The sequence below is a fragment of the Pseudochaenichthys georgianus genome, chromosome 6 (assembly GCF_902827115.2).
Source record: "Pseudochaenichthys georgianus chromosome 6, fPseGeo1.2, whole genome shotgun sequence".
Lineage (NCBI taxonomy): Eukaryota > Metazoa > Chordata > Actinopteri > Perciformes > Channichthyidae > Pseudochaenichthys > Pseudochaenichthys georgianus.
The window spans coordinates 40,126,415-40,198,503 of NC_047508.1; the positions used below are offsets into that span (position 1 = coordinate 40,126,415).

Consider the following 72,089-nt stretch of genomic DNA (forward strand, 5'->3'; position numbering starts at 1 on the left):
TACTGAATTAATGTATCCCAGGAGGAAGTTGACATAACCCACAATTTTCCATTCAGTTTACATGATTCCCCAGTTGTTAAGGCTACAAGAATATAGCACTGCTAAGGAGATAGCACCAAAAAAAAGAAATAATTGGTATATAATTGTAAAAATGTACGTGCATGTATTCCTACATCTGAATACTACTCACAAAAAAATAAATGAGAGGCTATTTTTCAGGGTAATTTAATTGATAAACATGTACTTATACTAGCATATCTTGTATTTTATGTTGTATCTCAAAAATATCATGAAAAAAGTAAAAGTTTAGTATGTCAAAACATATGGAAGAAGTTATAATGAAGTATGTCAAAACGTTTCATTATTGTATGTCCCAAATATAATGAAAAATGTCATAGTGTAGTATGTTTAAAAAATTAGAAGAGTCAAAATATAAAACTGTCATAGTCATAGTACACCATGTAGAATATATCATGATGAATGTTAGTATAATATGTCAAAAAAAAATATCATGAGAGAAGTTAGCATAGTATGTTAACAAATATTAAAAGAAAAGGTCATTATGTTGAAAAAAGTCATATTTTGGTATGTCAAAAATATTACAAAAAGTAGTTGTATAATATGTCGAAAAAAGTTGTGATAAAGTATGTTGAAAAAAGTCTCCTTATTGTATGTCATAATATCATGTCAAAGGAATGTATGGTTTAGTGTCAACTATGTACACTATGTCAACAAATATCATGGAAAAGTCATATTATAGTTATTTCAGAATCAGGTTTTTTGCCAAGTAGGTGAACACATCCAAGGAATGTTTAGTTATGCTGTCCTCTAAGCAAGGAGAAATGACACACCTATAATTCAGGATGTCTCCTATCAATGATAATAATTAATATTTGATCAAGAGCAGAAAATATTACTTCTAAAAAAACCTGTTCAAACCTGGGCATACCTACAACTAATCTTAAAGGTAACTATAAACAATAAATAACAAACCAAATACAAGCTTAGTTTTTCAAATATTTTTAATATAAATTTCGATTGAATTGATTCATTTTTTTTTGTTAAAAGGAAAAGTAATCATACAAATGGTGATACAATGTCATACATCATCTTACCAATCAAACACAGGGTAAATTCAACTTTAATGTAGCCTACAATGAGCTCTTATTATCAACTTGGCCTACTTTCATTAATTTCTCCATTGAAAAACTGGCTCAACTTACCCCAAGACCCGTCGTTCACTTTACCCCATAGCCACCATTTTAGAAAAAATAGCCTAGCATTACAATTCAGCGTCATCTTTAGCTTAATGATTCACATGGTTTAATACGCTGCCAACACATCAACATATACAATATATGTGTTTAAACTTTAAACCTGGACACTTTTTTTTTGAGTGACAGCCGATATAGCTGACATCTAGAAAATGTGTTTTTTTGTAAAAATGTTTACTGACCAGACCACAATGAGTATCTCTCTTTCACAGGCAATGAGAAATGGGTGGAGCTTGCATAATTTCTGGTCACTTGATTACAACTACATTACATTACATTACATTACATTTAGCTGACGCTTTTATCCAAAGCGACTTACAATAAGTGCGTTCGACCAACAAAATACAAATTTGAAGAAAACAGAATCATATAAGTACATCAGGTTTCATAGAGCCAAACATTTCAAGTGCTACTCAACTGGCTTTAGATAAGCCAGTCCTTTATTAGTATATAAGTGCTGTGTTAGTAATTCTATCCCTTCACTGGCTTCCGGTAACTGCTAGAATCCACTTCAAGACACTGGTACTTGCGTTCCATGCTGCGGATGGATCTGGCCCTTCCTACATCCAGGACATGGTTAAACCGTACACCCGAGCACGTGCACTCCGCTCCGCATCAGCCAAACGACTCGCTGCACCCTCGCTGCGAGGGGGACCCAAGTTCCCATCAGCAAAAACACGTGGGTTTGCTATCCTGGCTCCAAGATGGTAGAATGAGCTCCCCATTGACATCAGGACAGCAGATAGCTTACACACCTTCGGCGCAGACTGAAAACTCATCTCTTTCGACTCCACCTCGAGCGATAGAATTACTAACAAAGCACTTATATACTAATAAAGGACTGGCTTATCTAAAGCCAGTTGAGTAGCACTTGAAATGTTGTTGCTCTATGAAACCTGATGTACTTATATGATTCTGTTTTCTTCAAGTTTGTATTTTGTTGGTCGAATGCACTTATTGTAAGTCGCTTTGGATAAAAGCGTCAGCTAAATGCAATGTAATGTAATGTAATGTAATTTGACGTTACTCTCTCATTGAGTTACTATAGATGGCCCTCTGTGAATGTAGAGAGGGACCAACAAGCTCTCCCGTCTTCACAGTAACTCGCAGAGACGGCATTTAACCCTTCACATTCCAACAGAAACTGAACAGGCAGATTCAAAGGATTTATTTATTTAGAAACGTTATTTGAAATACAACTAAATCAAGTTATTTTGGTAAAACTAATGAAAAATATAACAAAAAAAATATAACAAAAAAAATGTTCAAATATCTTAGGCCCTCAGAGAGGGCCTAGAGGGCCCTGACGGCTCGCCACTGTACTATAGTGTCAAAAAATGAGGTCATAGTACAGTATAGTATGTTGGGATAATAGTATGACAAAAATATCAGAGTATAGTATGTCTAACATTTCCTGAAAAAAGTCCTAGTTCAGTATGTCAACAAACATTTTTTTTATAGGATAGTTTTTTAAACAAGTCCTATATAGGGTGTTTCTCAATGTCGAGGACGCTTCCTTGATAGGACAAGTCCCTCCGAGTCAGGTCCTTCAGAAGTGAGGCAAGAATCCTTCCTAGCGTCGGAAAAATGAGGAGAAGAATGGTGGAACAGGCTAACAGGTGTGCAGGTGTGCGTCATATGCGAGGCCCCGCCTTAAATGGAGCGCGGTTTCCGGCAAAGATTTGGAAATGTGTCCGTGCGTAAAGCATTGTGGGGATTTTAAGACCGCGGAGTCTACACATGTGCAACCTCGGAATTTCCCGCAACGAAGTACGCCGGCCTCGGTAGAATTCCAAGTATCCTGGACATTGGAACAGTCCTTCGGCGGCACTCAATGACGTAGTATCCTTGAAATAGTGGCTCTGGAGCAGCCTTTCTCGACATTGAGAAACACCCATAGTATGTCTATAATAACAAAAGCACATTTTCGAGAGTAGGGGATCAGATCGATATTTGCTTTTACATTTAAATAAAAAGAGTTAAAACCAAGTGATGTTCTCCAGTGAGGGAGGAACGTCAGGGATCACTCAAACTCCAGATACACCTTTCTCTTCTTGTGGGTTTGGTTGCATGATGGAGCATAATTACACACTTTCTTCATGAAAGGCTGGTCCCTCTCGGCAACCTCTTTTAAGAGAAGAGAGATCCTTTTATTTATTTGTTCTCCTCCCCGATCAGACCTTTTAGATGAAGGTAATTACAAATGGTTATTACAAAGGAGGATCCGTCTTCAGACGTGTTGATATTCTCCTTTCAATGAGGCATCAAAGCTCTCCTGTTTATGATCACAGAGGCTCCTCCACTCATTAAAAACACAGGAGGGTCTCGGTCACGCAGCACGCTACATCCCCTTTGGTTTATGAAGCTTAATCATTCATTACTTTTGATTCAAGAGGCGAATAATTGACCCTGGCTCTCAAATTAAGTTGACCATGTTTCACAATCAGCGCTGTTTACGCAGGTAGAATGCCGTCTAGACGTCTGTGACATCCTGGAAGTATTCACATGCTGATAGCTTGGTTTCTCCTGAAGAGAAAGATGCATACCACTTAATTATGCCTTTCAGGGTTGAGGTTAGACATGCATTATTACACACGAATACCAGGCGAACCAAACGTATTAAATAGGGCTTAGACCAGACTCCGCTGGTTATGAGTTCTGGTTATATAGAGAGGCTGTGGCGCAGTGGATTAGTGCGTTTTGTTGGGTTCAGGGGAACACAGGTTCAAACCCCACTGCAGTCAGCATGTCGTTGTGTCCCTGGACAAGACACGTCACCCCAAATTGCTCCTGTGGGGATTGGTCACAGTATTGAGTATGTAAGTAGCTTTGGATATAGTATCTGCATCAGTGGTGGCCGGCCCATAGGGGCGCTAGGGGCGCTAGGGGCGCCGCCCCCCCCCCCCTCTTCCCACATTCAAAATAAAAAAATGTTTATTTTTTATTTTGAATAAACAAGGTAAATATTATATAATTGGTATCAGTAAAATGTATTATCTACAATAAAATCTCTTTTAAAATTGTGTTACGATGTCTAAAATTACTGATAAATCACCTGTTTCCTGCCTGGCCTTGCCCGAGTATCATTACCCTCTCTCGTCTGGGCGCTATGCATGGCGCCCAGACGAGAGTGCAGCAAGTGCAGCAACTGCAGCAGAAGCCAACTGTTGCTATCTTTAAACTATGCCGCCGAAACATAATTTCAGCCAATCCGCGTCGTCAAATCTGATGGTCACAGGGCGCCTACGTCAGCGCCCGGTGCAGTCTGTGAGTTGCTTGGACTCGTATCCAAGGAGACAAAACAGGAAGCTGTCATACACTCTGGAAGCTATCATTAGCAGCTAATATTGACATAAAAATTGAATTATGGATTATCAATAATTTTTTCAAAGACACATTGGATTAACCTATGGATTAATCTATGGATTAACCTTCAACCGCGCTTTTCTCGTTTTTGATCAGAATAACAGCAAAAGGTGAGCATATCTCCGTGTTTTGCTACCTAAAGCTACGTCGTGTGATGTCTGTATTTGCTTCCCCTGTCGCGAGTTCTGATCGCTCAGTGATGATATTTCAGTGACCATGCGGTGAGGTCCATGGCTGGTGATCGGCACTGACTCTTTCAGAGTCAGATTTACAAATATTATATTCTGACCTTAATCTAAATAATCGGTTATTTTCAAAAGCTTTTTTAGTTTGATGTTTCGATTCATTTTAAACAGACCGTTCAACAAAAGGATACCCAAAATCTAAATATTGGATTGTTCTCTCTTAGTAAGATCCCATTTTCATTACAATTGTGGTCTTACCTTGACTTGAAGATGAAGTCCATGCTATCCTTCTGGACTACAATCTCTATTACTTTTTTGTCAAAGTCCTCCTTATCTTCCTGTAGTTTCAAAAGTCTAGTTTGTTGTTTGTTGTTGCGTCTACCGTCTCTGCGTAGAATAACAATAGCAACAAGGACCTGTGGGCTCACGTGCGCCTCCTTCAGTGCGGCAGAGGTTATGGCTGCCTCCCCTGGTGCTTTTTTCATTGCCGTTGTATGATGAGACCAGCGAGCCTAAATATCATATATACGTGAAATAAGTTATTTAGAGACTATGGATGGCGAGGATAAATGTAATAAAGGGATCTACAAACATTACATTGGTGACATACAGTGAGATGGTGCAGGCATGTGCTTAGGGCCCGCTTTCCAGACAGTTTCTGTGGAGTGACGCATTCTGAGGACACCTTACCCCACAGTAATTGGCTGGAGCGCGCTCACAAAATAAGTGCCCGCGCAAAATTAGTGCCCGCGCTCCAGCCAGTTCCTGCCTCACTTCTCATCGCTACCCGTAGTTGTAGCGGAGCTCTGCAAATTTGCTGATTTTGACTATAAAAATAAATCACACTTACAACACAGATCAGTGGAGACATTTTTTTATTATTACTATTTAGTTTGTCTTTAGTTGTTTTTCCGTTACATTGTAGTATGACCAGTCTATGAGTATGACAGGTGAGGCTCTGCCTCCCCTGACTGCACGTCGCTGTGATACTTATATTTCTAGAATCTGTGGAATCTCGGCTTGTTAGCTAAGCTTGTTTGTGCATATCCGATAAGTATATCGATTGATCTATACCTATAGTGCGTTAGAGTTGTTTTGCTCAGGGCAGGGGCGGTTCTAGGGGGGGCCAGTGTCCCCTAACACTGACCTCTGACCCCCCTGTGGCCCCCCTAACAATGAAAAGTTTTTTTTTTTTTTTTTTTAAATGTATATTTTCTGGTACTCAGGATTTTGTTGCTGTAATGTGAGATTGTGCAGACACCCTTATGTAAAGTAGAGATGTAACTGTTCATTGCCTTTATTTTTATATAAATATGGTTTGAGTGCAAACATTGCTGAAGCTAACAATAATAACTATAAGATCTATCTGAAATAAATAAGTGTACTGAAATAAATACCAATAACTGTATTGCATTGTTTTCTTATGCGCAATTACTTCATACTGTCAAGTTCTCTTTTTCGTCCTGCATTTATTGTGCCCCCCTCAGAAAATAACTGGCCCCCCAGTCAAATTGGTCTAGAACCGCCACTGGCTCAGGGCTCATTTAGACGCTTCTTGTGAGACATTGTGTTTTAATTGTTTCGGTAAACATGGTTCATATCATCAGTTAGCTGAGTTTCTTGAATAGTTTATTACATTTTAAGAAGCCCTGAGACACAGTATCGTGAAAAAAGGGGGGGGGAAAGCTCCATAACAGGTTAAATGGGAATTAAATCATTTAAAGTAATTTTGAGTGTTCCCAAAGCCCCGGTGTTCTGCAGTTTGTGTGGGCCTACTGTACTGTTGCACAGTTTATGCTATATAAACTATGTCCAGGACAAGGTGTTTGGAAGTTTTGGAAGATTCATAGCTAACCACACTGAAGATTATGGAGGTATTGATCAGTCTTCTCATATTTTTAAGCCTCAATTTGTCCTATTCCCCCCCTCTAACATCACCAGAAGTCATGATTTAAGGGGACTTTTCTTCATTTTTATTCCCCGAGGGAGCATCCCCCCGGACCACTTGGTCACCATTTCCACAGCCCCACCTAAAATATTTTCCACCAGCCGCCACTGATCTGCATACTGTAATGTAATGTATTATATTGATCCCAATTTGGGAAATGTTTGCATTGCAGCAGCATAAAAAGACAAGGCATTGTACATTAGAGAAATGAAAAGACTAAAAATAAACAATTCAACATGTAATGATGTCAAATAGAAATAAAATAGCATTAAAAAAGCAGAAAATATACATGTTGACATACCAATTTACAGTCAACATTTATTACAGAGTGGGGACATTTACTTTGTTTACAGCAAAGGTACAAATCAGATGAGTTGACAAGGAAGCAAGCACACTTTAATAAAGTCAAATCCAATAAGTACACATTAATGGCAGCATTATGAAAAGTAAGTAGACATATAAAAGTATTGAGGTAGCAGCAAGCACCAACGTACATTGTGAAAAGTATACAGTATATTGAACAGAGCACAGTTATCTCTCAATAACAAAGTGCATTTTGATTCGAGCCATTTTGAATCGTGCTCCATGAAAACGGGGGGAATGTCAGGGTTAACTGAGGTCAGGCACATTCTTATGAAAAATACTAATATGTATTGCTCTTTGCATTACTTTGAATCAATTTAAGATGTCAATTCCATCACATATTTTTCTCCAGAAAGACACAAATGTATTGGATTTATTCCAGGGCGAACCGGCTGCTGGTTGTAGTTTATTAACTTTGAATGCCTGTTTTTTAATGTTTTAATGTTTTAATGACCTAAATCTGTTTACACAGTCACACGTGGGGACTCGCCTCCCTTATGGGGACAGAATGGAGGTCCCCATGAGGGGAATCATTAATTTTAGGGTGAAGACTTGGTTAGGTTTAGGATTAGGGTTAGGCATGTGTTGGTTATGGTTAAGGTTAGGATAAGTCTCCAGGAAATGCATGAAAATCAATGTAATGTCCCCTGAAGTGATGTATACGTGTGTGTGTGTGTGTGTGTGTGTGTGTGTGTGTGTGTGTGTGTGTGTGTGTGTGTGTGTGTGTGTGTGTGTGCATGCCGTGCGCGTGTGTGTTTGGTACAGAAGTTAGCAGCAGTTAGCGTTATGCTGTGACTGTTCACACCCTATGTGATTTAGTGCACCCTATGCTCATTCAAAGTGAGGAGGAAGATTTCTCCACAGCACCCCGAGTGTTGTGAAGGTATCATCAGATTTTCTTCCTTATTTTCTTCAAATAAATAAGTCAACTGTTAAATGTTATATTTCCATAGAAATTAATAGCAGTACCTGCATAATACAATCAAAAAGAACTAGGTAACAGTTCTTGCTTAAAATATATGCCCAAAAAATTGAAAAAAGTCACAAATTAAACATTTCAAATATCACTTAAAATGTTCTAATATTTAAAAAAAATGTAGTTTATAAATGTAGTATATACAATACTGTATACTGACGTATTAATAAACTATAATAATATATAAGTGTAGTGTATTACTAACTAACGAACTGTATTCATACTGTAATGTAAAATGTTTCCTTGAAATACCCTTTACAGGAAATAGAAATTGACAACAATCAGAAATCAGGAGGGGCTCTTATTAGAATTCCTGGGGTCAGCAGCCTTGGGATTTCTTCAACAATAACTAAAAAGCTAAATGCAATATCTGAATACAAGGAAATCACACACACAAAGGAGCTTTGAAAGGAGTTGCTTTAGCTGCGGTTGTGTTTCAATGTATTTGGAACATTGCATAAAGGCCTATACTTCTTTTTTTAATGCAATTAGAAGTGAAAGATCTAGTGAAAATCTACAGCACTTTTAGGATGGGCAATGGACAAAAGGCCAATGTTTTCCTTTTTAAGGGAAAGTCCTTGGGTCTTTTTAAGTGCATCACTCCGCTAATTAAATATTATATGTTTAACAAAAAATGCACTTTGAAAGCAGCTGGATTGTTTGACTCAAAGACACGGGTGCAGCCTTGATGAGAGGAACTGTGTGCGACCATGAGGAGGTAAAGAACGTCATTGTTGCAGCCCTCCATAACCCTTTCTGCTGATTTACAATGACTTCCTTCTTTGTGCCGCGCTCAAAAACACAGTTATGCAGAGGAGAGGACATATCTGCTGCCTACATTTATTTTCTTTTTTTACAGTCTGATGTGTTTGTTTCATCGACTGCACACCACCGTATTGTCCTCAGTTTGAAAGGGTGTGAAGCACTAAAGCCCACTAGTTTGTTTATGAGACAAACAGAACAGCCTTGGGTTAAAACAACGGGAAGTTTGACGCGTATCTCAATTCCTCTCAAGTAGGAGAAGTACATAATATTAAAAAAAAATTGTATGTAACCATTTTTTTTTTTTAAATGACTGCTTTACCTGATTTGGTTTATTGATCAAAGTTGTTTTCTTTTAAAAAAAACGTTGTCTTTAATCTAATACATCGATTTTATGTTAGGTAGTTTCTTAAAGGTGGGGTAGGTAAGTTTGAGAAACCGGCTCGAGATCGCTAGAATTTGAAAATACACAACCGGAGAAAATCTGCCACTTCCTCACAGAGCCCCTCCTCCAACACACACGAAGGCTGACAGGCAGGTAGGCCATCCAATGTAAGTACAACCGGCTAAACGGATTGGTTGTACTTTTACAGTATTAGCCTACGGCTTCTACAGATGACATTTTTGTATGGATGTTTTGTCAAAGCACTTCAGATATTCATTGCTATCGGGATGTTAAGAGCATTCCATGGAATATAACAAAAAGTGTATCTCGAGCCGGTTTCTGAAACTTACCTACCCCACCTTTAATTGAACCCCTTTCTTTATGGGGTGTGACGACCCCTCCACACCACTAGGCGTTCGGTGGTCTCTCTCTCTCTCTCTTTACAGGATCCGGTGCTGTGGGGCCGGCGTTTACCTGACGAGCTGCACCTGGGTCGAAAAGGCCTACAAGAAGAGAGCCCAGCCGCACACGTCTCTCTCTCACTCCCCTGGGCACTCTCTCCGTGCCAGCCTCGGGCACCTGTTGCTGGTTCCATTGACTTATGTGTTTATTAAGAATAAGCTATTGTTATATTCTTACCCCTCGTCTCGCCTCCCTGCTTTTTGTTGCAGCCCAGGAGCCGGCTTGTAACACTGCTCACAGTTTCTCCACTTATGTCATTCTAATATGTTTTGGAGAGGAAACACAATGATGCATGTGATTACGATGCAAAATCAGCACCCTGTTTAAGCTGTTTTGGCAATTTAATCTTACTTTTAAGACTACATGGTTTAAAAAATTACATTGTGAGTATCTACTTCTATTGCAAATGGGGAAATCTATGATTCAAGAACACTACTTAGGCGAGACTTCTAAAGAGACCCTATTTTGCTTTTGGGGTTCTTCCCTTTCCTGTAGTGTGTTATATAAGTTCTAGTCTAAAGTCCCAAAGTGTCTCTCCCCGCCCCATCCTGAAACGCCTCCATTGGACAATGAGCACGATGCATCCTCTTTAACTCTCCCTCATTTCCCTGCATTATCTGCTCCTGGCAAGTTAAGCCTTATTAAGGACTTCAGGATTATGTTTGGGCAACTCAAAGCACTTGGTGAAGGTTCTGGAAATATTGTGGTGACAGCGAATGCATCTCAAGGGTGGGCAATCGAAGGACTTGGTTATGTTTCGAGAAGGTTGTGGTCTTGATATTGAATGTGGATTTAAAGGATTACAGAGTAGAACTAATGAGCATTGTCTGCCATCCAATATAATATTAAGGTCTCAATAATTCACATTGGAGCAACATGTTGCCAGAGAACGTAATCCACGTGGAAGTACTTCAGTGTTTTAACTTGATTTACGTTTCAAATGTATTTATTCAGGAAAGAAATCTACAAAATGTTTTACAATGTAGTTCCCCATTTATTGAAATCTTCTTAAGACATTTCTAAATCATAGAATGACAGTAACACTGTGCATTAGCATTATACATTGATGTGCATTTGAAAGACACATCTGGTCACATGAACAATGTACAACAGATAGGGCGATGATACCTGATGTTCCCATAGTCTCAGGCTATAGTGTAAAAGCAATTAATACATTAAGAACATTATTGTAGTTACATTGTTCTCTACAATAACATGTCAGCTGCAGTTCATTGAGATGTGTCAGTGTATTTCAGTTGATTATAGTCAGACGTATAGTGAAGTAGCACGAGGATACCATTAGTGTGTTTGCCTTGTTCAAGCAACGGGACTTTAATAAGCAAACATGCAAAACATCTGAATAAAATACTATTTAACATGGTCTTTATACAGTAGGCTGTTTTAAGACCGTTAAAGTAGATGTTTACAGTGTAGGATCTGTCAATAATCTTAAAGGTAAATAAAAGCAGCTTAAAACATATCCCTAGAGATAATGCATTAAAATAATGTACTGCTTGCTGCAGTAAACAAGTGAAAAGGAAACGGATCTGTGGCGCACACTGGATACAAATGAAAAATAACCCTCTTGTGGTTTTTATGATCAGGCTCAGTCTTTGTGGCTTCGTGCGCCTCGGCTAAATGTGGGAACAATTAACGTGTTTCTGGCAGCGTCTTCATCTCAGGTCGCCAAAAAGGCTTATTGGCATACTGACTGTGGTAAAAACTAATCACAGTGATAGCAAAACATGTTATCTCAAACTCCAGCCTGAAATATCAAACAGTGAGGAGCCCGTCACTAAGGTCGTTCTCTGAAGACCTTTCCAGGGATTCAAGTACGGTATGTCGGGACGTTGGTCACTTCGTCTGGGATTTACAGAAGAAAGAAACGGTACGCCTGATTTGAAAAAAGGTTGGTCCGTTATCCTTTAATTCTAGATAATTTGCAATCCAAAGTATTCTTCTTTCTTCTCAAAGTAGTAGTTGAGTCGTGCGGTGGCATATCTGGAGGAGAGAAGAAAGCAATGATCAGGAAACACAACCTTTTTTTATCCACGATCTTAGTCCTTGGACGAATATGCTTTTGTGTGTGACAAATACTCTTGTTGTATTATTATAATCGTCCTGTCTCACTTTATCTTTCCTTTTTGTTTGAAATACAATAGAAAAAAACAAATGCATCTATTTTTAAAGAGGCACTTGCTTTTTGCGGTTGTCCCTTTCCTGTAGACGCTTCCCATTCACTTTGAATAGGGTGACGTCATGCTTTGCCGAACTGCATTGTGGTTCCGTCGCGTCGCTTTGCCTCCGTTGCCCGCTTCGAAAGTTGAGAAAAGTTCAACTTTTCAAGCGTTGACGGAAGCGCCAGCCAATCAAATCATATACCAGTGCAAGCGCTAGCCAATCAAACCGCTTGCTTGTGTGTCCGGGGTGGCAGATTAATGTGATTGGCTGTTGGTCGCGCGCCAGACACGCCCACCAGCAAGCTTCAACGCGACAGAACCGCCTGGACGATACGTTAGACTCCTTTGTTTACTTCCGTAACATAGTGACATCACTATGTAAAACTTGCGCTTCTATTGGCTTGCGCTCCAACACATTGTACGTGATAGGCAGGGGCGCCGCCAGGGATTTTGGGCCCCATGAAAAGATATCACATTAATTACTTAAAATTTGTTTTCTTAATGTTCTAAAATTGTGTTGGCCCCTGTCAGTCACGGGCCCTGAGAATCGTCCTAACTTTTCACCCCCTTACGGCGCCCCTGGTGATAGGCAAAGGGGCGGGACATCTCTAGCTGGTTGACCGATCACAACAGAGCTAACCAATCAGAGCAGACCGGGCTCTGGTTTCAGACAGAGGGTGAAAAGAGGTGCTGCAGCACAGGCAGTATGAGAAAACTAAAGAGCTTTTTGAACATTAAAGCATGGAGACACGTCCCAGTAGAGACACTAAATACAAATAATGGGGCGGGACCTCTCCAAGCGGTTGACCAATCAGAAGATTCTTAGTTGGCCTTAAAACAAAAAAATTAAGCTGCAGTCGCCTTGACATCTGGAGTTACTAAAGTCTCTCCTCACATCTCTGTCCTCAGATATTTTCAGAATGTTTTCATACACAGTCACACCTGTGAGTGGAACCAAAGTAAGGCTCTTTCTATTCTCTAAGACATTAATCTCAGTTTGAATTGCCAATAAATTCCACATTTGCAAAATAAATGGAATTTGAGCATAAAAGTTTTGCTTCAACAGCCTTTCATTTTCTGCTTTGAGAATCATTCGGAAACTTCCTTCATGAATTGCATCCGAGTAAAAAAAGGTCTGTCCATTTCAAAAGGTAGTTTTAAAAACCAATTGAAATGTTACTATTTTTACTCAAATATCTTTTGGCCAGGTTGAGTAAAAGGAATAATAGATCAAGGATGAATTGATTTGAAGTGATCGGACACAGATACATTATTAGATCTGGACAACACTTGTAAGAGTTTACGCTGCAGATCTTTATCAAGGTTATAAATGCTACTTTTACTACGTTGCCCTTGTTGAAAAGTTGACTATTTAAAACCACACTGTTGTACTTGATACAAGTATAATAATATAATAATATACTGTAGGAAAGCGAATATCAGAGGTCTGCTTTAAATCCAGTGTAAGAAAGAAGTATGGATGCAGGCTCTCCTCTCCTCTTTCTCTGCTTCGATCTCTCAGGCAAAAAGCACTTTCTTTCAAGATAAGATCCAATCTTCTTATTCCAATCCTAAAAAACTATTTTCCATCTTCTCCACCCTCTTGCATCCTCCCAAGGCCCCTTCCCCCTCCTCCCTTCTGTCAAGCGACTTTGTTAATCACTTTGAAAAAAAGGTTGACGATATTCGCTCTTCTTTTTCTGACTCGCCTCTACTCACCGCTGGGTCACCAGACCCTCCTTCCACCCGCACACTAACCTCCTTTTCCCCTCTCTCTCCATATGAGGTTCTTACCCTCATTACCTCTGCCCGCCCTACCACCTGTCCTCTGGACCCTATCCCTTCAAACCTCCTTCAGACTATCGCTCCTGATATTCTACCGTTTCTCTCCCATTTCATCAACACTTCTCTAACTTCTGGTCACTTTCCAAACAGTCTCAAGGAGGCAAGAGTAAACCCTCTCCTAAAGAAACCCACTCTCAACCCGTCTGATGTTATAAACGACAGGCCTGTCTCTCTCCTCCCGTTCCCGTCTAAAACACTTGAACGCGCTGTCTTTAAACAACTCTCCTGCTATCTCCATCAGAACAACCTTCTGGATCCGCACCAGTCTGGTTTCAAGGCAGGTCACTCCACAGAAACTGCTCTCATTGCTGTCACTGAGGAACTGCACACTGCTAAAGCAGCCTCCCTCTCCTCTGTCATCATCCTGTTGGACCTGTCTGCTGCATTCGACACGGTGAACCATCAGATCCTCCTTCACACTCTCCAAGAACTTGGAGTTTCAGGCTCTGCACTTTCCCTCCTCACCTCATACCTCAAAGACCGTACCTACAGGGTAACTTGGAGAGGGTCCGAGTCCGACCCTTGTCAATTAACTACAGGGGTCCCTCAGGGCTCTGTTCTTGGTCCCCTCCTCTTCTCCCTGTACACAAACTCGCTCGGATCTGTCATTAGCCCGCATGGTTTTTCATACCACTGCTACGCTGACGACACCCAACTAATTCTGTCCTTTCCCCGCTCAGAGACCCAGGTCGTCGCACGCATCTCTGCTTGTTTAGCTGACATCTCTCAGTGGATGTCCGCTCATCATCTCAAGCTCAACCTTGACAAAACTGAAGTGCTTTTCCTTCCGGGAAAAGATTGTCCCTCTCTTGACCTGACTATCAACATCGGCACCTCTGTTGTTTCCCCGACTCAGACTGCAAGGAATCTGGGTGTGATCCTGGATAATAACCTGTCCTTCACTGCAAATATCGCTGCTAGAACCCGCTGCTGCAGATACACGCTTTACAGCATCAGGAGGATGCGTCCCCAGCTGACCCAGAAAGCGACGCAGCTTCTGGTCCAGGCTTTCGTCACCTCACGCCTAGACTACTGCAACTCCCTCCTGGCTGGTCTACCTGCATGTGCCATCCGACCTCTGCAGCTCATCCAGAATGCAGCGGCTCGTCTGGTCTTCAACCTTCCAAAATTCTCCCACACCACGCCGCTCCTCCGCTCCCTTCACTGGCTTCCGGTAACTGCTAGAATCCACTTCAAGACACTGGTACTTGCGTTCCATGCTGCGAATGGATCTGGCCCTTCCTACATCCAGGACATGGTTAAACCGTACACCCCAGCACGTGCACTTCGCTCTGCATCAGCCAAACGACTCGCTGCACCCTCGCTGCGAGGGGGACCCAAGTTCCCATCAGCAGAAACACGTGGATTTGCTATCCTGGCTCCAAAATGGTGGAATGAGCTCCCCATTGAAATCAGGACCGCAGAAAGCTTACACACCTTCCGGCGCAGACTGAAAACTCATCTCTTTCGACTCCACTTCGAGCGATAGAATGACTAACAAAGAACTGCTAACAGAGCACTTATATACTAATAAAGGACTGGCTTATCTAAAGCCAGTTGAGTAGCACTTGAAACGATTGGCTCTTTGAAACCTGATGTTCTCATATGATTCTGTTTTCTTCAAGGTTGTGTCTTCCTGGTCGAATGTACTTATTGTAAGTCGCTTTGGATAAAAGCGTCAGCTAAATGCAATGTAATGTAAAATGCACTTCAGATCAAAAGAAGACACTGTCAACACATTCATAGAAATATCACCTTCCAACATGAATGAGACTCGTTTGGGTATAAATATGAATTAAGACCATTTAAAGTGGACCTATCATGCTATATTGGAAACATATATTGTAGGGCCATAGCTATACAAAACATGTCTGTGACGTTTTTTGCTTAAAATACCAAACAGATCCCCCGTTGTAGCCATGCCTCATACTGCTCAAACCCCTCTTTTAAAGCCCTGTTAGAGAAACGCGGATCTTGGGTCCTTAGCTTGAAAAAAGAAAAGAAAAAGAGGAGGCGGAGCTAATGCCTGATCAGAATTCTACCGGAGATAAAGTTAAATTCTGCTGTGATAAAACGCCATCCTGTTCTAAACCACATCAAGGATCATTTCTGAAACAGTATGGAGCTTAAATGCTTTTTCTCTTGCAGGTTTATCACAAGGTGAGTTCCTTTTTTTATTTCCTGCTTTTTAAACACATGTGCTCTCCAGTACAGGTTAGCTCTGAGTGTTAGCGAGGCTTGCTAATGTAAACAAAGACGAGATTACGTCCAAAACACGTCAGGCATTGTGTCTGATCGCAACTTTCTGTGGGTCCGCCGCCAATTTGACGTCATATCGGCAGCAAATCTGTATCCGCTCGTTGTTCCCCCGTTTTGAAAAGATTTGGGTACGGAGGAAAAGAGAGAGGGTTTTATTTTCTGACGCTGTGTGAGTTCCCCGACGCACCGGGGACACATATTTATGTTTAAAAGTCCCCTTTAAGTTATGCCCATTTGTAACTCTGATCTTTTGAATATAAGGGTCATAACAGGATAAATTGTTAGTACATTGCCGACTAAACATCTGCAGATTAGAACAATTCGTTGTAAAGTGTGAAATAGTCTAGATTAGCCAGAAAACATCATTATGACCTCATAGGGTTGTTATCTCTTAGACTTGAAAATGTTTTTCAACTGCTCTTACGGCTCGAATAAAATTGCATTACTGATGCATTTCACTTTTTTGTATTATATGACAATAGAAAGTGCAGTTAAAGCTGGGGTAGGTAATTCCCTTCAGAAACACTTTTTGTTATATTCCATGGAATGCTCTTAACATCCCGACAGCAATGAATACATGAAATGCTTTGACAATAAATACATCTGTGGAAGCCGTGGCGCTGTAAGAAGCACGACCAATCATCTGAGCCGGCCCGGCTAAAGTAACTGGATGGCCTACCTGCCTGTCAGCCTTCCATCGGGGCACTAACTTATCTCGTGCCCTCATTGGTCATGTGCGCGTTCGTGTGTGTTGGAGGAGGGGCTCTGTGAGGAAGTCTGAAGGAAGGGGCAGATTATTTTGGCTGCGTACTTTCAGATTCTATCGCACTCGAGCTGGTTTCTCCATTTATACCTACCCCACCTTTAATGTTATATTAATTACTGTATTTAATGAAATACTCAGGTTGTAATTTAATTGAATGTTGGTTTTATGTTTGTTGCATATCGTTCACTGAATATTAATTGTATTAGCTACAGCAAGCAAGAACTATTATTACAAACAGATGTGCAAATCTGTAAGTAAATGTACAGAATAATAAAAAGGTTTGCAAATGTTAAACTGGTCTGCAAATGTATCATCAACTATTTAGCAAATATTAAACTGCTAATTGATTGATTTCTGTAATTTTGTGTCGAACACTTTGAGACAATCTTCCCGACCGAACGTTTTGCACTATTTCTTTACAGATTACACATTTTAAAAACCGTTCACACAAATAATATTGAGACAAATCTCCTTATGGAAAATAAGTTGTTATTGTTGTATGAAGAAAGAGAACCATCAGAAAGCCTAATATAAAGGATTCAGACCCTGATATTAATATAAAGATAAGCTGGGGATGAATACACAACACTGTTTGTCCGGTGTTACCCAGCAGGCCTTGCTTACAGCTCAAGGTGGGCACCAGTCTCTTTGTTAGCACAACTTGCAAAACAATACAGCATCAAGTGTTGTTTCAATAAAGCACCGAGTCTGAAAGCTGTGCTCAGAACTTAACTGCGAGAAAAAGTGGTTTTGTATTTTTTTTCAAACCATATTATCGAACGCTCCAATAAATCTGATGTCTGAGTATGCTGCTGCCCTTGGCCATTATAATATACCCTTTGAAATTAAGTGAAGTTTTAAAAGCACAGAACCATAGAGGTACAGAGAAGAGTGTGTCCTTTAATCAGAGCTTTCACTGAAATCCTCAATGCCGAATCCGACGAAAACATAATTCAGACACAGGCCTTTTAGTAGCTTGTATTCCATCGCTCTCTCCTGACCTGCGTCTCTCGGTAAAGCTGCTCTCTACTGTCGCACTGCTGATATCTTTCTGTCTATTTCTCTGCTTCACTTACGGGTCACCTCCAGGCAAAGACTACACACCTGTAGCTGTTGGAATAAATAGAAGTTACATTATGTGTCTAACCTTTGCCCCTGCAGAGAACTCAATGAAAATATTTTAGGGAAAATACAAATCCTTGATGTTGGCGTGTTGGCAAAACACAGATTTCACTTCTCTCATTGTGGTTTGGAAACATTTAAGAGGCGTTTTCTCTGGACTGACTTTATTTCAATTAAATTGTGTACTACAGTGCGTGATTGACAGGGTAAACCAGGGGTGTCAGACTCAAATACACAGTGGGCCAAAAAAATGGGTACTAGTGGAGTGCCGGACTGGTTCAATGTTTATTGCAAAACTTATTGAAATGAACTTATTGCACATATTAAACCTGGAACTAACAAAGCTTAAATGATTGCCTATAAAAACAACATTAAACATTAAATAATCAGTTGCATTCATTTCTTATGGCTCTATCTGCAGCCATAAGTCATTTCTTATGATTACATTTCTCCACAGGCCAACAACAGCTTCAACAAAACTATTTCCCTCAAAGAACAAACCAAACATGCCCTGTTGTCGTGAGAGACAAAGTGCAGAAGGAAACCTGCTCTGTGAAGCTAGTTCAGATACTTGGCATCTCATCTCGGGTGCAAGGTCATCAATGTTTGGGCTCAGGCTCTGAGCGGAGGAGACCCTCAGGATGGAGTGAAGGTGTGCGTGCAATATACCGGAGGGCCAGATCTCATAGTAATTAAAAATTATCCTGCGGGCCGAATTTAAATCCACCAAGGGCCTGATTTGGCCCCCGGGCCTTGAGTTTGACATATGTGGTGTAAACAAAGCATGGTTGTCAAAACCTTTGCTCTGACCCGCAAACATTAAACTTCAACACAACTAAATAAAGTTTAGCATCTAGCCAGAGGGGAAAAGGGCAGAGTGTATTTACATATGTATACAAAAATACTCAGATATTATGTAGCAAGTTATCAAGAAGAGTGGGTGAGTTATAGTATGACAAGTATCCTGCTAATTGCCAAGGATAGGCAAAGCATTATTTAAAAAGTTTAAGTTAGAGAGAAGCCAGACTTAAGTGGTATTTTTAATGGCTCGGTTTAAAGAGGTCCTATTATGCTTTGTTGGCGTTTTGCCTTTCATCCAATGTGGTATACTGTAGGGTTTTGGGTATAAAATAAACCCTAATTTACTCGCCATATAGAAGTCACTAAATGCAGCACAAGTATTTCCCTGCATAACATAAATAAGTGAACTTTTAAATGTTGTGATTGTGAAAAAATATTGAGCAAAAGCAAATGACTGGACTTCTGACCTACCAAAGATAAATGAAATACACAGATGAGCCAAGCAGGAATTAGTGTGTTATTTAATCTAGTTTTGCATGGTTAAAATGAGTCATATCGCCGGTCACTATTTCACTTTAAACATGCCTGTGGTTGGGTGTATGTGTCTGGAACATCAAGAACGTATAAAGTCAGCTTAACATCATTTGGGAATAAAATCAACGATGTACAATTGATAATGGACGTGTGTGTTTCAACAGCTTTAACAGATCGTCTCCAAAAATGGTCATGACCTGGGACCTTCGGGATCAGTCCACGACATTCACCAGTCGGATGAGAACTTACTTATTCTTAAGATAGCAAAATGTCCCTAAATGTGGATTTATTGGATTTCGAATGAAAGAACGCCTCCAAGTTATGAGACCCGGCACTCCATTCTCACTTTGTGAGAAATGCGCTTTTAGTCATATTTTAAAAGCCCTGTACTAGCAATGAGAGGCCCTCATCCATATCAAGTATACTAACACTAAAAAGAAAAACTATTAAACACCACTTTTTAGATCTTAGGTAAGAATGGAGAAACCAGCTCGAGTGCGCTAGAATTTGAAAGTCCACAGCCGAAAAAAATCTGCCCCTTCCTTCAGACTTCCTCACAGAGCCCCTCCCCCATCACACACATGACCAATGAGGGCACGAGATAAGTCTGTGCCCAGATGGAAGGCTGACAGGCAGGCAGGCCATCCAGTTATCTGACCCGGGCCGGCTCAGATGATTGGTCGTGCTTTTTACAGTACCACGGCTTCCACAGATGACATGTTTTATGTATTTTTTGTCAAAGCATTTCAGATATTCATTGCTATCGGGATGTTGAGAGCATTCCATGGAATATAACAACAAGTGTATCTCGAGCCGGTTTCTCAAACTTACCTACCCCACCTTTAATTGGACATTCAGTTAGTCGGCAACCCGCGGCCCACGGGCCGCATGCGGCCCTTTAAGCCCTCTGCTCTGGCTCCCTTGAGCTTAGACAAAAATAAGAAGGAAATAAAATAAAAGTATTTGTAGGACTATTTATATTTTGTTGCATGGTTGAAAATGTTTCGTATCTTGTATTTTGAGGTGATACTGTGACACATAAATAAAAAACAAAACCGTTTTAATTAGGTCAACTAAAATATGCGTCACATCCTGCTACGGTCCTGCGCAAGCACCTTTTCTTGGAGGCGAATAACCCCCGGCTCGATGAGCGAACTATGGATAAATCAAAGAAAAGTACCGGAGGAACACAGGATTTAATTCTGCGTGGACAGAGTTATCTGCTTTCACAGCAAGCGATGCTGGTTTACCGGTATGTCTGATATGTAGAGAGAAGTTGTCAACGGTGGTGCAGCCTTTACGAGGGAGAGGAAGACAGCTGACATCGTCAGTCATAATTCAATGGGGTATGTAATTTATTTCAGAAACACTTGTTGTTATATTCCATGGAATGCTCTTAACATCCCGATAGCAATGAATATATTAAATGCTTTGACAATAAATAAATACCAAAATTAATCTGTGGAAGCCGTAGCGCTGTAAAAAGCACGACCAATCATCTGAGCCGGCCCGGCTAAAGTAACTGGATGGCCTACCTGCCTGTCAGCCTTCCATCTGGGCACACACTTACCTCGTGCCCTCATTGGTCATGTGCGCGTTCGTGTGTGTTGGAGGAGGGGCTCTTTGAGGAAGTCTGAAGGAAGAGGCAGATTTTTTCCGGTTGTGTATTTTCAAATTCTAGCGCACTCGAGCTGGTTTCTCCATTCTTACCTTTAACTCTTTTTAGGGTGCAGCTGTATGTTTTATTTATTTCAAAGTGGGCCCATTTTAATAATATTTTTTTCCCCTTCAAATGTGCAGAGGACTCCCCAAGTGCTGTTTTTAATTTATTTTAAAGTAGGCCTGTGTATTTTTAATTCTCCTTATAAGAGTTCTTTGTTCCTTATTAGAGGTTAACAGTTTTATATCATGTAATAAATAGCCTAATAAATGCAAAAAAACTGTAGTTTTTGTCTGATATAGCAATAAAAAACTATGAAATATGTTTTGCGGCTCCAGACAAAAAAATTGTTGGGAAAAAGGAGCACAATGGCTCTTTTGGTCGAAAAGGTTGCAGACCCCTGAGTTAGTTCAATTAAAAGTAAAAAGGGCTTCAATGTCACTTTATCCCAAAAAACAAAACAAACAAATGAGTGGTCATTGCACTTTTATACAGTCTAATCACCCGACACACACGCGCACACACACACACACACACACACACACACACACACACACACACACACACACACACACACACACACACACACACACACACACACACACACACACACACACACCCTTCATAAGTCAAATGATGTTTGAGTATACCAATTTAAAAGAACAGCAACCTTCACAGGTGATCCCATTCATCTCAATTTGTATTGAGGCCGACACCTAAAACTAGCGCGCTTAACGTTTATCATCATCACCGATGAAACCGAGACGTTTTTCTCTTTAGCAGAAGTAGGGGAAATGAACTCGCAGGTATTCTGTTTCACAATGTGCTTTTGTGCAGAACTGCCTCAATGCTAGCAGCTACTCCACACAGAGGGCCTCCTCTCCTCCTCGTTCATTTCCTCATAATAATGTCTTTGTCAAATAGCGGCTCACCTTGCCAACATGTCCACAAATCTAAACCGCTGACTCGCAGACACTTCCAACACATGAATACAATCATATGAGGAAAGTAAATATGGAGGGAGAGGGAGAGAGGGAGGGAGGGGGGAGGGGTTGCATTCCCCTTGTGGCTCCCTATTGTCACATGTACATCTGCTCCTGGTTAAAGCACAAGGCCCGGGCGACGCCTGTCACTCGTTGGGAAGTCTGCAGCGATTTGGCTCAGGGGGATACACACACACACACACACACACACACACACACACACACACACACACACACACACACACACACACACACACACACACACACACACACACACACACACACACACACACACACACACACACACACACACACACACACACACACACACACACACACACACACACACACACACACACACACACACACACACACACACACACACACACACACACACACACACCCACACACACACACACACACACACACACACACACACACACACACACACACACACACACACACACACACACACACACACACACACACACACACACACACACACACACACACACACACACGCCATTTAACCCAAACTTCCTATCCCTCCTCTCCAAAATAACTTGTTTGCCACAAAAGCATAAAGCAGTGAGTCGTTGTTTGTTCGCTCTCGAGTTAAACTACGTGGTGAAGCTAAGGTTGCGGTCGTGACAAGTTAATTTTGGTTATGATATTCAAAACTAAATCAATTTATTACAATAATTGTGAAAAAGGTCTTAAAGCAGTTAACCCACAATAGAACATGTTACCAACAAGCAATGGCCTTTGATTAGATGAATACATTCGATTGAATTGTATTCTCATTGCAAAGAGTACTTAGTGCTGCGACAACTAAATCCAGTTCAGCATCTAACCGGAGGGCGAAGGGCAGACTGCATTTATATGAGTAAAGAAATAGTCAGATATTATGTATTACACAGAAGAGTGGGTTATAGTTTCTAATTCGATTGAAATACCGTGAACACCGTGTCAGAATGGCGTGGTTCATTATAGCTCTATCCCCCTGATCAAAGAGATGGCCAGCTTTGTTTCATTCATCTCAGGATAAACATATGGAGGTAATCCAGAAGAAGTTCATTTGTGATATATCTTATCTATATATCATTTAAATCCCCATTTCATATTAGAAATGTAAAAATGAAAATGCTAGCTTTGTTACCGTCAGCTATTATAAGCTATTATTGTGCTTCCAAGACTTCATTCATCCAATTCAACCTCCTCTTAGAGAGCAGCACAATAAGATATCCACAATACATGTTCTGATTATATAATAAATATATGATTGAATACTGTCGAATGTGAACATAGGCTGCTTTATTTAAACTGACAAGGGAAAGGTTACGACTTCAGCATGTTCTGAAACGAATAGATTAAAGCGAGGATAAACTTGACCGTTTCCATCCAATTGATTAGTGAATGATGAAGAGTCCTGGAAGCGGTAGGAAAAAGGATACATCTATATGCGAGTGTGTGCATTGGGCGGTTAGAGACTTTGCTGTTCATTTGAGTCTAACCCTCCAGTCAGAGAAAGGTAACCCGAGCCACTTCGTGCACTTTAGGACAACCTCAGCCGGCGGCTTAGAGCAGCAGACGTCTAGCAGGCGCATGTGTTCGAGCCGGGGATGAGAGACGTATATGTAAGAGAGGAGCGACGGCACGGGAACAATAGTGCCTCTGTGCCACGGCACCCCTCTGGATCACATTTCCTCAGAGGTCCAGATCGAAATGAGGCAGGGGCCCTGTCGCTGATCTAGCAAGCGAGCGCAGAAAGCCACACAGAGGGGAGGGTGCCGTATGTCAATAGTGATTAGGATCACGATCACAACTGTGGCGGGTGTGGGGGCGCACAGGGGAGGAAGAAGGGGGGGGGGGGGGGTGGATGTTGCCCTCCTGAACTTTATTGTCTGGTTGCTGGTAGTGGGGAATGTCTCCTGGACTTGTTTAAAGTTAAGTGCGTGGATCAGAAGACATTTAAAAATAAAAGAAACATCTTTGTCAAAGCTTAGCCTTTCAGCATCTTGTGACGTGTGGTCAAAGAGCGAAGAAAGGCATTTCACATGTAAGCAGTTCCAGAGTGACATGTGCTCGTCTTGCCGGTGTTATGCCAGCTTCTGGAAACACAGAATCCCAAAGCACTGGTGGAAAAAAATGAAATATTTCCACGCTCGAGCGTCACGTTCCCACTCCTTTATTTCAATTTCTCGGCCGATACGTTTTTGTCCGGCAATCCTAACGAGGATCCCGTTTGTCTAAACATGGCAGTGAAATAGTGAGCGCTCCAATTCAATGCACTTCATACATGTTTCCATTCCTTCGAGTCATAAAGTGAAGCGTGGTGACGTTACGTTTTAAGGTGGTCCCATGGATTTGCGATGAGGTCATAGCTTTCTTTGTGGCTGTATGCGTTTCTGCATTCAGTTGCTGAGCTGGTGTTAATGTGAAGTTGGTGCTTAAAGTCAGGACGATGTCGATTTGAATATTTTCAATTTGTAACCTTTCATTTTTGTTCAGCATTTGACGCATGACATGTCTGCTAATATATCGGTTACAACTACAGCGCTTTAGAAACAATGTTTAAACAAAGCAACACTCTCTCACGTGTGAACAATCTTAAGCATTTTAAAGACAAACCTTTCAAAGTCGAAGTCAATGGAGGAGAACCGTGATTGCAGGATGGCCCACACTCCCCAGAAGAAGTTGGATGCCTGGCGGACGAGAAAGGAACATGTTCAGTACACTACTTCGTCTCCAGAGGAACGGCAGCAACAACATGTGACGGACATGCAGTCCTCATGCACTCTTTTGAAGATCCGATTAAATCTTCAAAAGCACGCTTCTTCTTGCCCCCTGCAGGCGGGTCACAGCGGGGGCAGGAGTCTTCAGCGGGGCAAACACTCTGGATTGGAGACAACTAATTCAATGACGGACTCATTGCTTCCATGCAGCCGGTCCATAATACTCATCTGGGCTGGAATGTGTTTCAAAAGTGCATGAATCTAGATTACGGGAGAACAAGTCCAGAAGACCCAATTAAACACAATACAATGACAGATACGATGATACATACGGTAAGAAGAATCAAGAATAAATCATAAAATATATATTTATTTGTTCAGACAAGTGTGCTTGAACTGTAAAATGTCGCACTTTCATTGAACTTTTAACCAGTTCCATCATTTATGTAGAGGACATAATGTTATGATCATTCAGACTTCTATTCTGTGCCTCTACTGTGCTCGTTTACTTGCTTCAATGCTCGAAACGTCCTTAGCCTATCACGTACAATGTGTTGGAGCTCTAGCCAATCGAAGTGCGGGTGTTACATAGTGATGTCACTATGATATGGAAGTATACAAATGGAGTCCAATGGAGGCGTTTCAGGCAGGGGGGGGGGGGGGGGGGGGGGGGGAGTGTGTGGGGTTCTTCCTCAATTTGTGACGTGTTCTGCGACACTATTCCTTTTTAAAGCGATATTGTAAATGTTGTGGTTCTATTTTATGTTATTTTAAATTGTATTAAATTGTAAATCTTTTCTTTATGTTGTCAAATCGATTCTTATGTCATCAAATGTGTCCGATATGAATCCTAGTGATGTGTATCAGGCCCACACCTCTGGTATGTGCACACTTGTAAAAACACGTGTTGCTTGTTTTAAATCAAACATCACAGCTGTATCTTATCACCGACTTCTTTTAAGCGTTGCTCCAGTTGCTCGAGCTCCAGAGCAGAACCGTCCAATCACATTCAGTGACCTCCAGTGTTCACCTCGTGCTGCCCTGCTCCCTCTCCGCCGCACGCCGCCCGGCAGACTCACAAACCTCGGTATTGAATGGTTCCCTCCTTAATGGCTTTGCTCACTTAGGCTTGCTTCCATGCCTCCATACATTTATGTTGTTCTCCACCCTTATTGTAAATCTTCATGGTAGGACCACTAATAGCGAGTCCTAATAAGATCCAGACAGCCCTCTGTTCTGCGGCCCACGGATATAATCACATTTTTATTTGATAATCAAATAAAGGGCGGAATGAAATAGTTGAAGAGCAATGTGCGGTTTCCCCTTGGCTCGATTCCCCTCTCTGGCAGATTGTCATCTCTAATCTCTGCCTTGACTTGGCTTTGGGAGATTGAGCGTGTTTCCATTATGATTAATAACCACTCTCCATTAAGGCCGCATTAGTCTAACACTAAGCAGAGAGCGTCGGTGACAGCGAGCCATTGAGAACATCGGAGATGAGAGACGTGTGCGGGCAGAGTGACATCACAGAGCCGCGGGCTGCAGCCTCGGCATCACGGGGGGTTCCCTGCGGAGGAGGCGAGTTGTAAAGACCCCACTGCGTCTTGGCACCGTTTCCCAGGGATTAAGATACGAGAGAAAGCTTCACGGCGCTCAGATTTGGCAACGGGCCAGGCTTTGTCGATGCCACGCGGCTTCCTTCGGCACACTGGTTTCCTCTGCATTCAACTGACACTGCACTATGGTGAGGATTCAATGCAGTTTGATTACCAAGGGATGCTAATGCTACGTATACAAAAGGATCAAATACAATTCCTTCTTTTTTAAAACACAAATATTAAAAAGAACTAATCATTAGCTTTGTGTTGGAAATGTTCCAACAACATCGTGTGGTTTTGCCAGATGTGATAACAAATAATTTATTAAGTTTAACCTGACGGCATATTGTCCAACATTTTGTTTAAAAACTTCCATCAAGCTACTTCTGATATAATATGTATTTTGCATTTTTATTTTTGTATATTATGATGTATAAAATGTCAAAAAAACTGTGACAGAAATCCCCAAAGTCCCAGAGCCGAAGGGCATGGACTTAAATGTATTTGTTACAAAACATATATTTTAATTAGCAAACTTTTTCACAAAGATGTTTTGTTTTAATGAATTGTTTAATCTAGAAAATGTCAGAAAATATTAAACACACCATTTCCCACAGCCTACATTTAGGGCATTGTGTCACAGACAGAACTGTCCACAACCCATAGTCATTCAAAACTAAACAATACTTTACAATTAGTTCATTATCAAAAATGAATGTACTTTCATCTTTTTCAGCTTTAAAATTAATCATTTTTATCGGTCATCATAAAGATGTGTATAATAATTGTTTTCATTATTTGATATATTTTGTTTTGTGATAAAGGAAACCCAGCAAAGATGATGTGGATACAAGCGGAGTGCTGTCCTACATGTAGTGGGTAAAATGTGTTATTCTTCAACAGAGATATTTCAGCTCCATTCCTTGACATTATGAAAATAGACCCTCTGATTTTCTCCGTCATCACGCTCAGTATCTCTCATTTTCACACACGGCTTGTCAAAATGAATCGAGCTGGAAACTTGGCTTGTTAAGCGTCGGTGATCATTTCCTCCCACTTCCCCCCCGAGTCAAAAGTCCTCCTCGGTTTGTCATAGAAATCTGATTTCAATCAACATGATGTTATCGCCTGTCTCCATTCCAGGCTTTATTTCTCCCCCCCGCTCTCAATTCTCCCTCTCTGTTTTTTGGCCGAGGCACGAGTTATTTAAAAAAAAGTAATATGCTTCCTCATCATTTCTGGGCTATTTCAGAAGACATTCACACCAGCCCAGAAATTGGTCAGGACAATTCTACATATTGTGTTGAGCTGTGAAAGCACTTTTCGACAGATCGCCCACTTGAGCCACCGAAGAATGAAAATTGTGGTTATAATAAAAATAATTTTGGCTGCTGTCTTTCATTTTTCCCTGCGGCGGTTTCTAATCAACTCGGACGGAGTCCATCAAACTCTGAGCAGCGGTGGGTCATCTGTGGATCGGTTTCTTTGGGGAGTTGGAAAAGTAAATTGTTCAAATGTGATGGTGAGGTGTTGTCATTTCAGAGGTCTGCGCACATATGGATGCACACTAATCTCATAATATTGACATTTGACATTGTCTCCAAGAACATAAAAAAAGGAAATAGCCGTTGAGAGATTTCCAAAGTGTCGAGGCACTACATATTATATATTTGTACACACATTCAAACATATTTATTTGACTTAAACCGACATATTCCTGCACTTTCACCCCATCTGCATATTGAAGTAAGAATGCTTGTGTGTTGTCTTCTCCTGAATGTTGTACGTCTCGTTTGTTTTATTTTTGATGGCACCTTAAAAAAAAGGCTCTACTCATCTCATCGTACCCGTATGACGACAATAAAGGATTCTATTCTACTGTCGGCAGGAGCAGACACTCACCAGGGAGAATTTGCAGACTTGAACGTAGAGCTTCGTGACTTCAGCCTCCGTCACGGTGACCTCACGTCCTGTGCTGTGATTGTAGCTCTGCAGATACGCCGTCAGCCAATCACGCTGCAGCTCACGGCTCGGGTACCGGCTGTAGTTCACGTCGCTCACACCTTTGACACAAGACACACACGTTAGTGGAGCTACTGTGGGGTTGCATTTCAAAGAGATACGTCTTCTGTCGATACTTATTCTACATACATGAGTCGTCCCAATGTGTGTACTAAAACATAAAGTAACATTACAGAAGCAGGGGAGCCTTCAGTTGATTTATTTGAGCTTAGAATGAAATAAGGAATCCAAATAAAACTATTTTTCATTTTCTCTTTAAAACCACATTTATTTAATAAATCTGTTTCCAATCTTGATTTAAAATCCTCTTTTAAATTATGTAGTTTCACAAATATACTGTATGTGGTCTAGTTTGTCCCTTTAGTCGTTTAATGTTGTACTAAAAATAAAAGATATTAATATTCTGATAGTGCTTTGAAATAAAAAAAAATGCTCCTTGACATACTTCTTACTTTAATACTAGTTGCAAATAGTTTATCAGTATTTATAATAGATTAAAAAAAGGTACTTTATCATTTTAAAATGTATACTTTCCGTCCACTATTTTCATTAAATGGGAAATAAAAACTGGGCATTTTAAACTTCAGGAAAAGCCCTGAATATCTCCTCTACCACTGCATGTATATATATATTTATTTATATATATTAAACTGTAGAGATCTGTGTGACAAAAGATGAATGCCTCTGTATTAAAAGGAAAGGAAAACAGGATTTGATGTTGCCACTAAAATAAATCTCCAGTACATAAAACGTTTCGTGACATTTGGCTTATTCCAGCCACAGTTTGGCATTCTGATCATTTGGAGGTTTTCAACCCAGCGTGCGTAACACAGCTATATTTCACACGATTTCACTCACAATCGTTTAACAGTTGGCACGCGTCGACATGAAAGCCGACGCGATATGCTTCTTCAAAACTAAAAGTGATGAATTGGTGATTGTTCCACAAATGTTCAAATTAACCCCGTCTGTGACACAGCTGGTACATCAAAGCGGCTTTTTATCACCGCACAGAGAAAGCACACTTGAATGCAGTAAATGTGTCTTGGCAGCATCAGCAGAAGGACAGTTTCGTGGTACATAATGGCAGAAAGATAAAGTGATATCATAGTCAAAGATTCTGCATACCACTTTACTCAATACTCCACATTAGGCGACATTACATGTGCTGACCGCGAGACAGATCTGGAGGTAAATTGGACTTCTTTCCACAGACCTACCAGCAAATTCATTGAAGTGATTGCCAATATCGAAGGCCTGGTAGTTGTAATCGGCGTACTCGTAGTCAATGAATTTCACCATACCTGATGGAGGAGGGAGAGGGGGGGAAAAGCAGCAGTTACCACGACAACATGACGAACACATCTCAGGTAAAACCGACGACTCTCCTTCCCTTTTTTTTCTCCAAGTATAGAACCTTGTGCGAGTCAAAGGAAAACCGAGTCTCTTTTGACTCGGCGTCACCCCGGGCATCCTTGTGAAATATGCGAGAGAAATAAATAATCATAATAAAAGGCTTCTAATAATAAGGGTATTTAATAAGGTGGGAACACGTTTTCAGCGGCACAAAGGAGATACAAATAAAGGGAAGACGATGCTTTATTACGAATTGATGAAAAGAAACCCATTCATGTTCGGATTCTTCGACCACAGAGCGACAATGAAAGACGTTACTCTGATCTGTAATTAGCTGCTTTGATTTCTTCTGATTAATAGAAATCTCCATCATGTTCACAACGATAATCTGACACCACCGTGTTTCTAGGTGTCTAGCGGAGATGCTCACCCTCTTTGTGGTCGTAGATGATGTTTTTCGTGAGAAGGTCGTTGTGGCAGAGGACGGTCGGGGAGTCGATCTGCGAGAGGTGTCTCTTCAAAGACTCCATTTCAGCCGACAACGTCTCAAAGCTGGGCACGGGACTGTAAGAGGTTAAACAAAAAATGACTTCAATTTCTTCTGAAATGGAGAAGGCAAGAATGTCTGAGGAAGGATTCGTGAAAGAGGGGCGTCTGTGATTCAGGCATATTCGTGGTTCAACATTCGTAGTTATACACTTAGCCAGAGTGGGATGTTTTATACAAAGACTGACAAATATACCACCAGTGAGCTTTGGTGAGGCAAAACAGCTGTTTCACACTATACTTATTTAGCAAATACGCAAAACAGGCACTAACCTCGGAGATAATGCAGCTTTAGTGGTGCAACTTTCCAAACATTTATTAACGGGGGTTAAATTCAGAATTCAAAAGTCAGAATTCTGAGATTAAACACAGAATTGTGACTTTTAATTCAGACATCTGAGAAAATTCCAGCTTTTTTCTCGGAATTCTGAGAAAAAAGTAAGAATTCAGTTTTTTTTCTCAAAATTCGGACTTTAATCTCAAAACTAAAACAAATCCCAAATTGCCCTAATCCTAGAGTCAGGGTTCATACACTTTTTCACCACATGACTTCTCCATGACCTTTACCTGGTTTTCCATGACCAAAAAAAGTACTCTTTCTCAGCGGTACTGAACATGGTTTATTTTAACATGGAACAGGAAAATAAGGTCTGCATCTGAAACATGTCGTGCTCGTCTAAAACAAATCAAAGGCTTGCTAGCTTCCACGCGCTGAAGCAACTCAAATCTCTCACCAGCAAAACACCTCGACAGTTAAATGCCATTTTACGTTTCATTGCTATACGATACAGTATATATTATCATTATAGTATTACTATTTCAGCGATTAGATCAAATATAAATTATATTTGATGCAACTTTAGTTATATTTCCATGACTTTTCCAGGGCCTGGAATTAGCATTTTGAATCTCCACGACTTTTCCAGGTTTTTAATGACCGTAAGAACCCTGTAGAGTTAACAATAAACAAAGAAGCAAAAAGAAAATATCATAGATGGGATACTTAAATAAAATTGACTTGACTCAAGTTTCTCAAACTTGCCTTGAGCTTCAGAACCTGAGCATGGACTCAGAAGTACTATTGAAGAACTTCTGAAAAGGCTAATTAAAGATGAAAGAAAGAAAAATAGTTAAAGCAACAAAGACATTTCAAAGGCAGCACGCTTCATTGTTGAACCATAATGTTGCTACTTCTTCATATTCTTATTTTAGTAACCCAGAATGTCTCTCACACACGGTGACTCACCTGCTTTCAGGAATTGTTCGCTCTAAAAGAATTTGAATTGTTTGTGTTCAGCCGAGTGTCAGAGTCCTGTTATCGAATGGTAATGCTGTTCAAAGCATTCTCAACCAAACAAAGACCTCTTGTTAAATTCCGAGGACTTCATACAAAAAAAGCCACGGTTCTTAAAATATTGGCCTTCACAAATCGTAATGGGTTGATGGAGTTTTTGGAACATTTGAGAAAGTGTTAGTGTTATATAAAGAACGTTTGTAAACAGCAGCTCAAAGGAAAAAATCGGAACAAAGCCTGTGAAAGAAAAATGAAGACCTTTGTGAACCAGTTGTCAGAGCGCTTACTTTACATGATGTCCTTTAAAGCATGTCCTTTAATGTTGGTAGAATTTCCCTTGAATGTCAAAACCAAAGATTATACTACAAGAAGTAATCCATCAAATATGGCACTTTGAATGAACTCGAATTTATCGTTTTTATCTTCAATACACAGATTGAAAACAGACTGAACTCCCGTAACGCAGCAAAAAATACAATAATAATCTAATTATTTCGAATGGGCTAAGTAATGAAAGTAGGTTTTAAATGGACGTGTTAAATAGAGGCAGAAATATGGAGAAACATTAGGGCTACATGTGAGAGAAAAAATTTGAGGTAAAAATGTAATCGTGAAATCTGAAATTTTTCTCAGAAATTCCCACTTTTCCCTCAGAATTTTCAACTTTTTTCTCAGAATTCCCACTTTTTTCTCAGAATTCTCACTTTTTCCTCAGAATTCCCACTTTTTCTCAGAATTCCGACTTTTTTTCTCAGAATTCCCACTTTTTACACAGAATTCCGACTTAGTTCTCAGAATTCCCACTTTTTTAAAATCAAAATTCAATCAAACTTTTTTTCTCTTCTGTACAAAGAAATATGGACTTTTTCCACTATGGACTTTGGGTAAGAGTGTTTGCTGGAAGAGCGCAGACACAGAAGATCAACTTTGTCCCAAACTCCACTTCTTATTTTAGGAGCAACATGTTTGTAAACTGAAGCGGTGGGACGTGCTTCTTTGAGAGGTTGCATGTCTTCTTTTCACTGTGTTGATGACTCCATCTATCAGTCTGTGAAACGCACCTGGAAGAAATGCTGCGCCAGCATCCGTCTTCTAATTAATTTTCGAGTTTCCTTTCAGGCGTCAGGCCACGATAAGAGGGTAATTTAAACACTACCTATTTATTCAAGGGGAACACACAGATGCTCCGGTATTATACACACTTAGACATCATTTATGAGGCCTGTTAGGAACGCACAATAAAAGCAGAGCCGTGTTTACAGACCTGACACTGAGGCTCTTCTGTCTGATACAACTTCTCCTGAACATCCTCAACAAGCAGGAAAGTAATTAAGTACATTCATACTTAAGTACATTTTCAAGGCTTTACTTGAGTATTTCTAGTCTACTTCTACTCCATAATGTAAGTATTAACAGTTTTGACTAGTTACTTTGCAGGTGTATTTTATGAATACAACAATTAAAGGAAGGTCTATTGTGCTTTTTTTGAGTTGTTCTCTTTCCTGTAGTGTGTTATAGGTTTGTGTGCATGTAAATGGTCTGCAAAGGCAACATTCCCAAAGTTCTCTCCGACACACTGAAACACCTCCATTTGACTCCTTTGTTCACTTCCGTAACATAATGACATCACTTTGTAACCCATGTCACCCATTGTACGTCATAGGCTAAGGGGCGGGACATCTCTTAGCGGTTGACCGATCACAACAGAGTCGGCCAGTTAACCAATCAGAGCAGACTGGGCTCTGGTTTCAGACAGAGGGTGAAAAGACATATTAGATAGATATAGATATTTTGAAGCTAACATTTTAGCCCTTTTACTTAAGTAACATTTTGAATGCTGGACATTTACTTTTAACAGAGTGTTTCCACACGGTGGTATCATTACTTTTACTTAAATAAATTAAAAGTATCTCTACCAAGGTGTTTATTCTATTTCAATCTTCCTTCCTGCTGTAGGAAAGATTAGATTAATGAAACAAGTTGACATCTAAACAGCGAAGCAAGTACTCAAAAAGATATATTTCGTTTTAAAAAAGGTGCTTGAGTTTGGATCTTTTTTTTTTTTTAAATCACATTTCAATAATTAAACAGAAATAGTGCAAATACTGTAAATCTTAAAAAGCATTTTCACAGCCAGGAATTTATCTGTCAGAGTTTGAATCACATCTCCTCCCTATGAAATCTTTCTGTTATTCCAAACCGACCCCCTCTGACATGCATAATGTATCTCCCTCCTCTCTAATGTGAATTAAAAACACACAGTCGAATGGTGAATCACCCTGATTCCCTTTCAGCCCGATCCATTGCTTTAAACTTAACAAACTGGCTTTACCATAGAAAGCCAGCCATTGCTCTGAGTCGAAAGCTAAATGAAAGACTTCCATTGACTTAAAATGGAAACCTGTCGTCTTGCCATCAGATCTTTTCCTCTCCTTTTCACCAGAAACTCTGCGTCAAGTGCGTTCGCCTCCTGCTCCTTGTCAAGTCTCTGTAAGGTAATTAGTGGAATTTCCTCCTCTGGCGCTTCATTATCAATGTGCCTTATTTACATATGATTTCAAACACCAGCCGAGCACTGGCATTTCTTTCCTTTTTACAGTTGTATGCGATTGGTGCGAGTGCAAACGGGAGACGTAGCGGGGGGCCTTTGGTTGCACCCTTTGCTTTTCTCTCCCATCTCTGACTTGCTCTGCGCTCGCTCGCTCTCTCTCTGCGAGCCGTGCAGCTGCTGCAGCTTCTTCCTCTTCTTCTCTGTATCGGTCTCTCTCTCTCTCTGCACAGCGGGGGGTTTGGGAGCTGAAGACCTCCTCTGCAGGTGCAGCCTCTTCCTGCTGCCTCTCCCTCGCCTTTCTTTCACCATTTCCTCTGAAGATCACATTCATACCACTCACTCATTCACCCTCAAGTACAAAAGTTTCCTCTGATGCCTGTTTAAAAAAATCACTTTCCCTTTTTTTATTCTTGGTTTTCTCTGTTTCTGCTTCTGTGCGCGTGCGTGCGTGTGTGTGTGTGTGTGTGTGTGTGTGTGTGTGTGTGTGTGTGTGTGTGTGTGTGTGTGTGTGTGTGTGTGTGTGTGTGTGTGTGTGTGTGTGTGTGTGTGTGTGTGTGTGCGTGCGTTACATTCAAGAGACTACTGAATAGTGTTTCTGATTAAACTCGTAAATATCATATTTTCAATCTAAAATCTTCTGACTTTATTTTCCTTTTCCAACACTTTTATAATATCATTTTAATTAAATTATATTTTCCTGATCACTGAGTGTTCTGCACGTCTGTGTTCGAGCAGCAGTGGGCCGTGTCACACAGATGTCTCACAATATAGCACCATCTATTGGGCCTCTGAGTGTGGTGCAGCCTCCTTCTTCACATGATAATTATGGTGAGAATGATTTAGCCACACTCGGAGTTTGTATTAAAAATAGCTCTTTGCACTAATTAGTGGAGTTTTCTAATAACTTTTGATACTCAAAAAACGTTCTCTTCTATTACAACTGAATCTTAAAAGAAAAAAAACTTTAATTTACAAGTTGACGTGGGTCAATAACGTAAAATTATCTTGAGACGTAAGTCAAATACTTCTCAATGCTCCATATAACTCTGTGCCGTCCATTGCATCCTTTACGTGTTGGTAGAAGGTATTTTAAATTAGTTTTAATCTTTAATAGATTGCTATTTCACTGAAAACAATATCAATATTATGGATTTATTTCATTTAACTGGATATTTCTGTCTATAAAAACCAAAAAAACTACTAATGGTGCTAAGTTGTGGAAGTGCATTATAAAATGATGTGTTAATAGAGAAATGGTTACAAGGCAGAACGGCACCACTTTACAATAAGACGACCCGAATAAAGGGTTTACGAATAGTTTGTAATTCATTCATTAATTAGGTTGTGAACACTTTATAAATCATTAATAAGCTTTTATAAGTCATGAGGTAAACAGGGCGACTGTGACCGGTTGCTTGCCAAATAGTGAGCCCACATTTATCTGTACTGCTAAGCCTTATATTGGCTAACTAGCTTACTTTGTCTTCTTCATCAGCCAGCATCCTTGGTATCTGTTGTTCACTGGGTGTTTCTCAATGTCAAGGACGCTTGCTTGGTAGCACATGTCTTCCGAGTCACTTACTTCAGAAGCGAGGCAAGAATACTTCCTGGCATTCGGAAAACGAAGAGTGGAACAGGCGAGCAAGTGTGCGTCATACGAGAGGCACCGCCTTACATTTTCCGCCACAGATTTGGGGAAATTGGTCCGTGCGCAAAGCATTGTGGGGATTTTAAGACCGCGGACTCTACACATGTGCAGCCTCGAGATTTTTCGCTACGAAGTACGCCGGGCTCGGTAGAATTCCAAGTATGCTGGACATTGGAACAGTCCTTCGGCGGGACTCGATGGCGTAGTATGCTTAGAATAGTGGCTCTGGAGCAGCTTTCCTCGACATTGAGAAACACCCAGTGAGTTGATTCTCGCTAAGTAGCCAATATAAGGCTTAGTCACCTTGCCAAATAGTGAGCCCACATTTATCTGTACTGCTAAGTCTTATAGTGGCTACTTAGATGACTTCATCTTCTTCATCGGCCAGCATCCTTGGTATCTGTTGCTCACTGAGTTGATTCTCGCTAAGTAGCCAATGTAAGGCGTAGTCACCTTGCCAAATAGTGAGCCCACATTTATCTGTACTGCTAAGTCTTATAGTGGCTACTTAGATTACTTCATCTTCTTCATCGGCCAGCATCCTTGGTATCTGTTGCTCACTGAGTTGATTCTCGGTAAGTAGCCAATATAAGGCTTAGTCACCTTGCCAAATAGTGAGCCCACATTTATCTGTACTGCTAAGTCTTATAGTGGCTACTTAGATTACTTCATCTTCTTCATCGGCCAGCATCCTTGGTATCTGTTGCTCACTGAGTTGATTCTCGGTAAGTAGCCAATGTAAGGCTTAGTCACCTTGCCAAATAGTGAGCCTGTGCTGATATAGGCACCTATGTTAGAACTGGTTTATAAATGGTTCTTGATGATTAATTAAAAGTGTTTACAACCTAATTCATAACCTAATTATAAACCCTTTATGAATCATGTATAAGGGTAGTCTCATTGTAAAGTGGTACGGGCTGAACATATGCACGTAGAGTGAGAATAGTTGACTGTCTTGTCTTCCTGTTGACAAAGTAGTCATGGAGTTAAGTGTTTTTATCAATCAGAAAGTTTAGTGTTACTCCATTTGTTACGTGTGAGAGGGGGGTTAGTTTATTTGAATTCTTTGTTTGTGTTATCTTTAGGGGATGAAAAGTGCTGTCGAAATACATTTTGATCTGATATGATGGATTTTTATCTCTTAAATCTCTTAAATACTTTCATCTTTCTGAATCCAGGAAGCTAAAAAACTCCTTATCATAACGTCTCCTCCACTGTCCCTCCTTGAATTGATTTTGTACCAAACTCCTTCTGCCAAAATGAAAAGAAACCCAGTTGTTCGGCAGCGGCTCAGAGACTCCGAGTCTTCCAGTTTGGGTTTGCGTGGACTTCCGACCCCTCGGCTGCGTACATAAACAAAGTTGAACGTTTGACCGATAAGCAGAGCTCTGCAGGAAGCTCGTGGCCCGAGCGTCTGTTTCTTTGTAGTGTCTCAAAGGCCCCGCTCACCTCTGACCCCTGACAGAGATAAAGCCATGTCACTGCCACGCAAGCCCCGCCCCCACCTCGTCTCTCCAACCATTCACAGCTCGCAGCGAAGAACTCCGTCCACGAGGTGACGGAGGTGAATGTGAAACTCCAGCACCGGCAGTAACTTAAAAAAGACAATATATGGGTGGACAGCAGCGGCTTTGAGAAATGTGCATATGGCATGTGAGAAAATGATAAGGCATCAGTGGAAGTGCTGCTGCCGAAGAGATAAAGATGTGGAAAATGCTGCTGGTTTCTGTCAGAGGGATGACTGCAGAAATCTGCTACTGAGCTATTTTACTACTGAGGTCCTGTATCCTCCCAACTGAGGCTCGATAGGTATTTATTTAACACGTATGTCATTTCCACAAAAGCAGATAATTGACAGCTCTCTTCTCACTGGGACGGTTGACCATTCAAACTATTTAACCTGTTAAACCCGAGAGGCCCCTAATCCGGGTCTGGCGGGTAGTTTTTTCATGAAACTGTGTCTCAGGGCTTCTTAATATTTAAAAATATATTACTGTGTCATACTCACTTAACGGTTAGAAATTCAGCTAACTGAAGATATGAACAATTGTTACCGAAACAAAGCACAAGTCTCACAAGAAGCGTGTAAATGACCCCTGAGTGAAAAAATTCTAACACACTTAGCACAGAACTCAAGGTAAAAAATACCCTTATTACTTATCGTAACTGCACAAACAAGATATCCGATTAAAGCTTTTAAAAAGGGAAGATATAGTCATTTGTTCTGGGAATGTCATTTTCGAGCCTGAGACCTGAAAAACAGACTCAGGGCTTAACAGGTTAAAATATGTCCTTCAAGGATTAGACCAGGGGTGGGGAACCTTTTTCCTAAACGGTGACGTCATGACGCAGCAGCGGCAGCACCAGTCGGGCTCTGGGCGGTGTGAACAGAGCGGGAGCAGAAAAGGGAAACCGGAGCTGAACCAGAAAAGCTCTAGCACGGAGCTATAAAGGGAAAAGCGCTGGTGTGAAAGCCGCATCTGAGTGTTTAGATAGTTAACTTAGTCTAAGTTCTCTGTGGGTCTCAAACGGTTTGGACACCATTTATGTAAACACATATTTCCATTTGAAAGGGGAGTGATTAGTAAAAGACGCATGAATAATGAAAAAAGGTAAGATACACTTGTTGAGAGCTAAAACTAGTCTTTGCTGCTGCCTCAAAGAGGAGCAGGGGGGAGAGGGGGGAGACGGGTGAGGCTGGTTCAGGAGCCCAGACACACTCACAACTATAAATAAACCAAAGACAAATAAATACACAAGTTTCAATGTTTTTTCATATTGGATATGGTATGTTATTGGTTATGGCCATGTTCTTATGATTTTATGATTATTTAAATGTATACAGTTCTGTTTCATATGGGTGTAGTCTCTTTATTTCCCCCTCAAAATGCACCAGATCGATGCATTTAAGTCCAACATTTAAAAAAAAAAAAATCTTACCGGGGGAGCATGCCCCCGGATAGGGTTGGGTACCGAGAACCGGTTCCGAACCGGAACCGGTTCCAACATTTCGATTCCAACGGTATCATTTAGAAATGTGAATTTCGGTTCCGCTTTTCGATTCCTGAGGAAATGTTTCTCGCCGCTCTCCGTAGCCTTTCTGCATGACTGCAGCGGGGCGGGAAATGTAGCGTTGTATCTACATTTCCTACAGTGTAACCTGAGACCAGGGCCGGCCTGTCGCACTGGCATTATAAATGTTCGCCTAGGGCGCCAGATCTGTGGAGGCGCTGCGCTGACAGCTCTGGGAGAAAAAATAAATGTTTTGACCGTTGGTGCTCATCCTAATTTTCGGCCTTGATGTAACAACATTCATAATTAAGTAAATGTAACACCCTTTTCATCCCGGTTACACTTTTCATTTGCCCTGTACGATGGGCGCTGCAAGTGATGAAAATGGGGGATGTTGGCTTATCTGGCAACCGCAGCTCACAGCCAAAGTGCGCGTGAGCGAGGGAGAAGGGGAGGGTGCACTGGAACCGGCGCTGTTGTTATTAGCATCTGGTGCTAGCTGCTAACGGAAGAAGAAGATGTTTCTACAATGAGGTGGAGGAGAGTCCTCTCCAGTCAGACTGAGAGGCTGATAACTTCAGCTCAGTGAGGTAAAGGACTCTCAGTGTTTAGATAGTTCACTTTAGTCTAAGTTATCTCAGTGGGTCTCAAACGTTTTGATCACAATTTATGTAAACACATATTTCCAAGGCACTCTTTTATAATTATTGGGATAAAACAGGTTTGAAATCATTCCAATGTATACTATAGGACAGTAAACCAGACATATCGTTTTAAACTGGAGAGATAAAAAAATATGCATAAATAAAATAGTAAAATAAGATATGAATGAACAACAAAAATAAAATGCATTACATGTAGGCTATTTGTTATTTAATTATTCAAATGTAAACCGATCTTTTTCATATGGGTGTTTGGAGTTGTACCCCCTAGATCTAGTCTCTAGTAATTCTGCGTGTGCACCAGATTGAAGCATTTTACTTCAAAATGTTCAAACATTTCTTCCCGGTATGCCTGAGAGGCAGATATGCTTGTTTTTCTCAACAAGAACTGTTTTTAAAAGTTTGACTGTTGTAGCTTCAGGGGTTCTCAGGTTAAAGTTACATAGCAGTGAATATAAACAGACTGATTAATGTGAATATTACTTTAAACTAACCTGTGTAAAAGTTTCTCGAATAAATGTAATTTCTTTGGTGGAAGAAGCATGTATCATTTTTTTACCCTGCCCCTCAAAGAATCGGAATCGAGAACCGTTAAGAACCGGAATCGAAAAGTAGAATCGGAATCGGAATCGTGGAAATTCAAACGATACCCAACCCTACCCCCGGACCCCCCTAGAGGATTTGAGGTCCACCTCCACTTAAAATATGTTCACATGGATAGGTTCCTACATAGATTTGCAAAAAAGAAAAAAAATAGTAACCCATGTCCATATGTTTATTATGGGTTAGTAGACTTAAAGTTTAGGGCCATCACTATGGGCAGCAATGCTGTAAATATTGACCAATAAATCCAGGAAAATGGCACAAAAGCAAACTGGTAGTGGCCTGGCTGGGTGTATAATTCCCGGCCTGACTGCGAGAGAAACTTGCACGCCACAAATTCTCTGGACAATGAGCGGCTCTATTCACACATTGGCTCCTACATCATTATTTAGACTTTGTACTATAGAGACTGGTGAGAATGATTCTGACATGCGTGTTCCCACATACTGTATAACAGAATGTGTTCAAATGGGCTTAAAATCGTTATAAAAGTAGCTGAGAACTCTCTGCTATGCTACTCTGATTTAGTATAGGCAGTATAAAATCTCTCTAAGACCTTATTTCAGGCGCCTCTCCAACAACCGTTAAAACACTTTGAGAAGTCTGGGCTATGATATATGATTTTGTCCACACAGCAGTACCTCTTTGTGCCGCGCTGCTCCTCTGAGCTGCTGTTCCGGCTCTGCACCAGCGTGAGAAAGTGGGACATTTTGGTCCAGAGAAGAGGTTCAGCAGGCGCACCACATTTTGGCTGGATGGAGTGGATTCTCCCCATCTCTGCTGCGATCAATCTGCGGAGAGAAAACATTTTCTCCGATGAGCCTTGGCCGACGCTGTTATTGCACAAACAACCATTATCAGAGGAGAAACACAACTCCCTTTCCATTTAGCCTCCTTATCTCCTTCTTCTCAAAAAAAGGGCCTTGTTGCATCCGTGACCTTTTGACTACTTGAGTGCTCGTTCTTGAGGATCTCAATGGTGACATAAAGTTTTCTGGGCTCTCCCCACAGAGGGTATCAGCAGCGGGGGTGGGGGGGTGATGGATGCGTATCACGGCCCTGGCTGTCCTACTGTCCTCTGCTGAGAATAATGATGCTGGACTGTTATCATGAGGGTGATGAATGGAACCGGGGGCATGACTAAACAACATTGCCCAACATGAAACATGACTTAAGTTATTTAAAAACACCTGCATTAGCACAATTGAAAGGCTCAACATATATACACACATGACCTTGAGCCACCACTGACTGTTTTCTTAGAAAACAAATGGTCAACATTTCACATTTCTTTCAATAAACCTGAGGAATGTATACAGTCTGACCACGGCATGGACCTGGGAAAAACAGCCATGGGCGTCTTCATGGGAATTTCTCTATGCTATTGTAGAAACTATTTTGGCTAGCAGTCACACTCAATGAAACTGTGGTAAAGGATATCTTAACTACGATATTATGCTTCAACTTTTAGAGTGAACATTAAAATCAGTAGCCTAGTTTAAATAATAAACTCAACGATTTAAAAAAAGTCATTCTGACGGTGACTCAACACATTGTTTTCATATAATTATGCAATAATAACTCAATACATTTGGCAAATGTGTTGAAGGAATAAAATCTTTACAAAAAGTTTCTCTAAACAAAATAAAGCGTCAGTGCATGGTACAATGTGTAGTGGATTGCTGATAACATATATCTTTGATTCATTATTTATTTATTTATTGCATGCTTTTGATGTTCTTAGTGCTTTTATTCTGGAGAATAAGAACATGTATAGTCGGTATATATATATATATATTGAATTCTTTTAAAAAAAGGTGTATTTCATCAAATAGCACAATCATTATAGTAAGCCATGAAAAAACTGCTAAATGTTAATGCCGTTTTAGAATTTCTTTGAAATGTGAGCATGACTTGTTTAAGATTTAACTCTCAAACAGTGAATTCTGAGGAAATCACATTCTGTCTCTTTTAAGGCCAAATTCCTACACAATGATCATCATAGTGTAGTTTAAAGCTGGGAGTGAGAGAACTGTGAAAGTGAAATATGAACCAGGCCCTTCCCAAAGCCTCTGATCAAATCAACCTCACAACAGAACCACATGAGTGTGAGAGCTGCTGGCAGAGACCTGTAGATGGAGGGTTGCAGCAGCAGCTCGTCCTCCAGCACGGTTCCTCTCACAAACTCGTAGCAGATGCCGTTCTGGAAGCTGCAGAAAATCTGCGGCCCGCAGCCGTGGGCGTGCAGGACCTGAAACATCTCCAGCTCCCGGTCCCGGTTCACAAAGAGCTCCGTCATCTGGCCGTACAGACGCACCAGAACGCAGCCGGGCTCCTGGAGAGGCGCCACGAAGCAGCCCATCAGCTGGTTGGTGATGCCCTCTGTGAACCTCTGGAGAGGAGATCACAAGGGAAGTTCCCAATAAAGATGATTAGGGCCAAATGTAAACAAAAAGTTTGGAGATATGACCAATATTTTATTAATTTTTTTTAGATTGAAGTCAGAATTCAGGAAAAAAGTTGAAATTCTGGAAGAAATAAAGAAACAAATCATTAGAAAATATTTTTTCTTTCTTTTCTTTCTTTGTTCTTGTTTAATCCGAATATATTTGTTTGACAAAAAAACGTGAGCCAAATGCGAAAGATTTGTTGTGATCCGACCATTTTTTAGATGAAGCCAGTTTCCTGAGAGAAAGAAAGTGTTTTTGTTTTCTTTGTTCTTGTTAAATCAGAATATATCTTTTGGGGGGGGGGGGGTCTACAGAATGCTGAAGTTAAAAAAAAGGTGACAAGAAATTTGAAATAAATGAATTTCTTTTTCTGCAAATCTCAGAATTCTGACTTGATTTGATTTTGATGAAGTATAATTTTAACCCAGAAGGGTCCTGCTTTATAAACGAGTGCCCTGGCCTTGCCTTTCAGAGGGACTGCAACAAAGAAACACAACCATGTAATAAAATGAATGGACAATTAGACATAAAAACAGAAAAGACGATACAGGTGTTCACAGCACACGCAACAGCATGACAGATGTAGAGCTGCAGAGAGCTACAGCCTGACCTTGTTGACGCTAAAGATCACACTGTACTGTGTGTGTGCGTGTGTGTGTGTGCGTGTGTGTAACAATACCACAGTCACCACTGTTTGCCTGCAGAGGCCCCATCGTCTGTTGTCATTCAGTGGTTTCTCAAAGTCTCATTCTCTCCACAGTCTCTACGGTTTTCCCTGAGCCTCAGAGAGGAGCCGACAGTTCTTCATTTAGATGGAAAGCGAACAAACATGCCCACCTTGACATCTGATAAAGTATTTATGTGGAGGATGAAGACTTTCCACTGGCTTTGACACTGCTATCAATGTCTCTTCTATTATATCTTTACACGGGCAAGATTTCAGATTTGCTGTACTACCATTTCCTTTATATCATTCCTTTATGGTCATTTCAAAACAAAGTGTCATTATTCTTATCTTTGTTCTGGCCTTTCTCTACCCAAAGAAATGTTAGATTACAGTGTACCTGATTTGATAAAGGGGGAAAACAAGGCACATATTCAGGATTGCCTATAAATTTGCCAATCAGTTCTTAAAATGTATTTTAATTATTTATCATATTTAAAGCGCTTTCTCTTTCATTTAAAAACATCTCTGTTAACTTATATTCCTTTGTTCCTTCAAGCCCTACATTTGATCTAATGTCTTATCAATAGAAAAACTATTAAAATATATTATTTGGTTATTTAACAGGGATAGTGCACTTTCATAAAAATTGACATACATGCGCAAGAGTTAGCCAAGTGGCAATTTTTCTTCTGTAGTTCTTGGATAGTCTGTTGTTTCAGAGTCACAATAAAACGTATTTTAATATTTAAAAATAACACGTTTATGAAAACATTTGCAAAATAGAGGCTCCCAATAAAGGTAATTCCAATAAAAACATATTATTGCATCGTAAAAACTTTAAAAAAGGAAGGAAAGGAAAGAAAAGGTTGTAAAATAGAAATAAATAGAAAATACAAGTTGGTAGTTTGAAATAAAATCTCTGCATAGTAAGGCACAGGTGTCACAGTGGGAACTCTCTGTCCTTCCCTTCATATATTCCAAACAGACGAACACAATACATCATTAAAGGGACTTTTGGGACCTAAGGCTGAAGGGAGACATCCAGTCTTTGTGTACACGGCTGGACCTTGTGTAGATTGAGAGGTCACTCACCAATGTGCTCTCACCTTACAAACATAAACCCTATTTCTCTGAAAGATTGGACCTTGTGTTTGCACATGGGACCAGAATGGGATTGTCCTGTCTCCGACAACACTACACATCTGTTCCCAGGGTTGATAAAATAAAAACCGTCTACTTTTGTTGTGAGGCTACCTTGGCTTTTCTGTTGGTTTCATACCGGGTTTTTTTATACAGAGCAAGACATTTGAGTTTTGGGTTACATTTTATCACCATCAGTATCCGTCCGATTCAATTTATAACAATTAAAAACATCAGCTAGTTGTACTTTAAGGCACTGACACACCAAGATCAGTCAATCTCTGCACGAACATTTCTTGGTCATCACATGATTTACCACTTACTCATACAGTATGTTTTTATTCGGTTAGCCGTGGCTCTGAGAGGACTTTTAAGTTTGAGCGAATCAGTGCACAAGTAGAAAAACTACATTGATGGAAACAAGCAAACTACTTAGGTCAAGAGGACATCTTGATCGTTGTATTTCGACAATGACATGACCTGACTTGTATGGAGCTTAGTAAAGGGAGAGAGTGCTTTGGAAATGGTTGGGAAAGTGTAGCTTTGTGTTAATAAAGGAATCGTAAATGTCTGCAGGCTTAGCTGTCCCTTTAATACAGACTACCACAATCTGCTGGTTTGCAATGTGTTCAATTTAGACTTTTTGACCATGATACAGGCGGCAATGATGGTTTGGTTTGCTGTGGCCTTAAAACATGGTCCCAATTTAAAAAGCATAACGCTGGCAATATTCGAAAGTCTTGTTAACATCAAAAACTTCTATGAATAGATCAAAAACGTGTTAGTCTGTTTCTCAATAATATCTGACCTCTCCAGTCTCTGGTTTTCCACTCCTTGCCCAGTGGGTAAATCTATAGATCAAGTTCACTGTCACTACCATTTCATGACCTTGCATGCTTAAAGGTCACCTATTATGCTATGTTTAGGCAATAGCATAGGTCTCAGATATATACAAATATATAAAAAACATGTCTATGAAGTGTTTTGCTCAACATACCAATTGCCCAACTTTTGAGAGAGCGAAACGTCACAGATTACCCAGAATGCTTCAGAAGTACCCGTATGTGCGCCATATAGAGCATGCGCAACTTTAACCACACCCCCCAAAAGGCTCGTTCACATCAAGCCGTCCCGTGGGTTAGATGCGCGTTCATAATGCAGAGGAAAATAACTCTCAGAATAACGTTATTAGCACATTTTACAACTTGAGGACCGAATGTATAGACCTAATAAGGGCTATACAAATGTTCATACTGGGTAGTTTATTTGGTTAAAAAAAAAGTATCCAACGATTTACAAACCACTCTTTCCCCATGTTAGTCAATGGGAAGAAGTATTTCCGGGCCCAGGGACATCACACGGACTGATACGGAAGTTGCAGTCCCGCCATTTGGACACTACGAATTGTGGGACCAGAGTCCGGAGCACTTCCTGGGGGCTTGATTCTAGCCATGCCTCGTATCCCTCTATTTCACTTCCTGTTTCAAAAGTGCTGATCTGGGCTATAAAGCTTTAAGAAAAAATAAGAATTGATAAAAAAGAAAAAAATAGGGGTCTGAGCTCATGCGGGACCCGGCAGCTACCGTCTAAACTAAATACTGCCGTGATGAAACGCCATATCATGGATTATCAAGGATTCTCTCTGAAACAGTCTGGAGCTCAAAGGCTTTCTCTCTTGCTGGTTATACCACAAGGTGAGTTCCTTTCTACTTCCTGCTTCTTCACACACATGCTCTCCAGTACAGGTTAGCTCTGAGTGTTAGCGATGCTAATGTAAACACCGACCATATTACGTCCAAAACAGTCGGGCATTGTTTCTGATAGCAACGTTTCTGATTGGCCCGTGGGTCCACATTTCAGATATTACGTCATATCGGACTCAAATCTGGATCAGCTCCGTTAGAGCCCCGTTTTTAGAGATTTGGGTACGGAGGAAAAGAGAGAGGGTTTTATTTTCTGACGCTGCGTGAGTTCCCTGACCCACCGGGGACACATGTTTATGTATAAAAAAGTGCATTTGGCATGATAGGTCCCCTTTAAGTAAAAAATGTAGATTTTCCATACTTTTGTTGAAAATGATTTTGTTTTTAAATGAAATGTGTATTGTCAGTATTATCTAACATACACATGTAGGTATGAATTCCTATAGACTTAAAAATAACACTTATCACACAGCACACTTTATGTTATCTGGCATCAAGTTACTCAGTCACCAACAAAGGTGATATAACTTGTTTTGGTTGATTATGCTTTTATGCAACAAGACGTGATGCTTGAAGAGTCCATTTCAGCACAGCCAATCATAGAAGAGTATTCTGTCCTGTAACAGGTGCACACCCACACAGTCCTGAATCACTGAGCCCACATGAGCACTTGCGGGTAAAGTTAATCTGGGCAGACACTTTCTATGAACCCTCAGGTTTGTTAACTCAAACAAAACAGCTTCTGCGCCTGGCTGCATATTGATTTTTTTGTTGGCATTTTGAATCAAGTTTATTCGAACAAGTGTTGACAAGAAGAGGGAACAGCGGCGTACGGTCTTCTTTGTGGAATTAAAGTGAGAAGAAAAACATGGAACCATGCCTGGGAAATGCATACAATACGGTCTATTCTTCAGAGAAGTTCAGTTTTATGTCACAGAATCCTCAGTCAAGATGGCAATTTGCAAAAGACGTCTCCAATAACATTGAACAAGTTCACTATGGGTTATGAAGCATCTTTTGAAGGAAGCCATGGGGGAAATTGATCGTGGAACTGCTCAAATTGCATTAACACAAAGAGTGAAACAGCATGAAGTCTGCCTTATATCCCCTGTGAACACAAGTTTACCTTGGATGAATGGAGGTGTTATATTGAATTCAAAGTTCCACCACTGCACATCTCCCTTTACTCAACTTTCATCAGTGCTGCTTATTTTGGGAAGATACTCAAACACAATCAGAAGGACAGAAACTACCAGTATTCACAAATGTCAGTGATATTATGCAGTGACAATGTCAACAAAATGTATTTTGAGATGTCATGTGACATAAAGGGGGACTTAACATCTAGGTTAGGGTCACGGCCCGTCTACACTACAGGCATCGAAAAATGCTTTCAACGCTTCGCCCATTCACTTGAATGGGGTGACGTAGAAGATTTTGAATCTTCGCCGAACTGCATTGTGGGGCTTTGCAAGCATCGTGAGCATCAAAAGTTGAGCAATGTTCAACTTTTGATGCTCCCGATGCTTTCGAAGCTGGCATCAGCCAATCAAATCCCGTTTATGCAAATCCCGCCAGTACAAGCGCTAGCCAATCAAACCACTTGCAAGCTGGGAGAGCCAGACCACAGTTCATTTCCTCATATTCCAAACGAGAAATTACGGTAGCAAATCACCCGGTTCTTTCCGACCAGAACTATTTACCGGGATACAAACCGGAGGAACCAGGCATGGAGGGAGGGGGCAGAGACAGGGGGTGAAACTGGTAGGTTTTCGCCTGTTTGGGGATTTTATATCCAGTTTACTTCATTTTAACATTGCTATTGCTTTGTATGCCGGCGGCGGGAGATTCATGTGATAGGTTGTTGGTCGCAAAAAATCGCCAAGCTTCAGACACGCCCAGCTTCAAGATTGTTTGATGCCTGTAGTGTAGACGGGCCGTTAGGGTTGCACAGTAAAGATTCAGTAAACCAAACCTTAATGTGGTCAATCAAAACCATTTGACTATTTAAACAAAATATGATTAATGGATCCCAATAATAAATGTTCCAGATGTCTAAAATAAACCTTGTGCAGCTGGATGGCATCCTAACAACCCACGCTTTCAACAAAACTTGGAAACCTTCACTCATTAACTATAACTAGGCAGTTGCAGTGATAGAAAGTAGGGTTGGGAGGTGTACGAGTTTGTCAAGTTTTTCCTAATCAGGGGTATCTAATGAACGAACACCCAATAACATGAACACTATCAAACTACAAGTATTTTTCTGTGCAATACAAGGATTAGCAGTGATCGTGAACTAGGGGTGCAACAACTAATCGACTTAATCGATTAAAATCGATTACCAAATTAGTTGCCAACTAATTCAGTCGTCGATTCGTTGGTGACGTCATCACGTGCGTTTTACGCGCCGTTAAGCTACAACGTTATTGGTACTGGAGACATTTAAAACATATATGTCATGTATTATTGATACAAAAACATTATATCGCAGTCTTAGTGTGGCCAGCTCGTTTATAATATGTAAAAAGACAAACAAATGCGTCTATGAGGTATTTTCGATCAGACGAGATCTCTCTCCCTGGTCTGTGTGGGAGGGGGCGGGGCCGTTTACACACACGCGGCTGCTACATGCAGCAACACACTGCGGAGGTGGCGGAGAGAACGCCGCTCCGAGGTGTTGTTAAACTTTACCCGTCTCGATGCTCGTTGCCTAAAGTGCAATAAGAGTTTAGCATGTCAGGGCGGTAACACGAGCAATTTGTCTAAACATTTAGCAAAAGTGCTCCACATCCAGACGGAGGAATGCACCGGGTTGGACTGTCTTTCTAGCAGCTCTGTAGCCCCGTCCACGAGTAATGTTTCCACGTCAGGTGTTCTGTATGCTAGCAGCAACACACGGAGTTAACTACATTATACAAACATGGGGTAATGATTTGAGGTAACTGAATTAGTTAGTTTGTTAAAGTTTCAGCTATTCTGTTTACAGTTCTGTCATCACATTATTTATTATTTGATGTGAAATATTATTTATTTAATTTAAATGAAAAGCAATGTTCATTTTGTAAACAATTTGCTTAGTTAATTTAATAATATGTATTTTTTAATCAAGTATTCATCTTTATTGTCTTCATTGTTAGTTTCCACATGCCTAAAACAACCTCAAGCTAAATCTAAAAGTTGATGGCTAAATAAGAGCGTTTGAGAAATTGTGCAAGGCATAATAGTCCGAATAGTCGATTAATCGTTTCATTAATCGATAGATTAATCGACTATCAAATTAGTCGTTTGTTGCAGCCCTATCGTGAACATCCAAGTTTCAGTAAACCAACCTACCGAACAACCAATATGGCGATGCAATCATAAACAGATAATGCTGTTGAGAAAGTGTATCTTTTATACACTTATTGAATCACAAATACGGAGAGAAAAACATCAACTTGCCTTCATCTGAATGTCCTGTGCATCCCAATTAGGACGGAGTCTGCCGAGGAGATCCAGGATTCCTTTATGAGGCTTATGTTCGTCAATATGAAGGTCAAAATGAAGAAGCTGATTCCTAGCACCACCATTCTTACTGTCCATCTTCAACAAGATGAGCAGATACTAGGCCTTAAGAAAAAGTTTGAGGTCCAGAAATCTTCAGAAACAAAACTCTACTCTGTTGGAAAACCATCAAAACATCCTCCGAACGCTGGCCACTTGGATCAAACTTTTGGAGGCCAACCGTGGGTTTAATCTTGAAACAAGAAGAAAATGAATAAAGCAACGTTGAAAAGAGGTAGAAAAGTCAAAATAATCCACAGCAGAGCGTGTTGATTTGCTTCTGTCGTCAGGACGTTTGGAGAGCCATTGGCAGGTGACTGGAGTTGTCCAGTTGTGTGTCCAGTGACTCAGCAGTCCAGCTTATCAGGGGCCAATGTTCCTCTGGGCATCTCCATCCACATGCGTGCAGAGTTTACATATTAACCACTGCAGGGACCTCTGTAGCAGGCAGGGGTAGTGTTAAAGGTCCCATGTCATGCTTTTCCAGTTTTAGACACTTTAGCTGGCAAGGATGGCTGGTGTAGCTGGTTTAGCTGGTTTAGCTGGTTTCGATCAGCATTTCCGTTTACAGCCATCAAGCACTGGAATACTCGTCCAGTTGAACTTAAAACCTGTACTGATTTTAACTCGTTTTCCTATGGTGCAAAATGATATTAAGCAACCAGTCATGCCAACATTAATTACACTGTAATCTGAGTTTTTTAATTTTTTTATTTGAACTGTATTGTCATACTATATCGTAGATATTTTATTTAAGTGTATTTGAAGTGTACTAAGTGCTATTTCGTAACCTGAATTTAAATCAGGCTTTGTAATTATTTGAGTGACCGAGATCATGTAAGTGTATTTCAAGTGTACTATGTATTAATGTATTGAGCTATACTTAAATCAGGTTTTAAAATTGTTTGACTGATAGAGATCATGCAATGTTATTGTTTGTTTATTGATTGTTATGAACCTGTCTGAGGACCACAGATGGAAATTAGCTATTAGCTATAATCTGGCATATTGCATCTCTTCTCTTTGCTGAGATTAATGTTTTTGTATGCATGGTCCTTCTATAAATAAATAAATAAATAGCTGGTGCACCAGCTAAACCAGCTAAACCAGCCATGCTTGCCAGCTAAAAACAACAGCATCCATCTATCACCTGCTTATGTTTAATAATAGTATTAAATAGTCCATTCGGGAAGTTTACCAGAATTCCAGGTGACCAGCATACATTGTTTAAATACTGGTATGATTATTTAAACCAGAGAACATAAATATATTACAAAGATTCATTGTGTCATGTATTCTGGTATCTACCAAAATAAAGACATTGTATAGTGTTCATAGCAGTATTTCCATTTCATAAATAGCAATAAAGAGCTAGTTAATATAATAAAATACACGGTAACAATACAATAATTGTACAAATAACAACCAACCTGCAAATCAACCTACACATCAAAATAAATATATTATCTAAAACAGGTGCATTTGATTTAAAATAAAAGTAATAAATAGAATTCAATATTTAAATGGTAACAAAAACAGTAACACTATGTATTATAAGAAAAAGGCAACAAAGAAAGTGTTTTTTGTTTTTCCTTGTGTAGCGTCCAGCCTTTCCCAATCTGGTCTGCATTTCTGTCTGTCGAAGCCACTTCTTGAGGCAAACTGAAAATAAATGTACACATATAAATGCACTGTAAAAAGAAAACTTGACTTTTACGTTAAAGGTATATATATATATGTATATATATATAGGTAATTCACTTCAGAAACACTTTTTGATATATTCCATGGAATGCTCTTAACATCCCGATAGCAATTAATAAATTAAGTGCTTTGACAATAAATATATACAAATATGTCCTCTATGGAAGCCGTGGCGCTGTAAAAAGCACGACCAATCATCTGAGCCGGCCCGGCTAAAGTAACTGGATGGCCTACCTGCCTGTCAGCCTTCCATCTGGGCACACACTTATCTCGTGCCCTCATTGGTGCCCTCATTGGTCATCATTGTCATAGTGTGTGTTGGAGGAGGGGCTCTGTGAGGAAGTCTGAAGGAAGGGGCAGGTTTTTTCGGCTGCGTACTTTCAAATTCTAGCGCACTCGAGCTGGTTTCTCAATTCTTACCTACCCTACCTAACATTTGGGTTGCCAGAACTTGACTGTTAAAGTATGGTAAAATACATTACAAATTACAGTTGGTTGGCATAAACGTTACATTCAACAATTGCTTGTGATGAATTAGAATGGCAAAAACAAACAGAGCTAGTGTAGTGTACACGGTGCAGCTGTATTATCTGGGAAATAGAAGAATCGGATCAGGATTCGGTATCGGCAGACAATCAATATCAAATGAATCGGATCATTATTAGCATCAGCATTTGATCACCTTTGTCGACTTGCAGCCTAAATACCTCTCCCCCACAACCTCACATACGAGTACTGAATGTGCATCAAGTGATCTTAGGAAGGCAGATATAGCAAAGATGAACGTAAACGACAAACGAGGCGATCGACATGTTTATTTCCTGGTAAGTCAACAATGGGTCCTCCATGTACACGCCTCGGATTCCTATGACGAAAATAATAGAATGTCGCCAGTTGTCATGACACAACTTATACTGCAACACCGGCATCGCTGCATACAACAGATCTGAGCTGTCCAAATATGGCAACACTCCTTGAACATGCGCGCGCTATGTGAGAATCTGCCTCGGTACAAAGCAGCAGTGAAAACATGATTTGGGCATTCTCTCAATAAGCAAGTGGAACGGATTTGATAGTGAAGCACTGACACAGCGCTCTACAAAGTGCGGCGAGTGGATACACCGATTCACGGACTTTCCACATGGTAAAAGTGGGGGGGTCTAAACTAATCATTTGAAAAAGTGGGGGGGACTTGTCCCACCCTCATATAATGGCTTCGACGCCCATGCTAAAATGTATAATAACAATTAAAACAATTACTGAAAAATGCAAAGAAATCAGGGGAAATTGAACAAAAAACCTTCTCTGTACTCAAAATGACTCGGTACAAAAAGATTCAAGTGCCATGTAATCAATTAACTTTTACATATGGGATGTTAAAACCCTATTTAACAGATATCAGTCAACGTTGCTAACCACAAAGACCTGACACTTGTGTCCGAATGGAGCTCAACATATTTTCTCTCCGTAAATCTCTTGCAGTGTTTTCTCTGATACTTGATGCCCCATCTAACATTAAACTGAGCGTGCAGCAAACATCAATGCCGTCTCAAAGGCTGTAAGCAGAATTGACATTACAGTTTACTTTATTGAAGTTCATTCAAGCTAAAAGCAAGCATACGCCGAAAATCATGCCAATAAGATGACTTATGCTTCTGTAAATAATAGTCAGATGCATTACACTTGGCTGCACGAGCAAAGACTTAACACGGGTGGAGTCTATTGTCTGAACCGAGTCACTAGAGAAGCCATTTAAATATCATAGATTTAGTTCATTCAAACACGACCTTCCCTGCTAGCTCAATGCCGTGGAACATTTCAAAATGATCACTGCGTAAACACAAAACGAATTTCATAAACATTGCAGCAGCATGTTTTCAGTCTGTTAAATTATTTAGATGTTGGGCCAATGTTTACCATTTTGCATCATTACAGTAATTGCCTAGAAGTCACGAATGCGGTGATCGTCTTGAACCGAATACTTTGCAAGCTTTTAGACGAAAATGAAATTCACTTGCCATCAAAGAGCGTCTCATCATCAAAGATGTCGTGTATTGAAAGAGAGATGAGTGTCTCGATTAAAAATGTAAGGGTCAGGCAGTAGAAAGGAGAAGTGGAGTCGGTGTGACTGCATGTACCGCTCAAGCACAGCTGAACAAAGGCTGGGAGAAAAACAGACGACAGACAATAACCCAGGCACGTATTCTGTCATGACACTTATGCTGATTCACCTGCTGTACGTCTGGCTTCCCTCTCTTACCTGTTCCTCTTGATTGTTGGGATGGAGAACAGACATTAACATTCAGGCCTTGACAATTAATCATTCATGAAAGGATCAACAAAGTAGCAGTTGTGTTGAAGACAGCGTTAAAGACGACCAAAGCTGAGTTAATGTTGCCGGAGTTTCACGTGACTTCTTGACATTATCGAGTCTTTTTCACTCGAGTCCTATTCGCATTGGCTCCATGAGCTAAGTCTATTCAGAAATGAGGGAATACAAGAAAGGAGAATAACAGAGAAGAGGATTACATTTCAATCAGAATAAAGGTATTCTGAGTGAAAGAGCTTTAGGTGAAAGTGCTATAAGATAAATAATCTAATTCAAGTAGATGTTTTTAAATAATAAATGAACATGATCTTATGGTGGCATTAGAAGAATAGTCAGGGGTCACCAATGACAGCAAAATGAGGTCCAATTTCCATCCGGCTCACCCTCACACTCTTTGGCGTTAAATCTTATTATGTATCTTATCTCTTATGTATAGAGATGTCCCGATCCGATCACGTGATTTTCAAAAGATCGGAATCGGGAGAAAAAAATCGGGGATCGGGAATTATTTTTATTTTTTTATAAAATATTTTTATTATTTTATTTAATGTTACAAAACAATAAATGACCTTGTTCACGTCTTAAAGTCATCCTGAGGACTTAGTTTTGGTTTCAAATTACACAACATCATGTATGTGTTGCTTCCTTTGGGCTTGTTTTCATAGACCTGGTTGCTTATTTCTCTCAAATCTGGCAACAGAGTGGGCGCAGTGTCTAGTAGTAGCAGTAAGCTAACGAGAGGCTACGTTCAGCTGGTGACTCGGGAGTCGGGACAGAGAAAATGTCAGGAGTTTGGAAGTATTATAAAATTGAAAGCGAAGGCAGTGTAACAGCCAGATGCAATGTTTGCAAGGCGGAGGTTCCACGTGGTGGAAAGAACAGAGCTACGTTCAACACGACCAATCTAATACGCCACCTGAGAAACAAACGCCAACAACAACACGACGAGTACACAGCGGCCACTCGGGTAACGGCACTGAAACAACCGACACTTTCAGAGACTTTCAAAAGGAAAGAGAAACTGCCCCAGAACAGTGACAAGGCCAAAAGAATAACAGCCAAGATAGCTGAATTCATCGCGTTGGATGACCAGCCGTTATCTGTTACCTTTTTCTCTTAATGCATTGCATAAAGATCGGATCGGGAAAATCGGTATCGGCAGATTGTCAAAATCAAATGATCGGAATCGGATCGGGAGCAAAAAAAGTTGATCGGGACATCCCTACTTATGTACATTGTCTTGTGTTTTTTATGCTGCTGCAACGCAAACATTTCACAAATTGGGATAAATAAAGTACCTATCTATCTATCTGATTGTAGCTACTGTACACTGACCGCTTCATAAAGCGTTCTTCTTAAAAGTGAAGGTTTTCTGATACGACGTATTTAATGAATTATGAGTTCAAATGAAAGAGATCAAAACTTAAATGTGTTGAATTGTTTCGGCATCTCAGATTAGAAGTTCTTAAGAAGTTCTCAAGACATCTAGACTCTCGGACAAGAAAAGATCACACTGAGCGCACAGTCGTTATAATAATCCAGAAGAAGAATGTGTATATAGTTTTAGTTTTCAAATTTGTATTACGTTTACATATTTATTCCTCTAATTTGTATCCGTTGTAATTCCTGCCAAAATCATTCGCATATCTTGACATTTGTCATGAGTTTTTGTGTTGTTCCTACTTTTTATAACATTTAATACTTAAGTGTTTGTTTGGTAGGATGAAGTGTTTTAAAATATGTTTGCAACATGAAATGGGATACTCTGGACACAAATCATTATTTTATGAGGTTTTAATTAGATACTATATACCTCAAATGCCAATGAAGACTCAAGTATTTGAGGTGCACTGCTAAAGGCCCGGACACAGCAAGCCGGTGTTGGCCGTCGGTGGGCGTCAGGCCGACGATGAGTGTCGACACGCCCTACTCAGATTGGTGTGTCCCGCACCGTCGTGTCCGTTCAGCCGTGCCGACGCCTTTTCGGCCAAAGGCAGTCGGCAAAATAAATCACTCTGATTGGCTATTCAGCTAGCGAATCAGTGCATGAGAAGCGAAACGGAAGTGAGGGACCCAAACAAACTATTAAGAAGGCAAATCTGAGATTTCTTTGAACTCCTGCTCTCGACTCAGGTTCGGGAAAGCCCCGTGAGCGTCTCGCTGTAGAGTGAAAATGGAACGCATACGGTATTTGTTGTTTGTTTATATCACGCAGTCTGTTCTTCTTCTCTCGGTTATTACGCAGTCGGTCTTTCGGTTGTTGCCTCTTTTGAAGGACGAATACACACTACCGCCGCCTGCTGGTAAGGAGAGTTATTGCCACTCACGCATGCGCAGTTCGTACGTGCTTCTTGGCCGTCGGCTGAAGTCTTTGCGGTGTGTTCCAGTGCGACACATGGCCAAGACGCAGGAGACGTGAGGCGACGCAACAGTCGGGGTCCGTCTGTGCCAGTTCTTTGTTGTCAGCTTGGTGTGCCCGGGCCTTAAAAAGGAGATTTAGTCTTATTGAGATAAATCAAGTAAAAACTTGTATTGGTTAAATTATTATAATACAAATAATAAAAAAATGTAATTAGATACATATATGTTTAGAAATTGTACACATGGATAACTGAATAAATTATGAGAAGTGCAAAAATGCAAATTGCATTATACTTGCATTCCAGATATTTTCAAAATGGCAAGAAAAGGGTTATTTTATCTACCACTAAGAGAACATTTTGATGAATATATAAATCGCACCACTTAATTAAATGTCTTAACAATTTCAAATGAATTTGTCCTTCACAGCGCAACACAAAAGCCGTGGTTCCTTTATTCTCCGGGCTTCTTGCCGTCTTTCAGAAGTTTTTGAAAAGAGAAAATGTCCTTTTATTATACAGCAAACAGTTGTTGGTGTCCTTTATCACACATGTCTTTGAAGAGAAAAGAGAGAGAGAGCTATGCAGACATTTAACCTTTTTATATAGTCTCACAATTGAGGCTCTCAAGGCCTTTCATTTGTGAAGTTCCTGTGGAAAAAAAATCAGGGAGCTTGGACTCATTACATCTACCGGTACAGTATATTTATATTTCAGCTCCAATCAAAGCTGGCCAATATGCCATCCCTATGTATTTTCTCCTCTGAGCCCTGCCTCCCCACTATAATTTCCACAGACATTTTGTGTGCAAATTCAGTAATAGACACATTTATCACATCAAAAGGGATTCAATTTTCTTTTCAATCATCCACCGGTATGAATAGCGCCACATCCTCTGCGGCCAACAATGAGGGGCCATTACCGTGAGCCAGAGGATGGCTTTGCCTTCTCTTTGCATTCAAGGGGAAAGTGTGTCAAACTGTTTGCTGGCGCTCACGTTTGTTCTAGGCAAATGGAGACAGCTTTCAGACAGGTTAGTATCCAATTTTATTGTCAGACAAATGTCATTTTTGTTTGGGGCCACGGTAATCATTGGGCTCAGACACTGGTGTTCCTCGACAGTAAAGCCTGCAGTTAGTCCATTTAATACTCTAACTCTCATGTCAGTAACAGATTGCCGAGTCCAGACATGACACCCGCTGTCTCCTCATTATGTGAAGAGGGAGACATGCAGGATGCAGGCCTCGAGGTGAGGAGGGAGGGGTTGATTGACCGAGACATTGTTGATCTTAAATGAAATACTTTGCAACTGCAATTAATTGTTTGGTTGCACTGACAGATCTGAGATGTGGAAGAAATAGTTTCCGTCAAGCCTTGGAGGAGCTGCAGGAGTGTTGTCCTTACAGTTACTGTACGTCACTTACAGCTCGTTCAAGGCTGAATGCTTCTTCAGGTAAGGTAAGGGAGGTGAGGTGAAATTAATTCAGTCAGTACTGTACAATGCTGTAGTTTATTTCCTGTTTAGGGAGTTTGAGTTATTAATTAGTTCATTTTGTATCCCCTTTATCTCTCAGACTACTCCGAAACACCTTATTACTTAATTCACTTAATTTACCTATGAATCGTGCTGCATTAAAGGTTTTCTCAAAAACACAGCTATTGACTGCAAAAACATAATATTATGTCAAATAAACATTTTAAGTTGCGGAAAATAAAAAGAAACTGTAGCTAAAACTACTTCCTACATTTAGAAAAAGATGTCCAATAAATATTAGTACAATAATAAAGACAGACCATGTATTAGCTTTTAATTTGGGATGTCTCATGTTTCCCTAACGACTGGTACTACTGACTACTACTACTGCACAAAACTATAATATAATAATGTAGTGAATAAATACTCTCCGATTCTTTGAAGCATCTCGCCCCCCGAATGCTTCCAAAGCATGACTCTTGTTGACTTAATTCCATCAAATAAAGCATTTAAGGATCAAACCGTTGCCAGTGTCGGCACCATCACGCTTTTTTTTTGCAGCTAACGTCTCTGCTGACTTTTCTGTCATCTCCTGCCACAACTTATACATGGCCCCTCGCTGCCAAACCACCCGAGCCACAGCTGATGATCTCATGCCTGCAGCCAGCACCGGACGGCCCAGAAAGCTCGGCTTAATCTCATATCTTTGGCTCCATCTCTCACCACAATATGTTGGGGTGTACATCGTCCAACAATGCTGTCTTGTCTTAGGCCTGCGTCGATTCGAAGGGGCAAATCGTAAGCTAACTCATTCTCTATTTATGCATTTGAAGTCTACGGCGAGCTTGTAATGCAAGGAGGTGGTTGGGACAAGGTTTACAGAGCATGGCACTGAAACAATTTCAAAATGAAGAACGAGCCACAAAAACCACGTCAGCACACGAAGCAGAGGTAGCCCATTAGAAAGTGATTTCTAGTTGTGGTCTGGCTTACGAATTGTATTTGAAGTTGGGGCAATGAACAATAATTATCTGAATTGAGACCCTGCAAACTGAAAATAAGAAACATTTCTTATTAATGACATATTGAAAGCCATAAATAATGCAGTGCAAAGATGCTGTGCGTGGATTTATTTGACTGACTAATTTATTTCACAGGATGAAATGAGCAGCCGACTCTGAGGATGATGTTTAAAATACAGTATAGCTCAATATCAGCAGTCACATATGTTCACATTCTGTCTTTCTACATTAAATATGTATTGCATAGGCTCGGGCCCTGACCTTGGCTTGGGAGAGAGCTCGCATCATTTCATCTTGAAATAAAAAGAAAGACTGCCAGCAATTATAGCACGTTAATTACATATTCACTTTCATCTGCTGGAGAACCACACAGATCTGCCTTCAATGCTGCTGTTGGGTTTCTTTTGATGCAGGGGGAAAAGCGCTGTACTCTATTTTAAAAACCTCTGTCAAGTGCCCCGTCTAGTTAATATCTGCTTGTCTTTACCCGTTTTGGTTATGAGCACGGCTCTTGTTTAATCTTTGAGAGTCGAGGGAAAAAAGGAATAGAAATAGGTATTGCATTCCTGCAGAAATCAGTGATTACGTGCATGGATTAGCACAGACAGACCGAGGATTGTGATCTTGGGCAAAACATATATTAAAACATTTGTGAGAAAAACATCAGCTGACGCTTTTATCCAAAGGGAATTACAATAAAAATAAATTAGCAAGAATGCTGTAAGTACATTAGATTTCAAACGCCATCCCATTGCAGTGCTAGTTTATATTAAGCTAAACCATTGCAGGTGCTACTACGTTAGTTATTAAGCTAAACCATTGCAGGTGCTACTACGTTAGCTTCAAGTAAGCCAAACCATTGCAGGTGCTACTACGTTAGCTTCAAGTAAGCTAAACCATTGCAGGTGCTACTACGTTAGCTTCAAGTAAGCCAAACCATTGCAGGTGCTACTACGTTAGCTTCAAGTAAGCCAAACCATTGCAGGTGCTACTACGTTAGCTTCAAGTAAGCCAAACCATTGCAGGTGCTACTACGTTAGCTTCAAGTAAGCCAAACCATTGCAGGCGCTACTACGTTAGCTTATATTAGGCTAAACCAGTGGTTCCCAAACTTGTTCAGTCGGGACCCCCTTGGGTATTGGAAATATTTTCGGGACCCCCCAGCCCGGTTCCCATCTATATTGGTTGCATTAATTGTATATTGTTGTAAAAACATTACATTTCTCTGCTAATAATAAGAAGATACAAAGATCCAACTATAATTTTATATTTTATTATTGATTACACATGAACAAAAGTGCTTGTAATAGATACTGTGAATTAATTTGGCCTAATTAAAACTGGTTGGCCTTCTTCCCTGAGTAGTAGATTTTTAAATTCAAATTTCTTTAAGGAAAATGTATTAACTACTATTTCTACTGCAGGTTGCAAACGATCACATCACTTTACCATTCCTATTCCACACTAGCTTATCAATTACTTGTGTGTGCTTGCTTTCCCTTGCAGATCTTCTCAAACCGGGGCTGTTGTTTTGAGACTGCCCCTCTCAGTTCATTCTCAATGTTCAGCTTTGATCTGTATTTCGTTTTGATGGCAGCAAGAAAAGCCTATCTCACACAAGTAGGATGTTGCAAAAGGCAGCATTATGCCCACAGCTCTCTGACCGATGAGATATTTTCGAGCAGTGTTTGTTTACAATTGAATAATAATAATAACAACAATACATTTGATTTATATAGGTGCACTTTAAAAACAACGTCATCTCAAGGTACTTCACAAAGCTAAAAGGATAAAATAATAAAATAAAATAAATCTTCCCCCGACCGCCCTGCAGTACCTCCGCGACCCACCAGGGGGTCGCGCCCCACAGTTTGAAAACCACTTGGCTAAACCATTGCAGGTGCTACTACGGTAGCTTAAATTAGGCTAAACTATTGCAGGTGCTACTATGTTAGCTTCAAGTAAGGCAAACCATTGTGAGTACTTCTACGTTAGTTTCAAATAAGCTTAACCATTGTAAGTGTTACTACAGTATGTCAGCTTCAAATAAGCTAAACCATTCATCTATGTTAGCTTCACATAAGCCAAACCTTTCTAAGTGCTACGTGGTTGCCAACTTTGGGTACCTGGCTGGAGTGAGATTTTGATATCATGGGTTTAATTACACAAACAAATCTACAGACTTACTCCAAACTACCAAATATATTAGTTAACACACTCTCACTCTCATATACTCTTGGACTCTATTTAATAGAAATATTGGACAGACTATAAAGGACACAAAGTTTCATTCACTAATGAAAGTAAAACACATGTTTGTTTCCACTGTTTTATTGTGTGCCTGTCGCGATAAGCAATTCATTGACTTATCGTAGGATAAATAAAAATGAACTCGATACATTTACATTTACATGAGGATGTGACTGGCAGTTTGAAAGGATGTACTTGAATTATTATTATATATTATCATTATGTCAGGGGTCTAAAATGGTCATACAACGGTGCCGACAATATTATCGTTTATCGCAATAATTTCCGGGAAAATGTATCCAACAAAATTAATTATCGTGAGAGGCCTACATGAAACACACACTCACACAAATCTACAGACTTACTCCAAACTGCCAAATATATTAATTAACACACTCTCACTCTTATACTCTTTGACTCTATTTTGGCCGAGTAGAACAATAAGCAGCAGACTTTTACTTTGTTATCATTTCTACTGGACCTTAGATCTGCGCATGCGCAATACGGGTCGGGGATTGACCAACCGGCTCCCACTGCTCTGCTGTCTGTTAACGTTGTTAAGAGTGGTGGGGGCGGGGAGAGAGCGGATCGACAGCTTGGCGCAGCTGTCAACTCAACATTGTAAATAACCAACCAAAAACGATCGCCAGTTCATCTTGTTTTTGGCGTGAGAATAGTTTGGGCAGCGTGAGAGCGTGAGATTGAGAGTGAAAGCGTGTGTCATAAGTGGCAGTGGCGTAACAAGGTTGTGATTGGCCCCGGTGCAAATATTTTTTTTTTATTTAAATTGTGTGCAGCACAGTGTACATATTTGGCAAGCGGTTCCATCTCCATGATCCTGGCCTGCACACCTGAATAGACCCCACTCGTGTTCGCCGCGCCATCGTATCCCTGGCCCCGACACTTGCTCAGGTGAAAACTCTCTATGCTGTCCAGGATTTTCTTTTGGAGTTCCCGAGCTGACGTGTCCACTGTTTCCACGAACCCAGAGAAAGCCTCGTTTATCAGGATATCTTTTGCGTTGTCGTTGTCATCCCTCTGGATTGTCACATATCTATACACTTGGCTAATTTGGTCTCTTTTGGAAATATCTTGGGTGGTGTCCATGATCACAGAAAAAAACGGAGCATTATTTATTTCTACTTGAATGTCGCACTGCACCCGCTTTGCGATTATGTAGATGATCTCATGTTGAACAGCTGGACTCAAGTATTTCACAGAACCTTGTGGTCGCTCAACAAGTTCCTTCAGAACCGGATCGTAACGTGCTAAAAGTTCTATCATACTGAGAAAGTTTCCACTGTTGGGCTGTCTAAGAATCTCCCTATGTCCTCTAAAAGCCAAGTTACAAGTGGCCAGAGTGATTGTAACGTTGACAATACGCTCGAGTACCTGTCTCCGGTAATTAGCAGCATTCCTCTCCATGTTTGCATCGATTCTCCCGTTTTTCTTCCACTGTTCACTGTGCACACATCACTGTAGAACGGTGCACCTCGGTTTGCGAACAGCCAGCACGGCTCACAATAGGCACAGTCCAGGGTGGGGGAGTAACACAGCCATGTCCGTGGCAGTTTGATACCTGCTCTGGTAGTGGTGGTGTGATAGATCTCGGAGAAACACCTGTTTCCTTGGTGTGTGTCTCTGGGGAATGGGCCGGTAGGCCTACATGGGCCAGTTGCTATAATATAGCCTTTGATCTTGGCGTCGGGGGTCTCAATAGCGCCATAGAGTCCGCTATCGGTTGGGGGCGGGGCCCTTGCGGGAACTGTAGGACCACCGCCGGGCACAGCCAAATCTATCCTCTCCTCCTGGCTCCTGGCTGGAGAAGAAGGTCGCACAGCCACGGATACAGCTTCACTTGTGGAGCTAGACGATGGTGAGGCAGGTGAGCTATCGTTAGCCTCCGGCTCCCGCTGCCGCTGCACGTCAACATTACCAATGTTAGCGTTCAATTTCGAGGACGATGTATGACAAAAAAACGGTCTAATTTTGTCAGTTTAGCCTTTACATCTCCTTGTCCTTTCTCTTTTGAGCGCCGCTCTTGTGTTTTGGTTTGCTGTACATTATAAATGCAAGCTATTCAATTTGTTATAATTCTGCCGATCTTGCTGCTGCTATAGCTGTGTAGTACATATAACTTTTGATGTTGATTAAACGGTTCGCTCGTCACGCAAGGTATCACATGACATGAAAGGGAGCAAGGTCATTGGATAGACAAATTACAAATTAATTTAGGTTGCTAGGTTACTTTGAAGACTGCGTGAACCAGTCAATGCCATTGGGGACCCAACAAAATATATATATTAAAAGAAAATAATAATAATAATAATAATTATATACATTTTTATTGAATTTTTTTTGCATGGGCCCCTGGAGGGCTGTGGGCCCCTGGACGGCTGTGGGCCCCGGTGCAATGCACCGGCTGCACCGGCGATAGTTACGCCACTGGTCACACGCCAGATGCGTGAGAGTTGGCAACCTTGCACAGAAGGGATATTTTTGTAAGGCCAAGCTGCAATGAAAAACAAAAACAGGTGGGTTTACAGATCTTATGAAAGTGTAGATCAATTGTGAGCTTGTTTCAACCATTTTGGAGCCAGGAAAGCAAACAGGCCCGTTTTTGTTGAGGAGAAAACACACATTTAAACGCACACTCACTTTCTCCTCTCAAAGAAAGAGTCTTTATTCTGCAACAGTCTCTCTTTAGTGGCTGTTGTCATTTGTCCTGTCAGGGAGTACAAGGAGGAGGTTGAGAGGTTTGATAAACACTCTGCACTCCCTATCCCACATCACCCTCCCTCTGTGTCTGCGTCAAAGAGCAATTTACATAGAGATGCTAATGTCGCTGCCATGTTAGATCGGAGGGCAGCAGAGAGGAACAGTGTCAGCCACATCAGCACAACCTGCAAGAACAGAGCGTTTCACTGGGAGACATTAAATGAAATCTGCATGCTACCAGGGCAAGAGAGAAGAGAAGAGGAATTACATCAAAATAGCTTGGAGTTGAAGTTGAATATACACATTAAACGATTCTAACCACTTTTGGAAATGTTACCTGAAGTGTGAGGTGTTTGAGTAAACACAGATTAAATGATTGTCCATAAATAGAATATTACCTTTGATATGTTGAGGTGAGGAGATCAAATCAGAGCAAAGGTGAAATCCTCACAGCCATCTTTGTCACAAACATGGCGTTACTATTACATTACATTCCATTACATGTCACTTGTTAGACGCTGTTATCCAAAGCGACTTAAATACTCAATACTGTGGGAGCAGTTTGGGGTGAAGCGTCTCAGGGACACAACGACATGCTGACTGCAGTGGGGTTTGAACCTGTGCTCCCCTGATCCGAACACCATCGCCCTACCCACTGCGCCACACGCCTCCGTCTATCATCGATTTAATAAAAGTAAGTAATCATGACCATGTTCATTTAAAAATGAAGACATATTTTACTCTAAGTTCTTATTCTAAAAGCAAAAGGCTCCAAAACTAGAGCTCACGACGAAGTAAATATATGCACCAAATGTATTATTTATAAGATTGTAGTTACAAAGCAGGGTTTCCTATTCATCTTTTTTCATTTTCTATTTATGCTTTTCAGTCGCGTAGGCGCAACTCTATTCTGTCTGCAACAGCCTCTCAGAAATGATGTTTGTTCACCACTTATACGTTTTAAAATATACATATTGCTAACCCAATACATACAAAATGCTGCCTGAAATTTAGTTTTTATCACCAAAGTGAAGAACTGTTTTAAATGAATATATCTAAGTGTTAACTGCCATCGAATTTCATATATTTTCCTACAAGACTTGCATCAATTACGTGCATGCGGCAATCAAAGCATGACAAGATGAACAGAAACTTGAGACCGAAGCAATACATTTATCTTATTTCAATAACACATGTTCCCTAACCTTGACAAAAGCACTGTTGTTGCTTTACACGTATTCTCTGGTGTCAAAGTTAGTAAGGGAAATAATTATCCCATTTAAAAACAATTATCCGTAGAATATAAATCCAATATCCACGACAGTGTTGCTTTGTGATTGGATAAAGTTCAAACAGAAGTAATAAAAGAACTTGTTATACAATGACAAAAGTCTTAAACGTTGTATTAGTCACCCATTGTGACAGCAGTTGAGTCATCCTTGACCTCAGAGATATACATGTGCACGCACACACACACACACACACACACACACACACACACCAAGCCTCAATTGGCCATTAGTTAACCGACCGCCTCCAGGATACTCTTGATAAGGCTTTTCCTGGTGTCTCACACACACACACACACACACACACACACACACACACACACACACACACACACACACACACACACACACACACACACACACACACACACACACACACACACACACACACACACACACACACACACACACACACACACACACACACACACACACACACACACACACACACACACACACACACACACACACACACACACACACACACACACACACACACACACACACACACACACACACACACACACACACACACACACACACACACACACACACACACACACACACACACACACACACACACACACACACACACACACACACACACACACACACACACACACACACACACACACACACACACACACACACACCTTAATGTTTAACCAGCAGTGTTACTATCGGACACAGCAGTAAATTATATAATCTCTATATTTACTCTTCTTCAAAAGTACTTGCAAGGGAGATTTTTAAAAGTAGATGCTTAATGTTTAGTTTTTTCTCATTCTGTGTGACTCACTCTTTTTTTTTTCAAATTGAAAAACATACAAAGAAGAGCTATCGATATGAGGCAAGTAAAGCCCGTCATGTGACGTAACATTTCCTCACACTCAGCGCACAACATGTCACTCAAACTGAAAACACCCCGGAGACCCAAAACAGCTCCTGCCAATTCAAAACAGTGTCAAACACACTCAGGCTTGTGAGACATGTTAAACCTAAAGGCTGCAGATACTGAGGCTGCTCCATGATACACTCCGTCTTAACAACTGTGGGGGGACACTGTCAGCACACACACACACACACACACACACGGTTTGCTACTGTCTGCAGAAACAGGCAGCGCTACAGAAAAAACAAATACAATTCTCTCCACAAGTCCTCCGAGACGCTGGATGGAGGGAGAGGACAGAAGAGTGTGTGTGTGTGTGTGTGTGTGTGTGTGTGTGTGTGTGTGTGTGTGTGTGTGTGTGTGTGTGTGTGTAAGGGGACTGGAGGACCTAAATGGAGAAGGCGTGCTGTGGTGGCCTTGTTAATGTTCAGGGGGGCTCAGAGGACCTGAGATGTATTTGTGTGTGTGTGTGTGTGTGTGTGTGTGTGTGTGTGGTGTGTGTGTGTGTGTGTGTGTGTGTGTGTGTGTGTGTGTGTGTGTGTGTGTGTGTGTGTGTGTGTGTGTGTGTGTGTGTGTGTGTGTGTGTGTGTGTGTGTGTGTGAGGGCATAACAGGCATGTGGTGCTGTCAAAATGCACATGTTCACAGTGCTTAACAGGGCAGTGCCTTAATGCCTTAATGTATTTCATTTCTGTAAAGCACCTTGAATTGCCTTGTGTTGAAAGGTGCTATATAAATAAACGTGCCTTGCCTTGAGGAGAGTATCCAACAGTCAATGCAGCCTGGTGCTTATGCTATATTAAAATGTCAACTTTTAGCTTTCATATTTGATCTTCCTTGTTATTTTCTGTTAATAACTTCTGCCAGTAACTTATTAAGCGGTGCCCTCTTTAAACTTTCTTGGAGAGAGGTTTTTTGTTTGTTTTTGTAACCTTCCGAGTTGCTGCTGTTGCACCAGGGAGAAGAACATTGAGCTAAAGTGGGCTAGCATTGTGGTCGGAACAACGGCTGTCGCCACAGAGATATAGACGAAGGAGGAGAGCTGGGTCCAGATGTCAGGAACTAAATGGACTAGCTACAGCTTTAGCTAGGAGTCAGAGAAAAGATCTTGAGTGTAGTTTAATTTGCACCTTATGGACCTGCACCAGTATATATCTGACTACAACGATTCTTTCTTGCCAACAAGAATTGCATCGAGAGCTTCTCCATGTCTTCACCATGAGCCTGAGTCTTCACCATGAGCCTGAGTCTTCACCATGAGCCCGAGTCTTCACCATGAGCCCGAGTCTTCACCATGAGCCCGAGTCTTCACCATGAGCCCGAGTCTTCACCATGAGCCCGAGTCTTCACCATGAGCCCGAGTCTTCACCATGAGCCCGAGTCTTCACCATGAGCCCGAGTCTTCACCATGAGCCCGAGTCTTCACCATGAGCCCGAGTCTTCACCATGAGCCCGAGTCTTCACCATGAGACTGAGTCTTCACCATGAGCCCGAGTCTTCACCATGAGACTGAGTCTTCACCATGTACATGAAACGTGATTTCCCCCTCGAATTGAAAAAAGTGTTTTGATTTTTTCCACAAGTTCTCCGTCCAATGAACAACTGTATGCTCTGGAGTTATTTCAGTGAAAGAGGCAGATAGACCATTGTTTGTCTTTCACTTTGACATAGTGGAAAATAAATTGCAGCTGTGAATATGTTGAACGTTTGTATCAAGGCCGCACGTCTTGGGACAAAAAAAGAAGCGGTTTGAGAGAGCGACGGGAGGTCGCCCCAAACAGAGCGACCTCCTGCCGTCCTGCTGCCACGCACACATTAAGGTGCACTCAAGCTACAATTGAGCAAATTCACAGCAGTCCACGGGGAATTCTCACATAAACACACACAGAACAGGTTTTGTTTTACGCAATTTCACCAGGAGACTCTGCTCCAATTCAAACACTGAGTAAGTGCATTGAACAAATCAATGACTGGATGTGTCAGAACTTTCTCCAATTAAACAAAGATAAAACTGAGGTAAGCCAAGTCAGACCGTATAAAAGTTAGCGCTGAGCTTCAGTGTGCAATGTTCAAACCAACAGATAAAGCCAGAAATCTAGGTGTAGTCATGGACTCTGACCTGAGTTTCAACCGTCACATTAAAACAGTTACTAAATCAGCCTACTATCACCTAAAGAACATATCTAGGATTAAAAGACTAATGTCACAGCAGAATTTGGAAAAATGTGTCCCTTTATCTTCAGTAGACTGGACTACTGCAATGGTGTCTTCACAGGTCTCACTAAAACATCTATTAGAAAGCTGCAGCTGATTCAGAATGCCGCTGCTCGAGTCCTCACTAACACTAAGAAAGTGGATCACATCACTCCTGCTCTGAAGTCTTTACACTGGCTTCCTGTGTGTCAAAGAATAGATTTCTAAATACTGCTGCTGGTTTATAAAGCACTGAATGGTTTAGGCCCAAAATACATTACTGACCTCCTGCTAAATTATGAGCCATCCAGATCTCTCAGGTCTTCAGGGACTGGTCAGCTTCCTGTCCCCAGAGTCAGAACTAAACATGGAGAAGCAGCGTTCAGTTATTATGCTCCAAACATCTGGAACAAACTCCCAGAAACCTGCAGGTCCGCTGCAACTCTGACTACTTTTAAATCCAGCAAGAAGACTTTTCTTTTTGTCGCTGCTTTTAACTGAACTATTCACATCTTAAACTGCACTGTAACTTTTATCCATGTACTTTTTCTTTTAATGTTTATTTTATTATCTTTTCTTTTTAATGACTGATTTTAAATGCCATGTTCTGAATGTCTTTCATTTTTTGTAAAGCACTTTGAATTGCCTTGTGTTTAAAAGTGCTATATACAAATTAACTTGCCTTGCCTTGAAGGTATACGAAAGTAAAGTATACTCAGCAAGCAGATGCCTCTTTTATTTGTGTTGTAGTTTTTGCCAAATTAGCTTTTTCTTTATTAGCCAGGATGAATATTGATCTCTGGCGTTTATAAAGTGTCTGCATGCTAAATTCAGACTGAAGAGTGAAAGGCTCTATAGGATTTACTCGGTGTATGATGGAAAAAGATAATATAGGTGATAAGAAAGCAAGATATCATGCACTAAGAAAATGTTCACAGAGTCCATTATTATGTATATCAAAGGTCCATAGAGTACTTTGAGGATTTTACCATACGACCTTACATTAGATGTCAAAGCACGGATCCAAAAACCCTCTTTACAATCTTAAAGTGTATAGTGTAATTTTTGATTGAAAACCTAAACACTCTCAATAAAAACCAAGGACAAAATATGCCACTATCTCAACCTTACATCTTTACAATATGGAAATCAAAAGCTTTAAATTGCAGCAGATTGTCATCAGTATTGAAGTTGAGGAACTGTATAAGATATATAGAATGTCAAGAGGTACAAGGCAGTGCATTATATAAAAACATGTACAACTCCCAAGCTGCATTAGGGTGAGAAACATCAAACAAGCTTTGATATATATGATACTATAGTGTTTAGTAAAAGACAGTCAAGTCAGATTGTCTTTATTTGACTGGGTCATCATTGGACAAACTCTGCGATCAAAGAACTGCATTGTATATGTATATATTAGGGGTGTAACGGTACACGTACCCGTACCGAAATTATTCGGTACGGGCCCTTCGGTTCGGTACACGTGTGTACCGAAGTGTACCGAACTAATATAACGTTAAACGTAAAAAATTGAGAACGTGAACAACTTCTTGGAAGTAATCTCAGGTGCTGCGTCGCAGCATTGAGAGTAATTTCCTCACATTGGGCTCATCGCGTCATAGAGCGAGCAAGTCATTTCATTGGATGAGAGGGCATGCTATGAGAGCTGGTCAGAGGGATGCGTTCAAATTTAGTCAGTAATTTGAGGAACTGTCGAAAATTAATGGCGAACGCAGATAAAGTTGAGCTCGAAAATCCTCCAGCATCATTGAAGTCTCCGGTTTGGGAACATTTTGGTTTCGCAGTTACGTACAAGGATGACGGACAAAGACAGGTGGACCAAACCAAAGCTGTTTGTCGGAATTGTTCAACTAACATTGGTTACGCGGCTGGCAATACATCAAACTTGCACACTCTTGAAAAGGCATCACCCGAACATCAATATCACCGGTACCAAAAGACTGAAGTGCAAACCCAACTCCCGCTAGCATTTGAGCCTCCACCACTCGCAAAAACTTCAGACCGAGCCAAAGCTATTACAAACGCCAAATATCCTTATGTTGCCATGTTAGCAAAGCGCTACCTGGCTGTATCTGCTACCTCTGTCCCAAGCGAGAGGGTGTTCTCCACAGCAGGAGACATTGCTAGTGCCAGCAGATCTGCCCTTTCGGCAAGCAATGTGGACAAGTTCATTTTTCTTTAAACAACATGAAAATACAATGACAAGCAAGTCATAATGTCAAACTGGCTGCTTAGGTACTAGTACAGTACAGTTCAAATATAGATTATTTCAGTTCATCGAAATGCTGCACCTTAATGTTTATTTTATTATATTTTGTATTTATTTGAGTGAATACATTATTCACAGTTTAATAATAATAAAAAAATATATATATATATGTTTTGTTTTGTGAAAAAAAATTCTGCTGTACCGAAAACGTACCGAACCGAACCGTGACCAAAAAACCGAGGTACGTACCGAACCGAAATGTTTGTGAACCGTTACACCCCTAGTATATATATATATATATACATATATTATTTTCCAAGCAATGGTAGCTGAAGGTATAAGCCACCAATGCCAATCGGACATAAATACAGCATTTTTCAATCACAAATGTGAAGAATATGAAACGGATCAGCAAAAACCTGCATTATAGTTGAATTGCCCTTGAAGAGACTAGCAAGAATAGGCTAGACTTCAAAAGTATCCAAACACAATAATGCTTGCCCTTTGCTTCAGACTCTCTCAAAGCCAACCTTCAAACTGCTGAAGGTAGAGCCCATTAAACAGAGATTATGACAACAATGTCTCTAAAATAAATTGCGTAAACAAGCTTTAATTATCTCAGAGACTTCCGTGTTTCAATGCTCCGGATCAATGAGAAAATCAGTAAAAAAGAAAAGGGAACATTAGGGGAAACATTTCCCTTCATCCTTTCACAACAAAGCAGCTTCTCCACCTTTGCCCACTACATATACAACATACCCGTCTACATACTGTTTAAATATATAATTGAACTGCATTTCAGGGCTTCGTTTTTTCAAGTTGATGCTTGTTTTCAGAAATTGGTAGCAAAGAATATAAACATGCAGAACTGTAACAATCAACAACAACAAAAGTTAAACCTAGTGTTACTTACCAAACGCATGTTGTGTTGTGTAGCATGTTGAACACATTTCCTTTCGCCTTAAACACTTGCAAAGCCCTTTTTTAAAGTGTTTTAAATCCTTAATTCTCTGCAAGTTTGTTATCTTGCAGTCTTCTTCTTTCATGTCTTTCCTGGTGCATCCCTGTGTGTCTTAACCCATTAGCGCCGCCTGCAGGTCACTGGAGTAATAATAAAAAAAGGGTCCCAGGCGAAGTCCCTCCCTTTCCGGGGGACCTCCATGGGACCTTATTTCGAAAAAAAATTGTATTGAAGTCAATGGAGAGAGAAAGATTATCTTTCGATCCCGTTTGAATTGTGCCACGAATTCTTAAAACTGTAAAGTAACACTTTTGTTGAGTGTGAAACGCTCAATGAATTACATCTCTGGTCTCGCAGAACAACACACGTCAGCAAGATGGCCGTCACTACTGTCTTGTCAACAAAACGATTGACTACCCTCACTGTCACCACAATGAAACACGTCCAGAAGAATGTCATGCAAAGCTGCCTGTTTGCCTTCCTTTGATTCTCTCTGAACTGCCAGGTCTTTTTAATGTTTAATGTCAACCATTTGTGCAGATAGCATGAAGTAGAACAGATCGGCGATTGCCGATACTAGTGGTATTCAAAAGTATTTTAGTGTTACAAAACAACCAACAAAAGTGGTTTTGAAAGTTCAAGTTTTTCAGCATATTGGGATTTTATTTTCATTGCATAACAGTTATTTAAGCTCCGTAAAGATGGAACGAGCAACTTATTTGGCAAAACTTCTTGTAGGATCACCACTAACAGCTTTCCCTTTTACAATTTAAAATGACAAACCCGCGCTCAAAGAATATCAGTCAACAGTGGCTAATAAAATCTTAAAGGTGGGGTAGGTAATTCACTTCAGAAACACTTGTTATATTCCATGGAATGCTCTTAACATCCCGATAGCAATGAATACTGTTAGGAGATTTAGGTGGTAACTAGGCCGCATTTCCAAATCTCCTCGCGTCCCTACACAAGCCGTTATCTTACAGGAAGGAAACCCAGAATATACAAGTAACCGTTAAACAATAATCCACTTTAATGGTAATATACAATGCAATACAATCAAGTACAATCAATACAGTACAAATTACATACAGTTCTGTGGGATCCCACATTTACCTGATACTCACGTGAGCCAGCCAGCCAGCCAGCCAGCCAGCCAGCCAGCCAGCCAGCCAGAGGAGAAAGAGGGCGAGCACACAACGGGGTTCCTGTCTAAATACCTCGCTGACCGGAGGAGTTATCTGCGCCTCCCTTCCAGACCAGT

At 40.7% G+C, this 72,089-nt stretch overlaps 1 protein-coding gene across 1 annotated transcript; it reads right to left on the minus strand.

Moving 5' to 3' along the window:
• Window positions 1-10,714: 10,714 nt before the first annotated feature.
• On the minus strand, window positions 10,715-49,773 carry LOC117447680 (ethanolamine kinase 1). Its single transcript, XM_034084502.2, has 8 exons — window positions 49,303-49,773; window positions 42,028-42,290; window positions 40,540-40,689; window positions 30,013-30,146; window positions 29,447-29,530; window positions 28,107-28,267; window positions 24,503-24,576; window positions 10,715-11,722 (listed from the first exon to the last, which is right to left on the minus strand). Exons 1-8 carry the CDS (start codon window positions 49,441-49,443, stop codon window positions 11,653-11,655), a joined length of 1,077 nt encoding a protein of 358 aa, XP_033940393.1. The 5' UTR covers window positions 49,444-49,773; the 3' UTR covers window positions 10,715-11,652.
• Between the last annotated feature and the right edge of the window lie 22,316 nt (window positions 49,774-72,089).

Excerpts from the sequence above, each read along its gene's own strand:
- LOC117447680 (XM_034084502.2), bottom strand. The coding sequence starts at position 49,443 with ATGGACAGTAAGAATGGTGGTGCTAGGAATCAGCTTCTTCATTTTGAC. Across the intron at positions 30,147-40,539 it reads GAGCAGCGCGGCACAAAGAG|TCCCGTGCCCAGCTTTGAGA; the intron begins GTACTGCTGTGT and ends AACCTCTTACAG. Across the intron at positions 11,723-24,502 it reads ATTGACTTCGACTTTGAAAG|ATATGCCACCGCACGACTCA; the intron begins GTTTGTCTTTAA and ends TCTCTCCTCCAG.